At 55.1% G+C, this 69,120-nt stretch overlaps 1 protein-coding gene across 2 annotated transcripts; it reads left to right on the top strand.

The window, feature by feature from the left end:
* The first annotated feature begins 3,468 nt into the window (after positions 1–3,468).
* Positions 3,469–60,127, top strand: MARCHF6 (membrane associated ring-CH-type finger 6). 2 transcript variants are annotated; one of them, XM_055119671.1, is made up of 26 exons: positions 3,469–3,530; positions 17,149–17,245; positions 18,474–18,547; positions 19,946–20,089; positions 25,007–25,079; positions 27,318–27,486; positions 29,499–29,688; positions 31,530–31,591; positions 32,439–32,471; positions 34,463–34,514; positions 38,432–38,490; positions 39,998–40,078; positions 40,317–40,385; positions 40,544–40,618; positions 41,562–41,696; positions 43,783–43,902; positions 44,252–44,352; positions 45,209–45,346; positions 46,522–46,726; positions 48,244–48,313; positions 50,830–51,011; positions 54,462–54,596; positions 55,341–55,430; positions 57,001–57,133; positions 58,047–58,182; positions 59,772–60,127. In XM_055119671.1, exons 1-26 carry the CDS (start codon positions 3,512–3,514, stop codon positions 59,860–59,862), a joined length of 2,733 nt encoding a protein of 910 aa, XP_054975646.1. In that variant the 5' UTR covers positions 3,469–3,511; the 3' UTR covers positions 59,863–60,127. The 2 variants fall into 2 exon arrangements, with proteins under 2 accessions (XP_054975646.1, XP_054975604.1); XM_055119629.1 differs by lacking the exon at positions 3,469–3,530 and adding an exon at positions 5,029–5,077.
* The last annotated feature ends 8,993 nt before the right edge of the window (positions 60,128–69,120 follow it).

The raw sequence follows: 69,120 nt of genomic DNA on the forward strand, positions 1-69,120 counted from the left end.
ATGCTGGGAATTGAACCCGGGTCGGCCACGTGCAAGGCAACCGCCCTACCCACTGTGCTCTCTGCCCCTCTCCAGGCATTTGAACAGATGAAAAGCATCCCAAGAGCCCGCCCGCCCGCCCTGCTCTACAGCTCCCGGGGCACCGGGCCTCCCTCGGGGAGCAGGACTGCAGGAAAGGAGCGACGGGCACGCGCTGGCCCCGCCCCAGGCTGGCAGCGAGGGCACGTGTCAGATAAGGCCGCGGGCCTGACTTTATTTGCACTCCCACAGCGGGTGCCACCGGGGGCCAGGCCTGGGCGTCTGGCACTGAAGGGCACCTGCTGCCAGGCTCTGGTCTTCCTTCATCCCCGGAGCCAAGTGACCTTCACCATGGGCCTACCTGGCCGGCTGCACGGGCAGCAGAGAACACCGAGTTCTCCCCCCCCCCCCCCCCCCCCGTCCCCGGGCTCACAGCAGGCTGCTCTGCCCGCTCCCGCAGGCCCGCGTCTGCTCTGGGAGCCCCCGGAGAGAGCGACGACGTAACAAGAACGTTTAGGTGGTGGCAAAGGATGAATCAGGCAGTTTTGAAATCTGGAGACCTGGGGTTGAACATATCTGGCTTTAAATCCGGTTCCTCTCGAGTACGTAAGGCCCAAGCTGGCTATCAGCTGAGTCTGAGTCCTCATCTGTGAAATGGGTATACTATTAACTTCCCCGGATTGCTCCCGAGGCTCGCTGGAAATAAGAGGGAGTCTGGTTAACTGTTATTATTGTTATTGTTCAAAAATGAGACGTGCGTTCTCTCAATATAGCCTTTTACTCACTGTATTGCCTCTGGAAACCTAATGTTACCTCAGTATTCTCACGGCATAGTGAACACACACAGACACACATGCATGCGTGCGCACGTGCTACGTATGTATGATGTTTTATGTTTGTTTGGATTAGAGGAATCTCTTTTTATTTTCCCACAAATAAATTTTGAACCAATTTTAACATTGGTCTGTTTCCTTCATTAAAAAGTGTGGCAAGGGGCTGGAGAAATAGCACAGCGGGGAGGGTGTTTGCCTTGCACACAGCTGAACTGGGTTCAATTCCCAACATCCCATAGGGTCCCCTGAGCACCGCCAGGGGTAATTCCTGAGTGCAGAGCCAGGAGTAACCCCTGTGCATAACCGGGTGTGACCCAAAAAAAGAAAAAAAAAGTGTTTATGAAAAAAAAAAAGTGCAAGTGAAAATATTTCTGTGTGATACTGGTACCCATCAGAACTACCCGAAAACAGTGGTAATTCTAATTGTAAAGGGCTTGCATTGCCGTGTGGAAATGCTCTCTCCGCTTCCCATGGAATTGTCCTCGTTCTTTCAGATTCTAGTTATTTTGGCACAAACATTTGGGTCAGAAACTGGTTAACTGGGAATTTTCGCCGGAGACTGGAGGTCTAACAGAACGCTGGGAAGGTGTGACCTTGGGCACTCTGGCCCTGACCTACAGCCGAGGGAGGAGGCTGCTGATGGCCTGCGAGAGCTGAGGGTGGGAGCAAAGCAAGCGACTTCAGTCTCACAGTGCCCCGGCGCCCAGCTGCTCCCGCTGCCAAGGTTCGGTCCCGCCCACAGCATCTTCCTGTCTTGGAACCAGTTAGTTGGTTCCCTGAACAGGGCCACTGCGAGGTCTGACTGAGGTCTCAAGAGAACCACGTGAAGCTCATTCACATCTCAGGAGATCAGTGAAAGTTGGTTTATTACATCCGACCTCCACAGGTAGGAAAAAAAAAAGGTTGGGACCGCTCTAGAAGTCCCCTTGGAGCATCAAAAAGGTAGAAAGCAGCAGAAGGAACAGAGAGAGGAAAGAGAGGCTGCGTGGTGGTGCTGAGAGGTGCTCGGGGTGTGATGGGGAATGAGCCTCCTCCAAAGCCCAGAACGAGGGAGTAACATCAACCTAACGAAGGGGGTTAGAACCAGCCTTCTCAAGGCCAGTCCTTGAAGGCAGCCGGTCTGGCCCAAGGATTTCAGTCCTTTCCAGCCTTGGGTCACACCGCCCAAACCTTACCTGTGTGGCATCGGCCAAATCAGTGAGGTGTAGGCTCCTGGCTACTCTCCTGGGGCTCTGGGGAGGGGTCTGCAGCTAAGGTTCACCAACCCATTCTCGCAATGGCATTTTGCACAGGGGACGAACACAAATCCTTTTATTGGGTCACACCCGGCAATGCACAGGGGTCACTCCTGGCTCATGCACTCAGGAATTACTCCTGGCAGTGCTCGGGGGACCCTATGGGATGCTGGGATTCGAACCCAGGTCGGCTGCGTGCAAGGCGAATGCCCTACCGGTTGTGCTATCGCTCCAGCCCCCGGGACACAAATCCTTTTAACGGGGTCAGAGCCCCCCTGGCTGTTACTCAAGCACTTATCCCTAAGGTGCTGGGCATTCTGAAGTGCTCGCAGGGAGAGCAGCGCCGAGGGTCGTGCTGAGCAAAGGCAGCGTCCCGGTGGGAGGCAGAGCCGGCCACCCTTAAGCAGTGCAGCAACGAGTGACACTGTGTCCAGCACCTTCTCCCGCGCAGAGCCGGCCACCCTTAACGAGTGACACTGTGTCCAGCACCTTCTCCCGCGCCTCCCTACCAGCCTCCGCTTGCTCTGGGTGGCTTGGCTTTGTTTGTTTTCTGCTAGTAAGCAACACGGAATCACGACCCGTTTTATCAGGCGCATCTGAATCAACTTCCTCTGGGCGGAAGCGCCAGCCCCCACCCCGGGCGGTCGGGGGCAGAGATCCGCAGTGCTCCCTTCCACCAGTGCTCCCTTCCGCCGCGCCGGCTCCCCGGGGAGCCTGGTCACGCGGGGGGTCGCCACTGTCATCAATCCCGTGCCTCTTTTCTTCCCCCAGCCCTTCCTCCGGATGCCCGCGCGAGAACTGCCCGGGGCGGCTCGGGGGGGGGAGACTCCCGGCCCACCCGCGCCCCCTCCCCTCCGGGCCCACCGGCAGTGTCCAGCTCGCACCCGACACCCGGAGCACGGGATCGGGGTCTGAGCGGGACTGTCCGCCCGCCCGTCGGGGTCCCGGGAGGCTCTGCAGGACCGAGCCGAGGGGACCCCTGGATCCCGCCCTACGGACCCTCCCGCGGGGCGCAGCCCACACGCCGCCCCCGCCCCGCTCCAGTTCCCGCGCGCTCCCGCTCCCCCGCGCGCTCCCGTTTCCCGCCGCGCTCCCGGCCGCGCTCCCGCTCCCGCGCGCGCTCCCGCTCCCCGCCCCGCTCCCCGCGCGCGCGCCGCCGCCGCCGCCACCGCCGCCGCCGGAAGTGCCGTCCGGTCGTTGGCGGCCCCGCCCCTTCCGGCGCGCGCCCCGCCCAGGCCCCTCCCCCGCCGCCGCTCTGTCAGCCGCTCCCGCTCCTCGGCCGCCGCCCGCCGCCCGCTCGCACCTGAGCTCACGCACCTGCCGCGGCCGCCGCCCGCCGCGCCCCCCCCCCCCCCGGCCCGGCCCGCAGGCCCCGGCCCGGCCGCGGCCGCCTCGCGGCTGCGTCACCGCCGCCCCCCCCCCAACATGGACACCGCCGAGGAAGGTGAGCGGCGCCCGCGCCGGCCCGCGGCCTCGGCCCCTGCCCGCCGCCCGCCCGCCCGGGGGCGCCCGGCCGTTGGCCCCCGCGGGCCGCCGCCGAAGGTCACCCCGCCGCGCGCCCGCTGCCCGCTGCCGGCCCGAGCGGGGCCGAGTGCGGGGCGTGGGGCGCGGGGTGCGGGGCGCGGGGCCGGGGCGCGGGAGCTGGGCCCGGGGGCCGGGGCTGGGTCCAGGGTGCGGAGTGCGGGGCCCGGGAGCGGGGCGCGGGGAGTGGGGCGCGGGGCGCAGAAGCGGGGCGCGGGGAGCCCGGGGCGCGGGGCCTGGGCCCAGGAGCTGGGTCCGCGGTGCGAGAAGCAGGTCCCGGGGCGCGGGGCCTGGGTGCGGGGCTGCCCGGCAGCGGGGCCCAGGGCGCGGGCGGGGGGCGCGAGGCCCGGGGTCCCGGCGCCTGCCCGCCCGCCCTCCCGCCCCCCCCCCCGGCGCTCGGGGGGCGCCCCGCGGCCCGCGCGCTCCCGGCCTCCCCCGCCGCGCGCCCAAACTGCTCCCGACTCCAGGGCCCGGGCCCCGCGCGGGTGGCGAGGGCCGACCCGGCCCCCCGAGACCCGGACGTGGAAGGGGTCCCGCGGCGGAGGCGCTGGCGCGTTCTTTTGTTTGGGTGGCGGGCGGCGGCGTGTGGGGGCGCGCGCCCGGGTTTGGGGGTCCCCGGGAAGGTGGCAGGTGGGCCTCACGGTCTGGGCTCTGCGCCGGCGCTGGCGGGGGTTCCCGGGGGAGGGGTGCGGCTGGGGTGGGGGGCGGGTCGTCCCGGGCCTCCTCGCTTTGGGGAGGGGGCGCGGTTTGGGTCTCCCCTTTCCCGCGGGGCCCGCCGAGGGGACTCCACTTGCAGCCGAGTGGACTCGATCCCGGCCGCTTTGGAGGAGGGGGCGGGCGCGGGGGGGTCTCAGGGGATCCGGCCCGGCTAGTGTCTGTAACTCCCCCCCATCCCCCAGCTGGGCTGAACCAAGCCAAGCGGGGCCGAGGGTCTCGGAGCTATAGGGGCCTGGCCGCGCCCCCGTGGAGTCCCGGGACCTGGGAGGGGGTGGGGCGCTGTCGGAGCGTTTCCCGGGCGGCAGGTCGGACCGTGGGTGCCGTGGGTGCTGGACCCGCAGGCCCCGTGCGCCCGGCGGCCCGCACGGTGGGTTAGGGGAGAGCGCGGGCCAGGCGGAGCCCGAAGCTGAGCGGGATCCGGGAGAGATGTTTCCCGGGCTTCCAGCGCGCAGCCCCTCTTTCCTGCAAAGTTACCGTCGGGCGAGGAATGAAACGTAGTTGCCAACGTGCGCGGCCCCACGCCAGGCCCCCAACTAACGCGGGGTCTGGGCGCGCGGCGCACCAGGAGCGTTCTCAGCGCGGCGTGCAGGGGGCATGGGCGTGCAGGGGGCATCGGTGTGCAGGGGGCATCGCTGCCTCCAACCCGAGAAACAGAGGGGTCCCCCGGCCACGGGGCGCAGCAGCAGCTGGCGGCGAGGCACGGCTCCCTGGGCTCCGTGATGAGACGTTTACAGTGCACGCCCGGTAGCCATGGTGAGGCAACTTACCCTTGCCGTCTCTTTCATGGATAATGATTGATCTACCGAGACTTTGTCTTGCATGTGCTTAGGAAATGATGAGTCATGAAATGAAAGTGAATTTTTCTCCCCCTTTTTTGGGGGGGTCACACCTGGCGATGCACAGGGGTTACTCTTGACTCTGCACTCAGGAATTACCCTCTGCGGTGCTCAGGGGACCTTATGGGATACTGGGAATCAAACCCGGGTCGGCCGCGTGCAAGGCAAATGCCCTATCTCCTGTGCTGCTGCTCCAGCCCCTGAAAGTGAATTTTTAATGCTTCTCACACTTTTTGTAAAATTCAGCATTTGGGGCTGGAGTGATAGCACAGCGGGTAGGGCGCTTGCCTTGCATGCGGCCGACCCGGGTTCTATTCCCAGCATCCCATATGGTCCCCTGAGTACCGCCAGGGGTAATTCCTTAGTGCAGAGCCAGGAGTGACCCCTGTGCATCGCCAGGTGTGACCCAAAAAGCAAAAAAAAAAAAAAAAAAAAGTTTTCAAAATTATATTGGGAAAATACTGGAAGGATAGAGGTTTTCCTATAAAACGAAGATGCCAGAATTTTTGGCAACAATGTTTATGTACTCAGTTACTAACTGTGTTTTGGAGCCACACCAGGCTGTGTTCAGGGATCACTTCTGGTTCTGTGCTCAGGGGTCCCGGGAATGAGCCCTGGTTGGCCGCCCGCAAGGCCTAGGTCCTCCCGGCTGTACAGTGGCTGAGACCTCTTACTCAGTCTGTCGTTAGAGGCCCGCGTCCTTTCTCTCCCCTGCCTTTCCCTTCTCCCGCTCCCTGCTTGGGGCTTTCTCCCTGTGGGACCCCAGGAGCAGACCTGGAGTGTCTCCTTGAAAAGAATGTGCCCCAGTGGCTTGAGCTGCCCCCTGCCACCAAGGGCTGATTTATTGAAATTAAAAATGCAATTGGGGTTTCATCTGATTACAAAATAAATAGTTCTTATGTCAGGTGCATGGAAAATATAGCTAAGCAGAATTAAAACAAAACTTTAATCACATACTGTTACAAACACAGTGATGTTTACTTTCCTATTTTTAAAAATATTTATCTGAACAGATTAAGAATGTCACTAAAATACCACCATGCAAATTGAGTGTATTTTAAAAATAGCATCCTGCTTTTCTCTAATGGTGCCATATATGATTTTTTTGATAGTTTTCAGTATTTCTGGTTTGTAGTAAACAATACAGTAAAAAGTTGTTGGAAAATTGCTTGTTTGCCAGACGGATGTTGGCTTTTCATATTGTTTCTTATATTTTAAAGCTTCCTGGGGTGGGGGGAGCTGTGATAGGGAAGGGACGGCGGCGAGAGCGCTGGCCACGGGACGTGGGCGGGAACTGAAGGGCGGTGTGTGTACTGCGATGTATACAGGGCCCTGCCAGCGGCAGTCTGGTAAACCACTGTGCTTCGTAGGAAAGAGAAAAAGACAAACCTGCCTGCCGTAGTGGCAGGCTGTGGGGGCGGGGACTGGGGACATTGGTGAAGGGATTGGGGTCGGAACACTCAACTCCTGAAACTCAGTCGTGAATGAATAACTATAATTTATGGTGATCCAATTTTTAAAAAAGCTCTAAACTACTCAGTGCATTAACTCTGTGTGTGTGTGTGTGTGTGTGTGTGTGTGTGTGTGTGTGTGTGTAAAATGAACACATTTATACTCCATGCTTAGTACAGAGGATGGATGAGTAAATTTGGTGTGGGGAGGGTCCACACTCAGCCTTGCTTAGGAACTGCTGACTCAGTCACGGGGCGGGGTGGGGGGTCACTGCTGCCATGCACAGGGACCGTGTGGTGCCAGGGGTTCCCCTGCAGCCCCCCACGCAGGACAGATGCCCCATCCCTTTGAGCCATCTCCTGGAGAATCAGTCTTCCTGGGTGTTTGTCTGTTGTCTTGGCGGCTTGTGTGGGTGCGCGTGACTCCTGTAAACTGTGGGCCGTCCGGGTTCTGAGCTTCAGAACCAGAGGAGACTTAGCTGGGCAGCGCCTTCATTTTACAGTTTGGAGCCTGACCCTGCAGTGCAGTGTTCAGTTTCGGGAAGCAGAGTGCTCCCTGCCCAGGGATATTGCATGACACCAAAAAGGAAAAGCGCTGCGCTGTTGGGACAGGTGTGCAGACAAATATTGATGCAGGGAAGATGGATCACAGTGCGGGACCTTCGGGCCACCGACCGAGAGCTGGGCTTTCTCATTTTCCAGCTGACTCAGGACTGCTCCTGCTGGCAGAGCCTAGTGCAAAATCTTACTAGTTCTTTTTATGTAATGCTAAAGCGATTGTTCTTGATCTGAGTATGAAACATTCATTGAGAAAATATGACACTGAAGTATATTGCAATTGTTTGTGGCAGAAACCCAAGGTGACATGAATTTGTCAGAACAAAACTTGTCCTTGTTTTTATAGACTCACGTGGTCTTTCATCTGTGCTTGCAGACATGTCTGTCTCATTCTTGCCACAGATCAGCTTTCAGCCTTGGCAGCTCCTGACCAGGCATCCGTGCACTTACTTGACAAATGTTTATTGAGCACCTGTTACAAGCCAGATGCTATTTTATGCACTTGGGTGAGGCAGGAGAAAAAAAATAGACAAAAATCCTTTTCTTAGCGCTTACATTTTTGTTTTTGGCTTGCGGAAAAGGGAGGGCAGAAAATAAACGTGGCGCATAAGTGCCGCGCAGAGTAGTAAATCGGGAGGGAATAAGGAGTGCCAGAACATGAGGACAGGGTGGTGGTTTTAGACGCGGCCCGGCAGGAGGCCTCCCGGAGAAGGGGCAGGGCAGTGGAGGTGGACTTGCCAGGGCCCGTGGCAGGGGGCAGGGCCGGTGCAGAGTTAAGAAGGCAGTATGCCAGGAAAGCTTAAGAAGCACCAGGAGGGTCGGGAAGCAGTACAGCGGGCCAGGCCTTTGCCTCCCCTGCGGCTGGCCTGGGTCTTTCCCCGGCATCCCGCGTGGTACCTGAGTGCAGAGCCGGGACTGAGTCCCGAGCACTGCTAGATGTGGCCCCACAAGAAGAAGCCAAAAATCCAGGAGGCCATTGATGCTACAGGAGAGCGAACGGGCGAGGAGAGGAGCAAGTACGGTGAGACAGACACGGATCCTTGGGCCAGTCGGGGTGGAGAGGAGAGCAGGGATGGAGGACTCACTCCGTGACGTGCACGAGACAGAAGCTTCGGCAGTGTTATCCGCAGCCGCGTATTTCCTTGCCATGCTTTCACCAGCTCATTCACGGAATATCTCTTTCCTGATCTAAAATTCAGCATTCTGGGAGCCGGAATCCGTCATCTGCCTGTGATCTGGGTCGGGTATCTCGGCAGTGGTTGGGACAGTAATGAGCGAATAAACATGTCACAGGCGGGGGAGACAGCACTAAGGGTTGAGGCGCAGGCCCGGCCTGTACGCGGCTCTGAGCTCGCTTCTCAGCCCTGCCGGGCGCCAAGGAGCACTCCAGCACTGCGGGAGGGCCGGAGCATCCAGCAGGGGCCCCGGGTCCCGAGGCACCTGACAGACGATCCTGTCAGAGGTACGACATTTGTGGTTATGAAATAGGACTGAGACCTGGGCCTGTGGCGCAGGGCATGGTGACTACAGTTGAGAACATCGCCTCGTGTGTTTGGAAGTCTAAGGTCTTGAACGCTCTCACCCGAGAATCAAGTTGTGGACGGGAGTGAGTGCAGTCTTGGTTTTGTTTTGGGGCTGCTGAGGGGTCACTCTACGGAACCACTCCTGGCCGTTCTCAGGGCCCGGGAGTGGAACCCGGGTGGGTCGGTGCAAGGCAGGCGGGAGACGGTGCAGTCTTGTATGTGGGCCCGCCCAGTCTCGGTCCCGGCATCACTGAAGTTCCTGGGCACTGCCTGGGATGACCCCTGAGCCTTGAGCCCCTGCTCGCGGGTGAGGCTGTCACTGTGATGGTGGGTTTCACCTGACTCACTGTGATCCTTTCACGATGTACGTAAGTTGGTGCATAGATCACTTAATTGTGTCGTCGAAGCCAATGTTCCCTGTCAGTGCTTCCCTCCAGAGAGGCGTGGCTGGCCTGTCGGACAGCCTGGCTCTGGGGGACACTGCCGCTGGGTGACGCGGCTTGTTTGAGTCTTACTCACTCGGTAATGCTTCCAGTGTATTCCCTGCAGGATGGAGAGAACATATCCTTCACGTATGAAGTGTATATTACGTGCCGGGGACCCAGGCCCCTCCCTCTCCTGGCGGTGCTTGGCCTGCTCTGGTCCCTGAGCACTGCCAGGGAGCACTCCCCAGCTTGTGCCCAGGAGTACTCAGAGACTGCCAGGTCCATACACATGGGTGCTTGTGGGGGGCCGTGCCAGGGATTGACTCAGGGTCTCCCATGGGTACGCCCTGCGTGCTCTTTCTTGAGCTGTTTTCCCCGGTGGGAAAAGACAACGAGACCCTGAGGAACAGCTCTCACTCCGACTGTAGTCAGAATGTTGCAGTGGGAACAGCTCTCACTCACTCTGTAGTCAGAATGTTGCAGTGGGAACAGCTCTCACCCCAACTGTAGTCAGAATGTTGTTGCAGTGGGAACAGCTCTCACCCCAACTGTAGTCAGAATGTTGTTGCAGTGGGAACAGCTCTCACCCCAACTGTAGTCAGAATGTTGTTGCAGTGGGAACAGCTCTCACCCCAAGTATAGTCAAAATGTTGTTGCAGTGGGAACAGCTCTCACCCCGACCGTAGTCAAAATGTTGTTGCAGTGGGAACAGCTCTCACCCCGACTGTAGTCCGGAATGTTGTTGCAGTGGGAACAGCTCTCACCCCGACTGTAGTCCGGAATGTTGTTGCAGTGGGAACAGCTCTCACCCCGACTGTAGTCGGAATATTGTTGCAGTGGGAACAGCTCTCACCCCGACTGTAGTCCGGAATGTTGTTGGAGTGGGAACAGCTCTCACCCCGACTGTAGTCGGAATATTGTTGCAGTGGGCTGTGCGACAGACTTCTATAGGGGTGGAAATTAGCACGGAGAGCCCAGAGAGAAGGAACAGGTCAGGATCGGTTACTCAGCGACCGGCAGTACAGGAAGCGAGGTTTCAAGGTGGTTGATTTCTATTGGTGTCTCATCCACAGTGATGGCAGGAGATGGGTTCGTTTGGTATTCGTTGAGAGAGCACTGCAGATGGGAGCCTAAGCAGCAAGGCAGATTTTCTGCCAGGCGTTTGAGGTCGCGGTGTGGGCAGGGCGTGTTTCTGGGGGGCTTGTCTTCTCAGTCTGCAGGCCATTGTCGTCTCACTTGCTGCTCGCCAGGTCCCCACAGTCCCCTCATCTTTAACTCAACTGTTTGTTTTGGGGGACAGCGCTGCTGTGCTCAGGCCTGACTCTTGGCCCTGCACCGAGGGGCCACTCCCGGGGTCATGCCTGGGCCAGGCGGGCCCCGTGCAAGGCCAGTGCCTTCCCTGCTCGGGCCCGTGGCGCTTGCTCTGGCTGCACCTGACACGCTCAGGGCTTACTCCCGGCGTGGTGCGTGGGGCCCCTGGGGGGAGCCATGTGGTGCTGGGGGTTGAACCCGGGTCCCCGCACGCAGAGCATGTGATCCCGCCGTTTTCGCGCTCTCCCTGGCCCCTGAACGAGCTTTTCAAAAATCTTGTCTGCAAAGACCCAGCTGTCACTTTGAGAATGTTTGCGTTTGGGGGGTGGCCAGAGTCCCTGAGCTCCTTGTCTGCCACGGCACACCCCTCCTCACCTCAGATGCCGGGTGCGGCCCTGGGGGCCCACGGTGTCCGGGCCGGCTGAGTCGAGTGGCAGCCCCGCGTCAACTCCTGGGACTCAGGGTGGGCCAGCTGCTCTCCTTCAGCTGCTGGTGCTCCAGGGAGGGCCCAGCTCCTTGTAGCACTCCTAGACGTGGCTGCAAATAAACACTGAAAGGTAAACGTGGAGGACCCAAATGACTTTCGTTATGTGTTTGCTGTATTAAAAGTGAAAACAGCTTTAAACTCAGCACACGGTAGTAAGACTAATCTTATGATAAGTGTATATTGGGAGACAAACTAGTAAAAATATTTCTGGGTATTTAGAAGGCCACTGAATTCTCACCTCTGCCCTGGAGTTGCGGGTTCCCTGTGTTTTGGCTAGAGTATGTGAAGATGGGCCTCCCAAGGTTTCGAAAGGCACTTGTCTTTTACGAGAATTTTATCGCTCTTTGTGTTTATCTTTTTCGGGGAGGGGCATGCTCAGGTGTTCTCAGGGCTGATTCCTGGCTCTGCCCAGCGATCACTCCACGCATGGCCTGGCTGGCCGTAGGGGTGCTGGGTATCAAATCTGGGCTGGCTGCCTGCTATACTGTTCTGGTCCCGACCCTTTTAAATATTTAGAATAGGAATCCATGTGGCCTCTGAACATATTCTTTCGTTTCTTTGGGATTGGGGGCCTTATCCAGCTGTGCTCAGGGCCGTTCCTGGGTTTGTGCTCAGGAGTCACTCCTGGTGGTGCTCAGGGGACCATTAGTGGTTCTGGGGACGGAAGTGGGACCCGCTAGATGCAGGGCACTTTTCTCCCCCCCCCCTTTCTTTCGCTGTGATCTTTGCCCTGTTGTCCACTGGGGTGTTTCAGCAGAACTTACTTAGCTGTGTGTGATTAAAGGCTTTTTTTGGGGGGGAGGGGTACACCCAGATTTGCTCAGGGGTTACTCCTAGCTCTGTGCTCAGGAATAGAATCCCATATGGTCCCCTGGCAACTCTCGGGGACCCTGTGGGATGCTCAGGAATCACTTGTGGCAGACCCCAAGGCGAGATGGGAATGCCCGGGACCAGCCTGGGTCGGCTGTGTGCCAGGCAGAGGCTCTGCCCGCTGGGCTATCTCCGCAGAAGTTCATATCACAAAACACATCAGTCTTTGCGTGTGTTTTTAAGTTCTGCTTTATAGAATTTCGAGCATTCACAAACTTGACCAACATAGTTAACCAGAGTATGGATTCCGTAGGCAGAAGTGTGTGGCCAGCGATTCTTTCTTTCCACTGGTGCCTTTGTTGTCTTGTCACTTGGCTTGTCTTTTCCGAGGGAGCCTCTGAAAGTGCAGCCAGACTCGCTGTCGTGGTGTTGACTGGCTTTGCTCTCCCGAGTCAGGATGACGGGCAGTAGCACTGCCTGTGAGCGCGGTGGTCTGCTGTGGGGTATTTGTTACCGCTCCTTCTGACTTAGGATATCGCTGCTAGACGTGTAACCAGGTTAACTGTCTTAGCGTCCCTGAGACATTTCTGTGGCGGAGCTTTTAAATAGGTCTGAGAGGTTTTTCGACTTACAGGTTGCCTGTTTTCCACCTTGATGCAGTCTTTGTTTTGTTTTGTTTTTGTTGCCAGCCCGCCGGTGCTCAGGACTCACGCCTGGCTCTGCGCGCTGGGGGCACCCTGTGGGGTGCGGGGGCCGGGCCTGCCGCGTGCAGGCAAGTGCAGTCCCAGAGAGTGCTGTCACTCGGCTCCTTTTCAGCGCGGCCGAACAGCCATGTAGGAAGGTTTCTCGGCAGAGACGAGGACGCTGGCTCGGTGCAGAGGCCTGGCATGAGTGAAACCTGGGGCCCAAACCCAAAACCAACACACCCCCCGACAATAAGGGGTGGAGCAGAGAGACCGTGCAGGTGGGTAAGGCGCTTGCCTGGAGTGTGGCTCGGTCCTGGTCCCACCCCTGCCACTGGGTATGGGCTCCTGAGCACTGTTGGGGTGGCCCCCGCGCATGGCCAGCAGGAAGTGCTGAGACCCACAGCCGGCAGTCAGAGCGGCGCAGGGAAGGTCTCCGTGGTCTGAAGCGGGAGGCGGAGAGATGTCTGCAGGGGTGTGGGGGAGCCACCGCCACCCTCTGGGCTGGCCCTGTGTGTGGGGAGGGTCCGAGGACACGTGTTCCCGAAGGAGCCGGATGTTCTTTTCCCTTCGTCTTTTTCCTTCCTGTCCTTGGACGGTGGCCGGCGCGGGGCCAGAGCTCAGAAGTGCAGACCACGCATGTGCTGCACCCCGCACCTCCCCTGAGGGGAGCCGGGAGGCGACGTGCTGTGACCGTCAGCGGGGGTGGTCTTCCTGGCCGGCTCAGGCAGTGTTCCAACACCAGGCTCACCACCAGGGCCTTTTCTTTCCCTTTGTGGCATTGGACACAGACAGCCCAACGCAACACACACACACACACACACACACACACACACACACACACACATCACACACGCATACGTATTTTTCCTGCCCAGAAGGTCAGAGTCAAGCGTGCAGCCCTGTGTGTGCCCTGTCACCCCCTCTCTGCATGTGCCCTGTACTATCACTCGGTCCTAAGTGCTAAATTTTTGAAAATAAAATCCCAATCAAAGGAGTCCTTCCTCCTGGAAGAGGGCTTGGCCGCAGTATTATAGCATCCTCCTGAAGGTCTTCTGAAGTACACAGATTACGGGAGGGACCCGGGGACACTGGTCTGGGAAACGCACATGGTGGAGGGACGGTGTTGGAACACCGTGTGACTGAAGCCTAATCACGAACAGCTTTGTCAGGGTCTGTCTCACACTGAGTCAATAATCACTGGATCACTGGATCACTGTCATCCCACTGTTCGTCGATTTACTTGAGCGGGTGCCAGTAAAGTCTCCACTCATCCCAGCCCTGAGATTTTAGCAGCCTCTCCTTACTCGTCTTTCCCAACGATTGGAGACTCTTTCAGGGTCGGGAATGAGACCTGTTATTGTTACTGTATTTGGCATATCGAATACGCCATGGGGAGCTCCCTGATTCAATAATAAAATATTTAAAAGTCCATCAAAAATAAAATAGATTGTTTTAAAATAGTGGATGCTCTGTGAGAACTAAACACCTATAACCTATAGTTTAATAATAAAAAAAAGTTGGGAATTGATAGCATTCAGCTAAATTCCCTGTTTATAGTGCTTCCCCCCCAGATTAGGAGAATTCCAGAAATTAGGGTGTGTATGTGTTCTGCCTCCAAGGAAGAATTATCTCCTTTTCCCATCAACCCTCATAAGACATTTTTAAAAAATTGCTTTTTACTTTTTTTTTATTATTATTAAGACACCCCGAGTTTAAAGTTACTCCTAGTTGAGTTTTGGGCATTCTGTGTTCCAGCATCAGCCCCGCCACCGGTCCCCTCCCTCCGCTGAAGACGCTGTTTCAAACCTCTCCCCACTGAGTCTCAGAGCAGGGACCTCTTTACATATTTTTTTTTTTTTGGCCCCACCAGGGCTGACACCTGGCTGTGCATGGGGATGACTCCTGGTGGGCCCGGGGACCTTACGGCGTGCTGGCCATGGACCCTGGCGTGGCTGCTGGTCAGGCAGGCGCCCTGCCTGCTGTCCTCTCTGGCCGTCTCTTATATCCTAAGACCCTAAGGACACTGGAGCTGGTTTATTTTTTGCTTTTTTTTGGGTCACACCGGGCGATGCACAGGGGTTACTCCTGGCTCTGCACTCAGGAATCACCCCTGGCGGTGCTCAGGGGACCATATGGGATGCTGGGAATCGAACCCGGGTCGGCTGCGTGCAAGGCAAACGCCCTACCCGCTGTGCTATTGCTCCAGCCCCTGCACACTGGAGCTGTTTTATTAGCCATGTAAGAAAGTAAAATTGCTAGCGTGCCAGTTGCATGTTGGTGCACAAACACTTTACAGGAGAACAACCCTGTATTCCACACTGCAGATATCGGTGGCAGTGGGTCTGCTTTATCTTTGCGAACTCTTCGGCCATTTGTCTCGTTGGCGGCAGCTGGGTTCTTTCATGTGCAGCGTCACCCCATTTCTGGAAGACTGACACTGGCGAGACAGTGCCGTGTCGCCCTTGGAGAGACGGGGCGAGCCACAGCTCTCGGGCGGGCCTCGGGCTTGGTCCTTCCGGGCTGATGGAGATGTCGGGTTGCATGTGTCTCTTTGTTGGTTCATTACGCGAAAGGAGTGAATGTGATTTTCTTCCTTCCTGTTTTCATTCTTTGGGCCACACTCGGTGGTGCTCAGGACTTAGTCTGGGTTCTGCACTCTGGCATCAGTCCTGGCAGCTCTCCGGAGGCCCCCTAGCCCCCCACTGCCTCGGAAATGAGGTTTTCCGAACGTCAGTGCCCCGCTCTGTTTGTGTGCGCGTTTTGCTCGTGCCCTCTGTGGAGAGGGGTGCCCATCCCGTCCCCCCAGCCACACCGGGGCTCCCTGCCGCAGGCTGGCAGTGTGTGCCCCAGGCCTCGCCCTGCACCTGGCCATCGCAGCATCCTGGCGATGGAGTGAGCGTCCTGCTGGCCCTGGAGAGCAGCGTCCCGCGGTGCCGTTTCCTGGACGCAGCCCCCTGCTGCCCCTCGCACAGTCCCTGGCTGGGCATGACTCCCCGCCCTGAGCGCGCCCACCCTTCAGGCGCTTCCGGCCGGGCTCCCACCGACCCGGAAGCTCCCAGGGCCCCCCTACCCGAGAGCAAGCCGTCCCTGGGAGCCCCCTCCCTGCCCCGCCCCTGCCTGGGCTGTGTTTGCGGCTCTGAGAGTGTCACAGGAAGTTGAGACTCAGCGGCAGGCGCTGCCCGGGTACTGCTGCCGGGAGTCACGGGGCGGACTCAGGGTTCTGTTCTGTGTGATCTGGAACTCGGCGAGAGGCGGGTAGGCGGGCGGGGGGCGCACCTGAGCTCCCCAGCGAAGCTTTCCGAGGACGTTTCATTCGTCAGGGAGGACGGTGAGGGAGGGGCTGACGGCCTGCGAGTCTGTGATCTGCGTCCACCCGTTCCGGCCAGCCGGGAGAGAGTCACAGTGTCCCCGTGACTGGCCTGAGCGGTGCTGCCCTCCCTGTCACTCCCCTCGCCCTCCCCCGGCCGGCGGCTGGCAGACCCGATGTGCTATCCACCCCCCCCCCACCTGGCACCCATGAGGGCGGGGTGGCACGGGGAGAGCTCGGCCCTGGGGTCGCTTGTCGGGTTTGCCTAGAGCCAGGGGCACTGGCATCTGTGCCATCACTGCACAGGCTGGCCGCGGGGCTGTCAGCCTGGGGGTGGCGGGGCCCTGCGGGGCTTCTTTCCCATCCCGGGGCTCACGGGGGAGTCAGGAGCCGGGGGAAGGCCCTGCCTGCGCGCTGCCAGGGCAGTCTTAGGGAAGGACGAGGGCAGAGGGGAAAGGAGAGGAGTGTCCACCCCAGAGTCGGTGCTGTGGGAACGCGTCTCTGGAGGGGCCGTCGATGGACACGGTGTGACAGGCCCGGTCGGGAACCGCTTTGTCTCGATTCATGACTGTGCAGCTCAGTCACGTGATTTTAAGAAGGGCAGAAAGGGAAAGCGTGATGGCTCGGTCTGCGTTCCTCTCCTTAGGTCGGTCCCCTGGGCCACCCGAGTCTGTCCAGCCCCACCTGGGGACGTTGTGGGCACGCCGCTGCCCCCTGGCGGGGGCCCCAGGGTGCTAGGCTGCTTCCTGCTGCAGCGGCTTCTTGGGGCCTCTGCTTTCTGCACCTCGGGCTCCTTCCTCCGCCTCCTCCTCCTCACCCTCGGGGTGTCTGTGCCCGCCCACCGTGACCGAGCTTATTTCTACTAGAGAGCAGTTTGCAAAGACTTTTTCAGCTTTATTCACAAATCTCTCGTACGGAGGAACAATTGATTTATATATATATATATATATATATATATATCAGTATTTAAAGTTTCAGATATGTGAATTCTCTGCCTTTTGGAGGTTTGGGCCGTGCCCTGGGCAGCTCCCACGCCCCTGCCCACACCGCACTCTTGGGCTCCCCGTCTTTCTTCCAGCCTTCATGGTAGACTCTGTTTATTCATTTATATGGCTTTTCTTTTTTGGGTCCCACCCGGCAATGCTCAGGGGTTACTCCTGCTTCTGCACTCAGGAATCACTCCTGGTGGTGCTTGGGGACTATGTGGGATCGAACCCTGGTCGGCCGTGTGCAAGGCAAACACCCTACCCGCTGTTCTCTGGCCCCGGTGTCTTACGATAGATTTTAGCATCATCCAGATCACTTGTTTTAGTTCTCGGTGTTAATATTTACCAATGACATATTCTAATGTAACATAATATTTTACTTTTCGGTGGTCTGTGTTAAAGAACATAATCAAAAGTAATTCCTTTTATCTCCTTTGTTCGCAGATATATGTAGGGTATGTCGGTCAGAAGGAACCCCCGAGAAACCTCTTTACCATCCGTGTGTATGTACGGGCAGTATTAAGTTCATTCATCAAGAATGGTGAGTCACTTTTTACAAGTTCTGTCTGCTTGGGGGCACACCCCGGGGTGCTTGGGGCTTCGCTCCTGGCTCTGACCCAGGGGGCACTGCAGGGGCACTGGGGGACCATATGTGGTGCTGGGGATCGAACCTGGGTTCAAGTAGGAGCACTGCGTGCTGTGTTCCTCTCCCCATCATGGTGGGGCTTCAGTCCTCCCTTTCTTAGAAAGGAGACTGTGCCAACGCACCTTTCCCACAGTTCCGGAAAGATTTCAGTTGTGAAAATTTGGAAGTTGAATTCCTTGTATCTGTCGTTTGTCATGTTTGCGTATTGTCTTCAGGGCGTGTGTCTGCTCCCCTTTCTGTGTGTCATCGTCAGGGAGAGCTTGTCCTGTCCACCCAGAGTGCTCGGCTTCTCCAGGGTGGCCCGTTTAGTCTGATGCCCCGTGCCGGGCACTGCCCAGGGCTTTCACTCATTGTTTGTGCATCTTTGTCCTGGTGCTGCACCCGCTGACACAGGGGCCACTTCTGCCAGTCGTGTTGGGCATCGAGGGGGTGCCCGGGGAAAGCCACACGGGCACACACCCGCCTGCGGGCTGCCCCTGGCCCCTGCTTCGTCCGTCTGATCACACTTAGTCTTCGCCTCCTGACCCTGACTGCGAGGTCGGTGCCGCTGCTGACAGCCCGAAGCGTAGAAGGGTCCAGCGACTTGTCCCAGGTGACGCGGCCACTCTGACAGAGCCGGAGCTGGGACCTCACCGCCACCTCGTGGCGTCTCAGACAGGCAGTAGGAACTGCTGGTGCTGGGTGATTCTTTCCCATCGGAGAAGTTATAATTCATGTGAAATCTTCCTAGTGTAGATACACATTGTCTTTATTTATTTATTTATTTATTTTTTGCTTTTTGGGTCACACCCGGCAATGCACAGGGGTCATTCCTGGCTCATGCACTCAGGTACCACCCCTGGCGGTGCTCAGGGGACCATATGGGATGCTGGGATTCGAACCCGGGTCGGCCGCGTGCAAGGCAAACGCCCTACCCGCTGTGCTATCACTCCAGCCCCACATTGTCTTTATTTTTATCTGCACAATAGGGGAAGGTATCCGCTGTAAGAAATTAAGAATTTGGGATTGTTAAAGTTGTGACCGGCCTATGCCATGAAAGGATTTGATAAGAGCATTTGATGTTGGTGAAGCCAATTTTTTTGGGTCATAAACAGTGTGTTTATTAATGTATTTGTAATTGCAGCTTAGTTCAGTGGCTGAAACATAGTCGGAAAGAATACTGTGAATTGTGCAAGCACAGATTTGCTTTCACACCAAGTAAGTGCTTCTGAAGTCTTTCAGATTCTACTTTTGAATTCTAGTTGATTGCAGAAATTGCTTTGAAATAGCTGTTTCAACATAGCTTGGACAAAATAGAAAATACTGTCCAAACATTTGGAGAACGTATTTGGGGAGTGGGGCTGCCAGGCCGTGCTCTGAGGTCCAGCCCCCTGCGGGCGACTTGCTGCTGGGTGGCTCTGGCCTGTGGTGCCGGTGCTGCTGGGCCACCCAGGGGCGATGGCGGCCAGACTGGGCCCGGCTGGCTGGGGTCGGCGTGGCAGCACCCTGCCCTTGGCGCTCGGGCCTGGTCCTGCGAATTTTTTTTTTCTTTTTAACGCACATGTCAGCGTCACTGCCCGTGTGCTCCGGTGGGGAAAAGTCAGTTTATGGGCTCCTTTTTGTTGGGGAATTTTTTTGTGCCACACCCTGTGGTGCTTGGGGACTCTGGCTTCCTGCCGAGGAGTCCCCGCCGGGGCGCCTGGGGCCGGCATGTAAGTAATAAGTACCGGCCACGATCGAGGCAGGCGCTTCCCCTGCGCGCACTCCCCAGCCCTGCGGTTCCGTGCGCTGGCCCCACCGGAGAGGCCGAGTTCTCCCTGCGTGCATCTTCTGTGGCTTTCCCTCGGTTCACTCTAAAAGGATCAAATAAACGGGGTCTAAACTGGTGTGGTCACAGCCCTTTTACTTTACGTGTTTATTTTGCAGTGGATCGCTGTGAGCTAGACGCTCGCAAAGCTGTCCGTGACGGGCTTCCAGCCAGCGTGTCCCGGCCCCCGGCCCTCGCGCGTGTGCTGCTCCCAGCACCAGTGTCACAGCCCTTTTTCAGCGTTTGTTGGACCATTGCCTCTTGCAGAGAGCTGGGAAGGTCTGGGTTTTGCATTGGCACGGCTTTGTGCTAAAGTGACCAGGAGTGGGACAGCTGACACGCGTCAGGGCTGCCCACTCCCTTCTGGAACGCTCTGCTGCAGGTGTCTGCCTTCCGGGTGCCACGGGAGATGCGTGTCTGGGAGATCAGCTCCCCGTGGCGTGCCATCAGCGGCACCTGGCGCTTCACCTGGTCCTTTGTGAACAGGGGAGCCAGAAGGTTAAGAGTATTTCTGCACGAAATTAGGCGCTGTGAGTGAAGGGCGAAAGCTACTGAGTCTAATGAGCAGTGAAGCTTTTCCTGTGTAAAAGTCCCTCTCTGGGCTGTCTACCTCTCATATGTGATTTGCTCTCAGATGACTTTTGGGTGAGCTGTACTATTGTAAGTGCTTTATCCTCTTAAAAGGAAAGTGTATTTTATATACAGTACAAACATTGAAAGTGAAGGTAGCAGTAAATGCCAATTTCTTACTTATGAATTAAGATAACTAAGAGTCTTCGGAAATGATACTCACTTTTTCTCTCTCCTAGTTTATTCCCCAGATATGCCTTCACGGCTTCCAATCCAGGACATATTTGCTGGACTGGTCACAAGTATTGGCACTGCCATCCGGTATTGGTTCCACTACACGCTTGTGGCCTTTGCGTGGTTGGGAGTTGTTCCTCTTACAGCATGTGAGTATTCCTGTGTTCGGAGTCACACATCACACAGTCACGCAGGGGCAGACAGGCGATACTGTCTTAAAAATACCACCCTTGTTTTTGTTTGGACGATACTAGTTCATTGTTTACTGGGGTTGAGCCTGTAAGTAAGGCTCATTCGTGCCTGTGTGGTCCCACTGAGCCGCACGCCCTGTGTGTGGGCATTTAATCACCCGGTACCGTATGGGACATAGTGGGCGAAAGCCTTGCTGAGAGAATCCATGTGAAGTCAGAGCTTGTTTTGTTTTCTTCGGCGCCACACCTGGCCGTGAGCTCAGGACTCACACCTGGTGGCCTGGGGGACTGTTTATGGGCCTGTGATCACACCTGGGTCGGCCACCTGTGAGGCGGTGCCCTGCCTGCTGTCCTCTCCCTCTGGCCCTTAGGGGTTATTTTTAACAGTTACTTGAATGCAAGTGCAGGGGAAAAACGGTTTACAGAGGCTGCCAGTGAATGTTGCGAAAAAATTGAAAAAGTAAAATGAAGCCATAATTGGATGAAACTTGGATCTCATTCCGTTCGCTCTGTTAGAGCTGCCGTGCTGGCCCATTCCCCACCTCTGAACCTCCCTTGAAGAGAAACGTGGGAAAGCGGGGGTGGGGTGGGAGGGGGCCTTGGCCTTGGGCTTTAGAAGACGCTCGGGCTCAGTGACCCTCCGTCCGTCTCTGGGGGTTGATTCTTACAGGCCTGGCCGGAGTAGGCGGCGCCAGAGTATACAGACGGGATTTTTTTTTTTGGTGGGGGACGGGAGTTGTCTTTTGGGTCACACCTGGCAGTGCTTAGGGGATGCTCCTGGCACAGTGCTCCAAGCCGCCCTTGGCAGTGCTTGGGGACCATGTGGTGCTGGAGGTTGAACCTGGGGCTCCTGTCCCAGATTCAACATGCATGTCAGCCCCTGGCGTGCTCTCCCTGGCCCGAGCAGGCTTTCTGTGTTCTCTTGGCCCGGCTGGTGGTGCTCGGGGATCACTCCTGCTGGTGCTGCTGGCGGTTGGACCTGGCGCTGGCCACGTGCAAGGCAAGCCCGGTGCCCGCTGTGCCCTCTCTGGCCCTCGCACACGGAGTGTGTCTCCTTCAAATGGAGTGGAAGCAGGTGGGGAGACAGCCCCCAGGCCCGATGCCCCATTTCTCCCCCACTGTCATTGTCACTCACCAGGGAGTGCCCCGGGCCCGAGCAGATGGAAATAAAGAAATTGAACTTAATCTCGTATGGAGGAGCTATCGGAGAGAGGAGCCCTCAGGTTAGGAGCTCGGACAGGGGATCTCCCAGGGCGCACAGCGGGTAGAGCGTTTGCCTTGCAAGCAGCCGACCCCGATTCCTCCGTCCCCTTTGGAGAGCCCGGCAAGCTACCGAGAGTATCCCGCCCACATGGCAGTTCCTGGCAAGCTCCCCATGTCATATTCAATACGCCAAAAACAGTAACAGCAAGTCTCACCATGGAGATGTTACTGGTGCCCGCTCGAGCAAATCAATGAATAATGGGATGGCAGTGTTACAGTGGGCTGTATAGTATAGCAGATAGAGAGGGCACTTGCCTGGCACACGGCCAACCTGGGTTTAGTCCCCAGCATCCCAGATGATCCCATTGGCACCACCAGAGTTGGTCTCTGAGCACAGAGCCAGGAGTAACCTTGGGACTACCAGGTGTGACCCCCAAAACAAAACCAAGAGAAGGAAAATACTAGTGAACTGAATTCAGCAGTGTATTTGAGGATAATAAATCCTACATACCCAAGTGGAACTTAGCTATTAATGGGTACGTGAATCAGTTAATGAAACATACCACACCAGCAAAAGGAAGCATGAACGGGATATGAGTAGATGTGGAGAAGCTATTTGGTAGATTGAGCAACCATTTATGATAAATACAGTCAATAAAGTGGGGGTAGAAGGAAACATCTCAGCCTGATAAAGGTTGTAGTCCAGATCTATAGTTAACAAAATAAGTGGTGAAAAATTGTAAGCTTTTCTTGTAAAAATTGGAAGAGACACAAAATTGAATTTGAAATGAATCATATACTTTAATGTAAGCTTTAAAAAACAAAACTTCTAAAAGAAAATATAGGATGGCCATAAAATACAGGTATATTGAACTTAATTAAAATTAAGAACTTTGATTCATTCTCATATATATATATAATTTTGATCAAAACTTTTTTTGTTTTTGTTTTTTGTTACGACATGGGATAACAAGGAAGGATTTTACTACCTTTAAAGAAATCTATAGGAGCTGGCCAGAGCGATAGCACAGTGGGGAGGGCGTTGGCCTTGCACGCAGCCGACCAGGGTTCAATCCCCAGCATCCCATATGGTCCCCCAGCACCGCTAGGAGTGATTCCTGAGTCCAGAGCCAGGTATAGCCCCTGAGCATTGCTGGGTGTGACCCAAAAAGGAAAAAAAAAGCCTCCCCTCGGGGAGGTGGCGGGGGCCATGCAGAGCTGGGCCTGGACTCCGGGCAACGCGCCCTCAAGGCCCAGATTGTTGCTGTGTCTGGGGTTGAGTTTGGGGCACCACGGAGTGCGGGAGCGTAGGGCTGCACCCAGTAAGTGAACTTGCAGAACCGACCCAGTTGGTCTGTGCTAGTTGAGACCGGAGCAGTGGGTTCCCTTTGTCAGTAAGAGCTGGGATGGGATTTGAGGGAGCGTCCCTGCGGGCTGCAGTGTCGGGGGTGTGTGATCGTTACCCGTGTCTGTATGTGCGTGCCACACAAGAAAGGTTCTCCCTGACAGTGAGGCCAGAGAGGCCAGTGTATAGGGCCAGGTGTGACTCCCGCCCCGCCCGGGGTCCCATCCGCACAGAGGCACCCGGAGCGCAGAGTGGGAGGAAGCCCTGAGCACAGCCGGTGCGGGCCAAGAAAAGAGAGAAAGAATCTCTAGGTATGCAGTAAAACGGAGTTGAGAAGCAGCTGCCCGAGGACAGAGCAGAAAGGCCAGTTTCCCCTGCGGAGTCGGGGTGGGAAGTAGCGTGGAATTCGGAATGTCGGGACAGGAAGGAAGGGAGGAAGGGGCGGAGGGGTAAGAGCTCAGCGTCCGGCCTAAGGGTCAAGGTCTCCTGGTCGATGGGGCTGAGCTTGAGCACAGCGGGGAGGGCGCTGGCCGGGCCTGGCACCCCGTAGGGTCCCCCGGGCCCCCCAAGGAGTGGTCCCTGGGCACAGACTGGGAGCATGTTCAGATAACTACTGGTGTGGCCCAGAACAACAGCAACAAGTACAACACAGGTTTCTCACCTGCCAGATGCTCAGAGTTGTGCGTGGTGAAAATGTTCCACTACGGGAGAGGGACAGGGCTGCCCAGGTCACTGCTAGGGGAATCTTAACGAAATTCAGGAGCAGGGCACCGGGCAGGTAGCGTCCCTGCGGGAGCTAGGAGCAGAGCAGCGTGCTTCACACCACAGGGGCCAGGTCTGCGAGGAAAGTGAAACTTGGGAATTTCTGTATCATCAAAAACAGCTCTAGACTGTTGTTGTTGTTGTTTTTGCTTTTGGGCCATACCTGGCGATGCTCAAGTATTGCTTTTGGGTTTGTGCTCGGGAATCACTCCTAGTGGTGTCGGGGGGCATGTGGGATGCCAGGGCTGGAACCTGGGTCGGCTGCGTGCAAGGCAAACTGTCGACCCGCTGTGCTGTCACTCTGGCCCCAGAAATAATGCAGAGTGTTCATTCCTGCCAGGGGTAGGCTGTCTAACTCATTCTTCTGATCAGATAATCAGTAGATCAAATAATATAAAAAAAATCTAAGGCCATAAAGGATTTAACTAACAGTTAATAAGCTTGATTTTTTCCTGAATTGTTTATATATGCAATTGTAATCTAAATATCGCACATTACATATTCTGTAACTTTTATTGTTATCAGTATACTGGCTGACTTTCTATGTAGTATGACTTTCTGTATATTGTTGCCTTATTTTTTTAATGGGTGTATTCATACCATCCTGCAGTCAGGGGGCCCAGGACTTGTAAATTCATTTTCATATTTAGAGATAACTTGGATTGTGGTCAGTATTTACTCTTAGTCATATACTTACTCTTACTTTTTTTTTCTTTTTTCCTTTTTTTTTTTTCCTTTTTGGGTCACACCCAGCAATGCACAGAGGTTACTCCTTGCTCTGCACTCAGGAATTACTACTGGCGGTGCTCGGGGAACCATATTGGATTCTGGGAATCAAACCCGGGTTGGCAGCATGCAAGGCAAACGCCCTACCCGCTGTGCTATCGCTCCAGCCGCAGTATATGTACTTTTAATAGTTCGTGCATACATGCCAGTAGTTGTTGCTACAGAAACTGTTGAAAATTAGCTACTGAAGTGGCCGACAATTTTTAGTGTAAGGTTACAGGAAATTCTTGAACTAATCAAATACTAGTTTGAAAGAAAATCTCAGTTATTTCCTCAGTGATCTCATTTCTAAATCTATAGCTGTAATTGATATTCTTGCCCTCCCCCTCCCCCCTTTTTTTATTTTGAGCCAAAAATGGCAGTGCTAGAGGTTACTCCTGGTTCTGTGCTCGGGGATCGCTCCTGGTGGGACTTGGGAGGTGGCTTGGGGGCCAGGAATCAGATGGGACCTCGGCAGGCAAGGTGAGCGCCCTACCTGCCGTGCTAGCTCTCCGGCCCCAGGGCTGCTGGTTTGCTTATTTATTTATTTATTTATTTATTTATTTATTTATTTAATCCTTAAACTCGTTTAAAAAAATGCAGATACATCTGGAGAGAATTTCGAATTTACGTTTGAAACATTGTATACTTGCATTTCTGTGCTTGACCGTTTCTCCATGTGGTTGTGTGTCTGGACACGGCCCACTCACGGCTGCCTGGGGACGCCTTGGCCTCCGAGAGCCCGTGCTCGCTCTCGGTGCTCCCTGGCGGGCGCTGACACCCCCCTGCTCTCTCCACAGGCCGCATCTACAAGTGCTTGTTTACTGGCTCCGTGAGCTCACTCCTGACACTGCCTCTTGACATGCTGTCCACGTGAGTACCACCGTGTCTCAGCCCCTCTCCCCAGGCGCTCTGGCTGGTGCTGTGCCCCCGGAAGGCCCTACGCACAGTGGTTCCAGTACTGAGTGTTTCAACGCACTTGGTTTTGTTTGGGGCCACACTGCGGGGCTCTGTGCTGAGGGCTCACTCTGGGGGTCCCGGGGATGGAGCCCGGGTCAGCGTGTGCAGCGCAGGCGCCCTGCTGGCTGTCCCGTCTCTCCAGTCCCCCTGTTTGAGCCTACTTCGGCACAGCATTGCATTTGAATTAAAAATGTTATTTTTTTATTTTTACTGTTTCTGGGATTTGGGACCATACTGAGCAGGGGCTACTCCACACACCTCGCCGGGGCGACTCCCGGCTCCCGGCAGCGTGTGGGGGCCTGCAGGGCCGGGGCTGGGTTTGGACCTGTGCCTGCGGAGCGCGCACTAGCCCCCGAGCCAGCTTCCCGCCCCAGATTGAGTTTGTCGGTAGTATGGGATGTTCTTGTGATTGTTCTTTTTAGAATATGGACCCTCCAGTGCTGTCCCTGGAGTTAAACAGTGTCTTCCTGTGACGTTCAGCATTGCAGTGTAATTTCCTTAAGAAAGATAGGCCTTCCCTCTGCTGAGGTCTTGATTAGAGATGCTCTAAGTGTCAAAAGTAATTTGTTTAGTAAGTCTGCAAAAAATACTTTTTTTTTTTCTTTTTGGGTCATACCCAGCGATGCTCAGGGGTTACTCTTGGCTCTGCACTCAGGAATTACCCCTGGCGGTGCTCCGGGGACCCTATGGGATGCTGGAAATAGAACCCGGGTTGGCCGCATGCAAGGCAAACGCCCTACCCGCTGTGCTATCACTCCAGCCCTTTATTATTATTATTTTTTGTACCCAGCTGATCATAGGTTTTATTTATTTACTTTTGACCCCACCTGGCTGTGCTCAGGGCATGCTCTTGGCTCTGTGCTCAGGAATCTGTCCCAGCAGGGCTCAGGAACCGTATGGGGGTGGTGGGAATTGAACCCAAGTCCAGGATTAGATGTGACTTGGCCCCAGGCAAGGCAGGTTCCCTGCCCACTGTACTGTCTGGCCCCGTTATCTCTTTTCTAATGGTTTGTTTTAAATGGCTAAGTGCATTAACGTTTGCTATGAAACTTTGAAAGGCTTTGAGTATGTGATAAACCAGCATTCACGGAAGCTCTGCCAATAGAAGTGTCAGGTAAAGGTGATTGGTTGTATCACCTTTAGTATTTGCCCACCACCTTTACTTGCCCATTTACTCAGTTAATGCGGTGAGGTGACTGGCTCTAACATAAGGAACTTAGCGCCATGACCAAGTTCCTACTCAGGCCTTACTCTGTGCTCTGTGCTCAGGGATTGCCCAGGGCTTGTGAATCATGTGTGGTGCTGGGAATTAAATGCAGGTTAGCTACTTGCAAGGCAGGTGTCGTACCCACCGTACTCTCTCTCTGGTCCTAGCCTCAAGATTATTCTGTTTACTTCTTATTTATTATGTTTATTATTATGTTCACTTTTTTTTTTTTTTTGGCTTTTTGGGTCACACCCAGTGATGCTCAGAGGTTATTCCTGGCTCTTCACTCTGGAATTATTCCTGGTGGTGCTGGGGGACCATTTGGGATGCCGGGGATCGAACTTGGGTTGGCTGCGTGCAAGGCAAACGCATTCCCCACTGTACTCTCGCTCCAGCCCCTATGTTCACTTCTTAAGTGACAGATCTCTGAAACATATTGCAGACGTGGCTGGAAGGCTCCCCCTCCCTGCTTTCCTGGGTTGTGTGTTTTATAGAGGACTTTGGGGGGTCTTTCTCAGGCCCTCCCCACAGTGGCCATTTGTGTGGACTCAGGAGTCAGTTAACTGGATTTGCTAAGTAGAGTGATACAAAGACCAGTTGTTTGTAAGACTTGGATGGACTTGTTCAACAGTTGTAAAATACGCTCCCTTAGTATCGGGCATTTGGCAAGTATTTGGCCACTAGCGATGATCACTTCCTGCCTTCCCATTTCACAGCCGTGTCCGCAGGGAGGCTGTGGGTGGCCTGTTTCTGTGTGCTTCCGAGGGTCTTCTTTGCCGATAGTGCACGGTTACAAAGAAAGCCGTCCACATTCTTGGTCAGCTTCGTTCATACTTTTCAGAGAACTGAAACGATGACCTGCTCTCCAGAGTTAGGCAACGTTGGGTTTCTTGATTCTCAGGTATTCCTCGAGTCATGCTGTGCTTCGTTTCTGTCGTCCACAGGGACAATTTACTGGCGGACTGTCTGCAGGGCTGCTTTGTGGTGACGTGCACGCTGTGCGCCTTCATCAGCCTGGTGTGGCTGCGGGAGCAGATCGTGCACGGGGGCGCCCCCATCTGGCTGGAGCACGCCGCGCCGCCCTTCAACGCCGCGGGCCACCACCACAACGAGGTGATGCTCCCGGCACCCCGCCCCCCACTCTCCCGGCCCCCATTGCTGGGGCAGGCCAGTGAGCGGACGGAGGGTGAAAGATCGGCAGAATGACCCTGACTGTTTCCTCCCTCCCAGGGAGGGGGAGGGTGCGAGGTTCCCGGGGCCCGAGTGCTCCCATGGCAGTGCTCTCTGGAAGTTCACGTGCAGAGAACTTCATGTGTCTCTGACATGTTTGAGCACCCTGGGAGCTCCCAACTCTCTTTGCTTCTCAGTTCCTCCCCGGTGAAATACTTTGCCGAGCAGGAACGTTGGAACTTGGTTGCTGATGCTCACAGGCAGTTTCTCTCTCGGAGACACAGGCTTGGGTGAAGAGGGTGAGCCGGAAGCATTCAGGGGACGGTAGTTTTGTTGAGAAACTCTGGGGCCGAAAACTTTACAAATTCTTCCCAAAATCAGCCCGAGGGAGGACAGGTACAGGATGATCTCACGCTCGAGTGAGAAGGATAGAGACCCCGTCAGTTGACAGCAGAGCCTGCTCTCCCTGGTCATCCCTGACGCAGAGCCTGGAGTGAGTCCTGAGCACGGCCAGCCGTGGCCCCGACTAACAAAACAGGAAAATGGAGCCCAGAACCCGGGGTAGGGGGGTTGATGAGTGTGCTGGAGGGTCCAGGCCATTGGTGAGGGGTCTTTGGCGGCTGTGAGTTGAGGTAACTTTGTGTCCCGAGACATGAATGTCAGCACGGTCATAAACATGTCACATTTGGTGAGGTCATCTTCACACATAGACCTAAAAGCATCAGGACCGTTGCAACAGTGTTGCCTCAACTATAATAGTAACAATACAGAAAGTTAAAAGTCAGCCACTTTTATATAAAATAATCTGTACTTCATAGAATTTTATTGTGAAAAAATTGAAACACTCAAACCAGTCTTTCCATAACTTAATGTTTCCATCATGGATCTTCTGGTTTCGTGTGTTGATTGAGTCCGAGTCTCACCCTCTTCTCTACAGAATTCAGACTGGGATTGCTCCCTTGACAGTCACGTGAATCGAGAGGATTTATTCTTATCTTACCTGGTTTTAAATCTCATCATTGCACCTGCTCCTTGGAACATTCACTCGAGTTTTTCCTAGTAGAATTTTCATGAATTCATGGCGGTTGAGTGCTTTAATGGATACAGCTGGGTCTCTGCCTCAGGAGGAAGCAAATCTCAGGAGGGGCAGACGGCGGTACCTTGGGACTCTCTGCCTCCGGTCCCATTAATCGGATGAGGTCTGGAGTGTTGGCAGGCGAACACGCATCATCCATACACGTACATGCGTGGTGCCTTGTAACGAAGGAGTGCAGAACGCTGGTGTTTCTGTTCGCTTTCTTTCTTTCTTTCTTTCTTTCTTTCTTTCTTTCTTTCTTTCTTTCTTTCTTTCTTTCTTTCTTTCTTTCTTTCTTTCTTTCTTTCTCTTTTTGGGCCACACCTGGTGGTGCTCAGGGGTTACTCCTGGCTCTGCATTCAGGAATTACTCCTGGCGGTGCTAGGGGGACCATATGGGATGTCAGGGATCGAGACCCTGGCTCCGCCGAGTGCAAGGCAAACCTCCTACCCGCTGTACCATTGCTCCAGCCCGTTAGCTCATTTTCACGGACAATTTGTGAATTTTTTTTGTTTGGTTTGGTTTGGGGTTTGGGCTCATACTCAGTGGTGCTCAGGACTTGTCTGGCTCTTCACTCAGGGATCCAGCCTGCAGGGGCTTGGGGAGCCTGTGGCGTGGCAGGGAAGGGATCAGAGTCGACTGCCTGCAACCCAGGAGCCCTCCCGGCTGTCCCGCCAGCCCAGCCCGAGGAGTGTGTTCCCTGTGCCCGGCTGGCCTAGAGGGGGACACATCTGTGAAGATGTTTGGAGCTATAATAGAGCTGTGTCTGCTTCGTTTTTCTTTAGAAGGAAGAGCATGACTCGGAAATAGAGCCCCCCTCCCAAGAAAAAAACCCCAAACCTGAGCCAGGCTCAGATTCCGGGCTCTCCTGTGATTTCAGGCCCCCGCAGGAGGAAACGGTGCTGAGAACGTCGGCCCCGAGCAGCCCGGAAACCCTCCCGCGGAGAACGCAGTGGTAGGGGAGAACCCGGACGCCCAGGACGACCAGGGCGAGGAGGATGAGGAGGACAACGAGGATGAAGACGATGCGGGCGGGGATGATGCCGCGGACGCCAACAACGGGGCGCAGGGTAACGGCCTTTCACCCCTCCCCTGCCCTGCCCTCCCTTCCCGCTGGCCTGGGGTCCTGTCTCGGGACCTGCACCATGGCGCACGTGGGGGCACATGCGGGGTCCCTGTCTGAAACCAGGAGGGCGCCGGGCAGGCTGGAGAGAGAGGGCGTGAGGGAAGGCGCTTGGCTCAGTTCTGATCCCAGAATGGTTTGGCCCTCTGAGCACTGTGCGGGCCCCTCCCCCTGAGCACTGGGCCAGGAGTAGCCCCAGAACACGGCCGAGTGTGGTCCCCTACTCAGCAGCAGCAGCAGTAGCGACAGTGACAGAAACCAAAAGGGACTGTCCTTATAATTCACCCCAACCTGTACTGCTCCGACAGGGAAGGAGAATCCGTGGGTTTGACCTGATCTTGCCGACTTACTTATTCTGGCAAACTTGTGTTTTTTTGAGGCGCTATTTTCCCCTGTGGGGCAGGGTGCATCTTGTGTTGGCTGCTGGTCGTCACCGTGAAGTGTGCACTCGCTCTGCCACTGAGCTACCTCCCGCCCACACCGCATTCCGTGTTCCAAACACCCTTTTCACGCGGGCTCCCCCCTTCGGTGGAGGGGCGTACCTCTGGCTTTGTGGCCAGGGCTCACTCCTCCTGGTGCTTGAAGACCACCTGCAGGGCTGGGCTTTGAGTCGGGGTCAGTAGGACACGATGTCAACGTCTTAACCCCGCACTCTCTCCCTGGCCCCCACGAAGGACCTTGGGAGACAAGAAGAAACTAATTGGGTGTAGATCCTAGTTTTGGTTGTGATGCATTTGACAGTTCTTTGTAACTCCTTCCTGCTTTGCCACTTCATTGTCAGTGCATCTTAAACCGTCAAAGAAATGTCCTTGAAGTGGAACCTGCACCTCTGCCACGGGAAGACGTTAAGTGCCCGTGGTGGCGCGAGTGGTCGGCTCCAGGATCTGGAAGCAAGGCCCGAGACGGTGCCTCCCCGCCCCAGAGTGCTCTCGGGGCTGCACGACGCCTGGCTGGGCGGTTTCTGTTGCTGGTGCCGCGTGCCGCGTGTGTTTCTGGCACTCAGGACGCCGGGCCCCTGCGTCCCGGGGCCCCTGCGTCCCGGTGCCCCTGGCCTGGTGCGGCGGCAGAGCAGCCAGGAGCACAGACCTGTCGTTGAGCTGGTGATGGCTGCCGCGCAGGTCGCGCCAGGGCTGCTGCTGCGGAGAAGCCTGTGTAGGCCAGTTCCCTGGTAGCTCCACTGAGCGGAGGCCTGAGGGACGAGAGGCAGCAAGGGTGTGACGGGCTCTGGGGCCTGCGCAGGGATCCCGAGCGTCTGTGCGAGGCGCTGAGGATGCCGCAACCCCAGCTGCCTGACGCCCCGCCCCCGCCTCCTCCCTGCATAGGCACCCAAGATGCTCTCGTGCCTTCCGGACCTTCCTGGGCTTTCCCCACTCCAGTAAGGGACGAAAGAGAACGCCCGTTTCTCCTGTATGATCCCGCCCCGGGCTGCCCTTCCACACAGCCTCTTCTGCTGCCTCCTTCCCCGCCCCGTGAGCGCCTGTTCCTGACGCCGTTCCTCAGGCCTGCAGGTTCCTTCCCGGCTCAGCTCTGGAGCTTTTTCACGCGACTGGCTGCATTCCTTTCTGGTGTACCACAGTCCAGAAACACCTTGTTTCTCACCCCAGATGTTGTGATTATTTACACGTGTCCTTCCTTCCTGCCTAACAAGTAAATACTCAGTATGGAGAAAATTTAAATGTGCTTTAGCTTCTCAACCACAGCTCACGGAACATCAAATTAAACGAGTCTTTTTTTATTTGTTTGTAGCTCAGGTTGTTCATGATACTTAAACTATGATTCTCTTTCTAGACGACATGAACTGGAATGCTTTAGAATGGGATCGGGCTGCGGAAGAACTCACGTGGGAGAGAGTGAGTAAGAATTCTGCTGAGTACCCTGGGACTTTAGTCCTCACGGGTATTTGGTTTCTTTATTTCTGGTGGTGCCTAGGGGTTGGCTCCTGGCGCTGTGCTTAGGGATCACGCCCTGTGGCTCTCAGGGGCCCGTGGGGGTGCTGGGAATGAGCCCGGGGAGGCAAGCTCCGTGCCTATGGTGCTGTCTAGTTTGCCTTTGGGTCTCACCCTGCGCTGTCCAGGACTCACTCCAGGGCCTGCACTCTGGGGTCGCTCCTGGGGGCCGGGGGGCTCCGGGATGCCGGGGGTGGAACCTGGGTCAGCTCCGCGCCAGGCAAGCGCCCCATGTGCTGTTTCCTCACTCCAGACCCCTCACGTGTATTTTAAAGTTGATTTTATATTTAGATGTATATACTCACTTTGTTTTTATATTTGAAAACAGTTATAGAACTTGTAGAGAAAGTGTTGTTTTTTATTGTGTTTATTGTTTTTGGTAAAAATACAACAGATTCATTGTTGATGCCTTTTGCTTTATTGCTTTTGGTGCAAACATTCCTGGGAATGCTTAGCTTGAGATTATAGACCGAAAAATTGAAGTAATAATTTAAGTATGTTGTGATACTTCAGTTGACAGAATAATGCAATTCTAGCGTGAAATCTTGATTGATTTTTTACCTTATATGTAAGAATTAAATCCATGATAGAAATTCTGTGTCTGTAACTGTGTAATTCAGAATAAGAGAAGACCCAAAATAAGGGTAATATTTAAGATAATGAAATGAAAAATGAACCTTTGCAATCGATAGTTTTTATTCTATTTATTCCATTTGTATATTGAATTAATGCATATTGTTATTTATTTTAGATGCTAGGACTTGACGGATCCCTAGTTTTTCTGGTAAGTATAGCTATTCTTTTGCTTACTTTTGGTTTTTGGATCCCACCCAGCGGTGCCCAGGACTATCTGTGCTCAGGGATCACTCCTGGTGGGGCTCAGGAGACCATGTAGGGTGCCGGGGATCGAGCCTGGGTCAGCCCTGTGCAAGGCAAGAGCCCTGTACACCCGCTTTGGCCCCAGCCTATTATTTCCTAGCAGTAGAAGTGTGATTTAGTCATTGCGGTGATTGAAATAAATTTCCTTTCTCATCGTGTGTTTGGGTCATACTTGGTCCTACCTGGGGGTGGCTTGCAAAGGTGCTCAGGGCCGGGTGGTGCTGGGGGTTAAACCCGGGCCCCCCCAGGCAGAGTATGTGATCTAGTCCTTTGGGTCATCTCCCTGGACCTGAGGCAGTCGTTTCAAATTTGCAATATATGCTGACTTTTTATTCCTGAAGTTTTAAAATGCCCGATGAGTTTTCATTGCCTGTTCATTGGAGAACATCTCTTTTGTGTATTGTTAGTGTGGGCAGAGCAGAAAGGTGATATCACTTAAAGAGTAAATAGCAAGTACTGTAAGGGAAACTGTAGCTAAGAAGAACTTTTCCCCTCCACCCCGCCGTGGCTTGCCCCTGAGCCGTGGCCACAGGGATGAGAACTTTATTGACAGGAAGATGGGCTGAAGGGTATTTGATCCAGAAACACCCAGTGTTGCCAAAGACCCAATTGATTTCTGTCTACCTCTTCGGGGCCTTGGTTCCTTAGCAGGCTGGCACCGTATGGGAGCTGATCTAGGAAACTGGAGCTAAGTGTCAAGATTTTGAGGACCATGTTATGGTAATTCCCAGGCTTAGTGAGGTGAGATTATCAGTGAGCCCCTGTTCTCTGCTAGACCACTGGGAGTCTGGTCGGGTAGACAGCTGGCTAGGTAGGTGCTCACTTCTCTCTCTAACCGTGTCGTTCTCAAGTTGTGGAAGCCTTGGGGATGACGCAAACCTATTCTGTCATAAGGACTCAAAATCAGGGTGACGTCCTTCCTTCAGTGAAGAAAATTTTAATATTTGTCATGTCAGCTGTTGTGATAGTTACAGGGAGATTCAGAGATGAGTGAAATAGTGACCTGTTCAGAAATACGTACATAGAAACGTCAGAGGCATGGTGTGTTGGAAACTCAGTGACGGATGCTGTGCACTGGACACGGGGCACAGAACAGGGCCAGAGGGAGGGGGTGTGGAGTTTGTCAGTCTGTCAGGAGACCGGCCAGGGGTCTCCGGCACCAGAAACACTGGGGTGAGGACAGGTTGGGCTGCGGAAGCGGAAGACATCTGCGTGTGACTCGAATGGAACAGTCCTCTTGAGACACGCGTTGTCCTTCTCGCCTCTTGGACTGGTGGTGGATTAGAAAACCTTGATCAGATGTTCTTTGGTAAAGAAAGTCTAACCCGTGTGGGTGCCACTGGGGGGTTGTTTAACTCGAGCTGGGCAGCGGGGAAGCCCGAGCCGGTGGGCTTTGCAGTGCAGCCAGCCTGGAGCGGCCCCGAGACCCGGGAGGAGTGGACGGGTCAGTCAGACGGTGCTTCTGTCAGCGCCTCACGCGCTCCAGGTGGCAGCACGCTTTCCCACTGACTTCCGGGGGGCTTCCCAGGGCGACTCCCTGTTGCTCTCTGCAGGTACCGACCCCTGCGATTTCCCGAGTCTGAGGAGCTTGACAGTGTGGCCTGTGGTGGGAGGACTGTGTCCTGCTCCCCTGACAGTGGTGGGGGGGGCGGTCCTTGGAGGGGATGAGACGGGCAGCATAGCGCTGTGGCCCTCGGCTCCATGGCTTTCTCTGCCCATGAAGTTTTCAGATTGGTTTTCTGTGCACTGGCTACGGAAAAGAAAAAGGGAAGTTAAAATGGTGGAACAAAATAAGCCAGACTCTAGAGAGAAAATCACAGTCAGCTAAACAGACTAGTCCAAATAGGTGTTATCAATTAGGAGTAAACTGTTAGACTAACGCTGTTTTTCCTTTAGGAGCATGTCTTCTGGGTGGTGTCTTTAAACACGTTGTTCATTCTTGTTTTCGGTAAGTGATGCTTCGGCTTTGTTTATGGTGGCCTGGTAGGGCTGAGTTGGCTGGGGGCCTTGCTGCAGGTTTTGTGTTTGTTCTAACATAGGGATCCATGAGACAGCGTTAGATCAGTGATTGTGTAGGTTCCTCAGGCCTTGTGACAGACAGACACTCTCTCTCTCTCTCTCTCTCTCTCTCTCTCTCTCTCTCTCTCTCTCTCTCTCTCTCTCTCTCTCTCTCTCACACTTTGTTTCCTAAACAACATTGATGCAGTTACTTCCATCACTGCTTCTGAGGGACACTTCTGTCTCCTTAGATGGTGTCGCAGAGGCTTGCGAGCGTCCACTGTCCCACCTCAGGAGTCCACTCTGTGCTGAGTGTCTCTGTGCTGTGTCCTGTGGCAGGAGAGCTTGTTTCCGTCTGTCTAAAGCTCCTCACCACCTTGGCCGAGACGGGATCCTGGCCTAGGGCTTTGCCTGCGGACAGGTGGCTCTGGGCTTGAGGGAGGAAGAGAAAAGTTCCCCCTTTAGAACCAGTCCGGTCAGGGCAGTCCTTCAGACTGAGGCAGGCAGGCTTGAGGAGACGCCGTGGCCGGGCTTCTCTCCTTTGGGGAAGACGAGAGGCTTGCGTCAAGTGGCCGCGTACCTGTTCTGCCGGGGTCGGGCTCTCGTTGGCTGTGCCGGGCTGTGTCTCCTGACAGGGGGCAGGACGGGACAGACACGCTTGTAGTCGTCAGGCTGCCCAGACCCCCTCTGCCCCAAGGGGGCATGAACGCCTTCCCTGAGTCCCGAGTGACCGGCCATGTGGGGTCCGCAGCGGGAGCACAGTGATCACACGGCACGGACACACGCACCGGGGAGGAAATGAAAAGTGAATTTCTTTTCTTTCTTGTTTTTCTTTTATGTTATTTTATTTTTTGCTTTTTGAGTCACACCCGGTGATGCTCAGGAGTTACTCCTGCTCTGCACTCAGGAATTGCTCCTGGCGGTGTTTGGGGACCACATGGGATGCTGAGGATCGCACCTGGGCCAGCCGCATGCAAGGCAAACACCCTGCTCACTGTCACTCCGGCCCTGAAAAGTGAATTTCTGAATCTTGTCTGTAAAAGCTAAAGGAATTGTCCGGTCTCTTGTTGAGTAAAATACCCTAAAAATAGTCCACCAGTTCACCTGGAGTGACCTGTAAGTGTTGCTGGCTCTCAGGAGGCTTGTTCTAGTGATTCGCCCTTTGCCTGTGAGGGGAAGGTACCTGCACAGCCATTCCCTTACTCGCTGCGTAACAGCACCTCAGTGTACGGATCATGGAACTGTTGTGATCTTGGACAAGTTTGTATTGTGACAGAAAAGATGGTTTATGGTAGATTGGTCTTGAGTAGCCCGAGTTTGCAGAAATCTCCTGCCAGTCCTCAAAAATGCTATTGTCACTTAACATGGAATATGCCTGAGTTGCATAGTGCTGTTATAAACACCTGCACGTGTCTGGATGGTAATTTAAATATCTTTAATTTCTGCTGTAGTAGCCCACAGCCCATAAATATTTATCTTACTTTCACTAGTCTGCAGTAGTGAAAGGCTGAAAACCACTGGTCTATCGGATTTACTCGAAATTTGTTCTTGCAGAGATGTAAAACTTGAAACGAATGTTTAGAAGAAAAGTCACTATTAAAACATGAATTATGGAACCTAGAACTCATGATATATATATAAATCAAATTTAACTTATGTAAATTTTTTTCTAACTCAACCTTCTAAGCTTATACTCTTTCCCACATTTTGTCTTAGTAAGTGTACTTAAACCTGGATGTACTTAAACTTGGACTCTTTTGAAATACGTGACCGAGTTTTCTTCTGAGGGAAAGACTTTCCTTTTAAGTGAGCGGTCGTTGGGGTGAAGCCCTTCCTGCTGGGCTCACGGGGCCCTTGCCTGGCAGAAATACCTCCCAGCCAGCAGGCGGGCTGGTCCTCACAGACAGGCTTTCACTTGAGTGGCTTCTAGAAGTAGCTAGTGGATAAACGGGCGTTACGGTTGCTGTTTCGGTCTCCCTGCCCTGCAGTTGTGAGAGTGGGACTCTGCCTGTCCGGACCCTCCGGTGGGTGTGAGAACAGCAGGAAACAGTCGGCATGCCTTTTTCTTACCCTTCACACATTGCTCTTGTCCCACAGTCAGGGGATCAGTTAACAATGCTTGCATGTCGCACGAAGGTATGCGGTGTACCAGGGACTCCTCCAGAGCTTGTCTGCCGTGGGACGGTCGCCCGAATGGGTCGGGTGCTCACTGCCGTTTCTGCTCATGACAGGCCCCTCCCCTCCTCTCCTCACGGGCTGTGCCGTTTGCCGTTGCCGGGAAAGCTTGGAAGGATTGTGAAAGGATTGTTTTGCTTTCTGGGCCAAGCCTGGCCGTGCAGGGAGATGCTTTGGGCTCGGTCCTCTGGGCTCACTCTGGTGCTCAGGGTCCTGGTCTGGGGCTCAGGCCCAGCCTCCACAGGCAGAGCTGGGGCTTCCCCTCCTCTAGCTGCCCGCCCCCCCCAAAACTTCTCACGTGACAGATTCGGGTGTTTCAAAAGAACCATAGTGTTACCTCGCTTTGCAAAAGTTCCAGAATGTATTATTTCTTTTTTTTTTTTTTTTTTTTTTTGCTTTTTGGGTCACAACCCATCGATGCTCAGGGGTTACTCCTCGCTTTACACTCAGGAATTACCCCTGGCGGTGCTCAGGGGACCATATGGGATGCCGGGGATCGAACCCGGGTCGGCCGCGTGCAAGGCAAACGCCCTACCCGCTGTGCTATCGCTCCGGCCCCCAGAATGTATTATTTCTGATAGTGCGTTATGTTAAAAATTCCTGTTTCAAAAAATCATTTATAGTCCACCTGAATGCTGAGCAGTTCCTTCAGCCCTGGGAGCTTCTCCTCCTCCTCCTGCCTAGGAGTCAGGGCAGGCTGTCCTTGACTCCCGCGTCCTGCAGGGGGAGCCTGGCGGTGCCACTCCCCGTCTCCCTCCCTCCCTAGGCCTGGAGGCCCCACAGAGGGGCCAGACGCCCCTGGACAGACCCTCACTGGCGACACTGTCTCCTGGTACGATGTGTGAGGAAGACATTGTATTGTGCTGGTTTTTCACCGTCACGGTGGCTGGGGCAGACGCCTCAAGGCTCAGAGTCAGGCCTCGTGTCCCTGTAGCCTCGGAAGGTCGTGCCAGGCTGGGACGCAGACTTCAGGACGCCGGCCCTTCCAGCGCTCTGGCTGAGGGGAAAGGCTTTGAGCCACACCGGGGCTGTGCTCAGGCTGATTCCTGTCTCGGCACTCGGGTCACTCCTGGCAGCCGGGGGACCGTCTGGGGTGCTGGGGATCAGACCGGACTGGCCGTGTGCACGGCCGGCGCCTCCCCGCAGACCCCGGCTCCCTCAGCGGACAGCAGCAGGTGGGCGTGCGGTCTCGCCCGCCCGTTGCCCCGGTGCCTGTGCGTCCCGTGGCGTTGCTCATTCTCCTTTGGAGGCCCTGCGTTGGCCTCCTGTGTGAGTATTTCACATGTCCGGATTTTCTGTGTTCGGTGTGTCGCCATCAGCTTTTGGTTGTTTTGTTTTGTCACCAAGAATCTATTCGTCTGTAGCCACCCGTGTGCCTCAGCCTCTTCCCAGCTCTCTCCTTGTTCTCTGTGATGCTTCTGCCATCTCCTCGTCCTCCCACGAGACCCTTGTCACAGTCGTGTCTGTGTCCATTTGCCACGAGTTTGTGCTAGAGCCCCCGTCTCTGTAACACGCAGTTTATCCGTGCTGAGGTAGGCAGTCTGTGTAGACTGAGGCTGGCGTCTCTCGTCTCTCTCAGAGCCCGAGGCCCTGGTGATGGGGGTTGGTGTTCGGAGTGCTCATTGCTTTGATTTCACTTCATTTCATTGAAATCAATGAAGTTTTCATTGAGTTTTTTTCCCTCCTTTTTAGCATTTTGCCCATACCACATTGGTCATTTCTCCCTTGTTGGTTTGGGATTTGAAGAACATGTGAGTATATACTTTTCAAACTTGCTTACGTTACTGATCTTCGAGCTTGCTAATTGTTGAGTACGTGGTGCTGTTGTGAAAAGTACTTCATTTCTCAGTATCGCTTATGCATGTGATAGTTAATTAGCCCATACAGTCTCTTTCCTCTAGAGCCAGTAGTGGCACAAGACAAAGTAGGTCTTGTTGCAGCTCAGAGACGCATTCTGAGAAGTCCCCTGACACACGCGTGCTTCCGTGCAGACCCACAGCCACCTGGCCCACTAACCCACATGCCTCATCCCCTCTCTCCCAGACAGCCCATAGCTGCTTAGAAATGTCACAGTGTATTTTTGAATTTTTTAATTGAATCACTGCGAGATACATATTTACAAGGTGGTTCATGATTGGATTTTAGTCATAGAATGTTCTAGCACCCGTCCCTTCACCAGTGTACATGTCCCACCACCAGTGTCCCAGTTTCCTTCCCTCCACCGTCCCCATCCTCGACCCATCCCAGGTGGCTTCTGTGGCGGACACTTTCCCTCGAGTTCTCTGTTTATGAAATGTATTTGTTTTCTCTCTCTAATAACATGTATTATTTTTTTGGGTTTTTTTCTCTTTTTGGGTCACACCCGGCAATGCACAGGGCTTACTCCTGGCTCTGCACTCAGGGTCACTCTTGGCGGTGTCCAGGGGACCATGGAGAGTACTAGGGTCAAGCCTAGGTTGGCTGCGTGCAGGGCCAGCTCTCTACCCACGGTGCGCTCTGACCGGCCCAGATATATTTAAGGAGCAACTGATTTTCTGCAGTGTGCGGTTCAGTGTGTCTGTGCTTTTTGAGAGATGCCATCCTGACGGGCTCAGAAGGGCCGAGGTGTCTCCCGGCCTCTGTGATCACCCAGTTCTCACCCGTCAAAACAGCTTGGAAGCTCAGAGTGATCGTTTGCGTTTTGGGTTTTTGTTTTGATTTTGGTGGGGGCACACCTGGCAGTGCTCAGGGGTTGCTCCTGGCGGTGCTTGGGGATTGAACCCCGGGCCGGCCGTGTGCCAGGCAAGCACCCTGCCCGACGTCCTGTCTCCGTAGCCCCCAGTACCTCGGTGATTCTGCCTGCGCCGTTGGGCGCGTCTTGCTGCGTGAAGATGAGGGCCCGAAGGCGGTGCTCTGCAAACCCTTTTTGCGCTCTCCACACCCCTCCTGTGCCTGGCCGGAGACCGGGCAGCTGCTGAGAGCCAGGCCCACGCCAGCGGGCAGTGTGCTGCCCCCCCCCCCGGGGGCTCCTGCCGGCCCGCCTGGATGCCCACGCTGGGGTGGGGCTTTTGGCCGAGTCTGGGCAAGATTCTCTTGACTCTGGTCGGAGTCGAGTGATGGCTGACTCTCTCGCTCTGTCGCCACGCGGAGCTGCCCCTGGAGAGGAGCCGGTCCCTGAGTTCTGCCTTTCTCTCCGCGAGCCTGAGTGACGGGGGCGAGAGACCTTGCCGAACTGGCCGCAGGCCGTGTTTGCGATTAACTTCCTCTCCTTGCTTCTAGGTGCAAGCATCTCACTTTGAAGGCTTGATCACAACCATAGTCGGGTATATACTCTTAGCAATAACGCTCATCATTTGTCACGTATCCTTTAAAGAACTCGCTGGGGTGCAGTGACAGGACTCAGGGCTGGGAGGGGTTGTGCTGTTAATGACAGGGTTTTGTTCCTCCCTGCTTTGCCCTTTGAGTCAAGTCAGGGCCGTTTGGAGGCGAGGGCGGACGAGCCCTGGGTGAGTCCGTTGCCGGGGAACTTTACGGGTCTCCCGTAGAGCCTGCTCCTCACCGTTCCCAGTGTTCCTTTTTCCTTGACTGGATGTGCCAGGGCCTGGCAACTCTGGTGAAGTTTCATCGGTCTCGTCGCTTGCTGGGGGTCTGCTACATAGTCGTCAAGGTGACTCAGAGGGCTGGGGGTAGCTTGAGGCTCAGTTGCTTGCCGTGCATGTGGAGGCCCTGGGCTCCATCCTGCAGGACAGACACAGACTGATGCAAACCTTGGAGGTGATTTCTCCCTGTTCGGGTGACACTGACGACGTGTATTTTCACTCGAAGGTCTCCTTGTTAGTGGTGGTGGAAATTGGAGTCTTCCCTCTCATCTGTGGCTGGTGGCTGGACATCTGCTCGCTGGTGAGTCTCATGTTTATTACCACGTAATCCAAAAACTTTAGGTTCTCAGAAGAGCAATCCTTAGAATAGGTTATTTAAAAAGGTTGGGGGGCTGGAGCGATAGCACAGCGGGTGGGGCGTTTGCCTTGCATGCGGCCAACCCGGGTTCGAATCCCAGCATCCCATATGGTCCCCTGAGCACCGCCAGGGGTAATTCCTGAGTGAAGAGCCAGGAGTAACCCCTGTGCATTGCCGGGTGTGACCCAAAAACAAAACAAAAAAAATTAAAATTAAAAAGGTTGGATATTTGGTAGTGTTTTTTTTTTTTTTGAGATCATCATTATCATTGCTAATTTTTAGAAACCTGTGGGTTTTTTTTTTTAGGCTTTGCGCTAATTTTTAATGTTAGAATATTTTGACTGCGATTTTCTTAATAACCAAGAGAATCTTCTTATTTTGCTCTTCTAAATTTTATGATAATGTGTGTACTATCTTCATCGAAATAGACTGATAACACTTTTTGTAGTAATGTACTCAGCCCTCACAATTTGTGTCAAGTCAGGTGCTCTAGGCTATAATTTTGTGGCTGTCAGTTGCTAGCCGTTTTGGTTTTTCAAATATACTTTACAGAGAGAAGTTGCCTTTTTATTCTGAGATAGCGTTTTTCTCTCATCTCTTAAAATTTGAATGAATACAGAACTTTAACCAAGATTAGGTATTATGGTAACCCAAATTATGTCTTTTACAAAATAATAGGATTCACAGCGTTCTCGACCGGTCGGTTAGTGTCAGACATTTGGAAACACTGTCCGGTCTTCGATGGTGTCTGTTCCCGGGCCCACGCCTGGCATTAGAGCCCGCTCGCCCAGGGCGCTCCCGTCACCCACTCGCGCGCGACCCGTTCCCTTCCTGGCAGCGGGAGACACGGGCTGCCGCTCTCTCTGACCGGTCCTGTTCGCCACAGGAAATGTTCGACGCGACTCTGAAAGACCGAGAGCTGAGCTTCCAGTCGGCGCCGGGCACGACCATGTTCCTGCACTGGCTGGTGGGGATGGTGTACGTCTTCTACTTCGCCTCCTTCATCCTGCTGCTCAGAGAGGTCAGTGCCGCCCGCTGCTGGGGGCGGTCGTGCCAGGCCTCAGGCACGGGAGTGATTGCCTTTTTGGGTCACACCGGCGATGCTCACAGGTTCCTCCTGGCTCTGCACTCAGGAATGATTCCTGGCGGTGCTTGGGGGACCATATGGGATGCCGGGGATTGAACCTGGGTCCGCTGCGTGCAAGGCAGACGCCCTCCCCGCTGTGCTATGGCTTTAGCCCCAGGGATGATTTCTTAACTAGGTCATTTTCTTTATCGTTTTGTAGCTGTTTGTTTCTGGCCCTACCTGGCGGTGCTCGGGGCTTACCCCTGGCTCTGTCCTCCGCATGGCTCCCGGAGGGCGCGGGACGGGACGTCGGTGGTGCTGGGGGTGGAGCCTGCCTTGCGGGCAGGACAAGTGTCCGTCCTGCTGTGCTCTCGCACCCGTCCTCTTTAGCATTTTATTCCGAGTGAGTAAGTGATAATTGAGTTTGACTTAATTTGTCTCTAGTCACTGAACATAGATGTCTTACTGTTTCTGGCTGAGGAGTAGGCAGGGAGGAAACTCGGCCCAGGCACTGGTGTTGCTTGGTGACATCGCAGCCGCCCTCCTGTGCGTGCAGTCCTGGCCCTGTGCGCCTAGACTGCAGCGGTGAGGCGGTGCGGTGCTTCCCTCCAGGGCGTGGCCACACGGGCTCGGATCTGCCACGTGAAATGGACACCTGGGCTTGGGGCTGGTGTTCCTCAGGGCTCCAGTTTGTTTTTGAGAACCTTTACTAGCCCTGTTTTCGGGTAGTTCTTAACGACTGGAGACAGTGAAGACGGATCAGCACCTGCCTAGCGCACGCCCCATGCTCCCTGGGTTTGGTGTAGTGGGAGTGCAGGACGGCAGAGGTCGTGGTGTGGCTGCTGGGCCTCCCCGCCCGGGCTGCTCTCCCGTGCCGGCTCCGTCTGTCTGCCGGCAGCGTGAGTGAGCGGCTGGTCAGGGCGTGACTCGGTGGTTTGAAGGTTCTCGCCTGGCAAGAGCAGGGTTGTGAGTTGGAAACTGGTGCTGCCCACGCATGCTGAGGGCACCCCGGCAGCCCTGCAGGTAGAGGCCCCAGGGAGGAAGGACCGGAAGAGGCCCGGGGCGTGGAAGCACGAGCGTCAGGCTCGTCCCCGTGCTGTGCGTGTGCTGAGACGGGCCTCGCCGCCACGTGGTCGGGGTCTCTGGGGAGGACAGGTACTTGTTTGTGGCCCGCGCCTGGTGGTGACCATGTACGGTGCCGAGAACTGAACCAGGGCTGGCCACGGCAAGTGTCAGAACCCTTGTGCAGTCTCTTGGCCCTGCCACTGCTCTGAGCCCGTCAGTCTGCTCCGTTTAGATGGAGATGGAGATGGAAGGGTCTGGAAGGTCAGGGTGGCTGGTGCAAAGTGGCCGGAGTGAAAACAGAGGCTTCGGGCTCTGCTTTGCTTTCGAGAGATTCGAGTTACGGAGAGCCATAATGACCTGAATCATACTGTTTAGATTCAGTATGTTTCATTTGCAAATGAAGTCTTGTATTGTTCCTTGAGAACAAGTGATCCAAAACACAAGCAGGTGTGTTTGTGAAAAGGTTTAATTGGGGTCCGAGAGGTAATGCAGTGGGTTTGGTCCCTGCCTCTCCCTGTGGATCTCCTGCCTTGTCAGCACTGATCCGTGAGTATCTCTTAAGTGTGGCCCTTGTCCAGCGTAATAGTAATTATAGAAGGCCTCTATATTGTTAAGTGCTAGAATGCTTCACATCAAATAGTTCTGTCCACATGACGTACCCTTGTATTTCGGAGATAGACTTTGATACTGTTGTGTGGCATACAGTAACCCTCTTAGAGTGGTCCCTGGGCGGCCCCCGGCGCCTGGTGCCTGAGAGCAGGTACCCAGCCCGGCTGGTGCCCCGCTTGGGCCCTCGCTGCTGCATTGCCTCTTGGCTAGGGCCGTCTTCTTCCGAGCGGCCTTCCCAGCCGCTGCTTTCCTGGGACCTGCTTCATCAGACTCCAGAATAATCTGGGCTTGTCTTTGTGGATGTTTTAATTATATCCAATCACAAAGATACTGGTGCATCCTTACAGTTTTCAAAATGCGTTTGCAGGTCCTCCGGCCTGGTGTGCTGTGGTTTCTGAGGAATCTGAACGACCCGGACTTCAACCCGGTACAGGAAATGATCCACCTGCCCATTTACCGGCATCTCCGGAGATTCATTTTGTCAGTGGTAAGCGTGTTTTCTGTGGGGGGCGGGGCGCTTGGGGCTCACTCCTGCCTCGGTGCTCAGGGAGCCATCTGGGGTGCTGGGGATCGAGCCCAGGTGGGCCACGTGCATGGCGGGCGCCTTCCCTGCTGCCCCGCCTCTCTGGCCCAAGTGCGCCTTGTAGTGTTGGTGCCTGCGGGAGAGAGAAGACCACCCCGGAATGCTTGCTTTGTAGCGGTCCTGAGTGTAACGTGTCATGAAGCCCCCAGGGCCCGGGGTGGGCGTGGCCATGGGTAGTGGCGGGCTGGAGTCTGCGCTGGGGCCCGCCTCTCTCCAGGGACTCACCGTCTCGGGGCCTTTGTTCCTCCTGCAGATCGTTTTTGGCTCGATTGTCCTCCTGATGCTGTGGCTTCCTATTCGTATCATTAAGACCCTGCTGCCTCATTTTCTGCCGTACAATGTCATGCTCTATAGGTGAGTTTTTAAATTCAGGAGTGCCGCGAATTTACCTTTTCTTTTAGGATCTGATCTTCAGAAGACATGCTTGGTGTGTTTCTTTAGGCTCTAGGGAGCACCTGACAGTAAACTTTGTCTTGGGCCAGTTTTCCCCCTCCCAGCCATGTTCAGGCTCTAGAAGTTTCCCAGGAATCCCTAACTCTTGTGTGTCTTTTCCTGACTGACTGGTATGACCTTCGCTATGTTGGTCTGCAAACTTCTGCGGTACATCTGCAAAACATATATTGAGGTTTTAATTTTAAGAACTACAGTAAATCACCACTTTCCTTAATGTATTTGGGTGTGTTTGTAGTGATAACTGGGAATTCTAAGTTTTGGCTTGCATTCTGTTGAGCAAGACCCATTTGATTGTCTGTTTATGATATACCAAAAAGTTTAACAAAGATTTTGTGTTAGTAATATTCAAGACCATTCTTCTTGTCAAAACTGGTGGAGTGGGGGCAGGGGTGTTAAAACCTGCCACTTTTCTGTGTGTCAGGGATATAAAAGTAAATAAAACAATTGAAAAAACCCCCAGTCTTTGCTCAGAGGGCTGTCTTTCCCACCAGCATTGTAGTGAACTATTAACTGGACGAGGTTTGGCCGGAGCCGTAGCTCAGCGGGTAGGGCGCCTCCCTTGCACGCAGCCAGGCCAGGTTTGGTTCCCAGCATCCCCTAGGGTCCCCCAGCCCGCCAGGAGTGACCCATGAGCACAGAGCCAGGAGTAAGCGCTGGACCTGCTGGGTGTGGCCCCAGACCAGAGTCCCCAAAGGCCGGGCGGGGTTGGTGAGGCTCTGCGCTGCTTCAGCCCCGGGCGTCTCTGTGACCGTTTCAGTGACGCCCCGGTCAGCGAGCTGTCCCTGGAGCTGCTCCTGCTGCAGGTCGTCTTGCCGGCGTTGCTGGAGCAGGGCCACACGCGGCAGTGGCTGAAGGGGCTGGTGCGGGCGTGGACGGTCACCGCCGGATACCTGCTGTGAGTAGGCCGGGCCGGCTGGGAGCGCGATCCGTGTCTCAGCTGTAAGGGTTTCTGTGCATTTCCTGGCCTTTGCTAACAATGTGTACTTTTTAAATAACCTTCATAGCCGTTTTTGGCTCAGCCAGGCTCATTTCACATGGTCAAAAATTAATTTTAGCTAAAAATTAATTTTTGGGCTTCTAGAAGCCCTAAATTGGTAAATGAGCGCTTAGATTTCATCTTTTTGTATCCAGCATAGTAAATCCGCCCTGAATGTCATCCTTTGGTTCCTAGGAACGTTAAGCAGGAACGGTGTGTGATGAAATCAGCTCCTCAAGTAATTGTCTGTGTAGTTTGGCCGGGTCAGTCTCTTGCTTCTCACTGTCACAGTAAGACAGCAGCCAGTAGAAGGACATCATTTGAGGAGCTTCTGTGGTTAAAAGTTGAACATTTGTTACCTAAATTTTTCCATATTTATAGAAATTTAGCAATATGAATGAAGGGGAGGAAGAGATAGACAGACTTTTAAAAGCCCACCCTGTGGCTGCCTGCGAGGCTGTGCGCCTGTGCGCTTGGTTGGACTTAGTCGAGCATTCCTCTCTTTCTGGCCACCCCCACAATTCGCCCGGTTGCCCCCAACCTTCTCCCCCGTCCCACTTCTGACTCCTGGCTACAGCGCGGCGGTGTCTCCGGAGAGACGTCTCCCCTAAGCTTTGCTCATGGTGGAGAATCATGTATTGTACTTTTTTTTTTTAATAATCAAGGCAGCAGCATAGTTTCTTTTGTAGAGTGAGGTCAGTGCTTCACCACCCCGGCGCAGTGGGTCCAGACCCGGCGCCTTCTCTCACGGCTCCTCTCCCGCCCCGTTTCTATCCTGTCGATCATGTCCCAGGATTTGTTTCCATGGGAGATTATTCTACGTTTTATTTTTATTTGTTTTTTTCAGTTGCTTATTTCTTAGGGAACTGAGGAAAGCACAGGCAGGCTGGACTTAATGCTGTTTCTGCAGGTTGTGTAGCATAGAGTTAGTAGCTGCAGAATGCGTGCCCGCGCTCAGGCTGGCGTAGGCTCTTGGTACCGTGCACGGGCTGCGCTGGTTTGTTCTTTGTCCCGAGAATTACGAGCGCTGGGCCTTGTGTCTGCCGTCGCCGTCCTCAGCCAGACTCAGGATTCCCCTGTGGGCTCTCACACAGGGACCTCCATTCCTACCTGCTGGGCGACCAGGAGGAGAGCGAGAACAGTGCCAACCAGCAGGCCAACAACAACCAGCACGCGCGGAACAACAACGCGGCCCCCGCGGTGGCCGAGGGCCTCCACGCGGCCCACCAAGCCATCCTCCAGCAGGGGGGCCCCGTCGGCTTCCAGCCTTACCGCCGGCCTCTGAACTTCCCACTCAGGGTAGGTGCCTGCAGGGCTGGGGCTTGCCAGGTTCCCTCGGGCAGACGGGCCTCGGGGCCGTGGAACTTCAGGCGCCCAGCGGGGTCCGTGCTTGCGAACGTGTGACGGCAGACAGGGCGGGGTCCCTCCTGCGGGGTCTGGGAAGGAGCAGACTGGAGCACAGCTGTGGGACTCCCTGGTGCTTCCCAGCTGGGCGCCGGGGGCTGGGACGGGCCCTTGAAGGTTCCGCCTGCCCCCGTCCTCGTCCAGATGCGGCCGGTCTGCGGAGACCCACGGTCGACCGAGTCGGCTCAGGGCTTCTCTCCCAGCCCCCGGCTGTTCCTGTCAGGTGCCTGTCCCCTAGTGTGTCATTACAGCGGTCGATCTCGGCTCCGCTCAGCGCTATGGTGGTCACCTGGGCCCCTGACCGGTGGCTCTCGGCCCTGTGAAACACACTCGGGGCGGGTTGGGGGTCTGTGGGGGGGGAGGTGGTGCTGGGAGTAGGTCTGAAAAGATAAGGGGACTCGGGCCAGGCCAGGACGCAGGTCCCATGGGGGCTGGGAACCGCAGGGCCCTGAGTGTAGGGGCGGGGCGGATGGGGGGCCTGTGCGGGGGGGCCCCCTAAGGTCCATCCTGGAGGAGGGGCCCTCCTGTGTCTCGGCACTTGACCTGCGGCTTCAGGCCTCGGTGCTGCTCTCAGGCTGCCCACTCTCGGCCGCTGACGGGACGCCTGGCCGGTGGCAGCTGGCCTGCTCCCAGAGGGCGGTGACAGCAGCCTCCTCAGCCCAGGAGCCGGAGCCACGCACAGCTCCGTGGATGCCTGTTCAGTGCGTGTCTGTCAGTGTGTGTGTGACGAGTGGCATGTGTCCACGCGGGGACTCCGTGTGCGTGTGTGTGTGTGTGTGTGTGTGCGTGTGCGTGTGTGTGTGTGTGTGTGTGTGTGCGTGTGTGTGTGTGTGTGCGTGTGTGTGTGTGTGTGATCATCACATTGTGTACAGAGGCATTTCTCAGTGGGAACACGTGCACACACCGGCTGCGCTGTGCAATCCCATGGCCCCTGACGGCCCCGGGCGCGGGGCTCAGGGCTGTGGGCAGGGAGCCGTGGCGCTGCCGCCCAGTTGCGCCAAGTGGCCTCGCCTTTTGAGAAAAGATTGTGGATTTCTTTCTAAAAAGTGAATGTTGCTTAGTGTATGAAAAGCAACTTAATTCCAGCAAAGAAGGGGCAGCGTAAGGGAAAATTTAAACTGATTCTGTTTTTGTGCTTGCTGATTGAAAATTCTGTTTATTTCTTATTTGTGGATGGACCTGGTAGTAGGAAATGGACACGGGTTGAGGGGAGGGGGGTGCGGGGCGGTCCTGAAATATGATAGTTCTTTTATCTAAAATAGAAATTTCTTCTGGTTGAAATGGAGGGAAACCTGGAACTGGAAGTACAGTCAGCTTCTTTTTCACTGGGAGAATTGTGTTACTTCTTTGAGATCTTAAAATACGTCCGACACTTGAGCCATTGACACAGCCTTGCTGCTCTTACCTTGCAGATATTTCTGTTGATTGTCTTCATGTGTATAACCTTACTGATCGCCAGCCTCATCTGCCTTACTTTACCAGGTATGCACTTACCCTCGCCCCTGCCCCTGGCATTGGGAAAGAAGTAGGTTATGTTCAAGGGCAGAGTCGCAGAGATGAGGCCTCCCACCAAATAGTAGTTTGAGGTAGATTCTTTGTCTTCGAATATTTAGGGAGTTATTTAGGGCTTTTATATTATTGACTCACTTGTACTGGAACAGGGGGGGCCAAGTCAAGATATAATTCATGGTTCCTCCCTTCTTTTCCTTCCTCCCTGCTTTCCTCCTTCCCTCCCTCCCTCCCGATAACTCATCCGTATTCATGAACCATTTCTGTATGAATCGCCATTTTTTAAAGTTTTTTATGTTATTACATTTGCCCTCTTGTAATTTTCTACCCCCCTTTTTTTTGCAGAGGGATGTGTGTGATTTTGGGGCCCCACCTGGCAGCACTCAGAGGTTACTCGTAGCTGCTTTGCTTCTAGTTCCGTGGGCAGGAATCACTCCCGGTGGGGCTTGCAACCTTAGTGGGTGCTGGGGACCAAACCCGGGTTGGCCACATGTAAGGCAAGCGCCCTACCCACTTGACTGTCTTTCTAGCCCCGGCCCTCATGTGATTTTCTTTCCAGGCCACTGTATGATACTATTTGTGACCTTTAGCAAGCCAGTTTCCCTGTGTTACTTGGTGCCCACACCTAGTGAAGCTGCAGTTTCAGCTAAGGGATTCCTTATCTGACAAGCAGCTGTGCGTGAGGGTGGTAGTCTCTGATCCCACACACGCCAAGGGTACTAATTGCTCAGATATGTTCAGAGCTGGGGGGAAATGCTAAATCCTATTCAGATGTCAGCCACTTTAGTAATCATTAAATGGGACATAGTTTTTGTCGTTTACGCTAGTTATAGCACTAACAATATAATAATATATAAACAGTACTTAAGTTTCCTCAGGAGGATTGAGATTTTGTAGCTATAAGCTAAAAACTGACCCTTTCTTTGCCAGCCCCTTTTTTGTTTGTAAGTATATAACGTGCACAATGGATTTTAAAGACTTGCACACAATCTCCAGATATGCTGGAGGAGAAATATGTATATAAATATACATCACACATTTTTGCAGAATTACCAGTGATTATTTTATTTTATTTTATTTTTTTGCTTTTTGGGTCACACCTGGTGATGCTCAGGGGTTACTCCTGGCTCTTCACTCAGGAATTACTCCTGGGGGTGCTTGGGGGACCCTGTGGGATGCTGGGAATCGAACCCGGGTCGGCTGCGTGCAAGGCAAACACCCTACCCCTACTCCAGCCCCCCAGTGATGATTTTTTTTTAAATCTCCGAATAACACACGTTTATTTCTATATCATTTACATGCATTTATCATTTAAGATGAGCTATCTTTACACACTGGCTATGTTGTGAAGTAACAAAGAAGTCTGAGATCTGCATTCTGGGTTGAAGTCTCGACCGTTGAGGTAGTTTAGTTTGATGGGGGCACTGTCGTCACTGCCTAGGTAGTCAGATAAGCTTAGGGAGACAAAAGTTCAGATTTAGCGTCCACCTTGTGTGACCAGAATTGGGTGTAATTCTGTTGTGTAGCCTTGGTTTCTTGGTGTTCTATTTCTTAAACATAGTGAAAATAGCTACCTTGGGATATCAAGGGGAGAATTAATGGTATAATTGAGAAGTGCTTAGCTAGTCGCTCTCATTTTAGGTATTTGAAAATAATATATAACTACTAATTAAGAGAGATCATTCCGTAGGAAAGTATGCTGTAAATTTGGTCTTTCTAATTTCATTAAGAGGAACTCAAAGAAGTGACTAAATGGTTTTTCCTGAGCGATTTCTGTGAGTAGTATGTTGTGTGATAAACTTGTGTCGCTCTCTGTAAAGCAATCCCATAGACAGCTCTCGGATCTGTTTCCTGCCTTTCAGTATATTTAGATCCTAAACTTCTCTAAGGCAGTTCTCGGGGCGAGCTGTGGTGCGTGGCTAAGGGCCTTGCTCCCCTGCAGCCCTGGTCCGCCCCCAGCACTGCACGCTGGAGTCCCTGGGGGTCCCTGGGGAGGGGGTGCCCGCCCCGCTCTGTCGGGATAAGCTTCCCTTCTCACGGGTGAGTGGGTCAGCTGCAGGGACGTCACTCTGAGTCACGCGGTGTTCCAAACGGGAAGAGCGTGGGGCCAGTGACAGCAGTGACCCTCCAGTCCAGGAAGGAAAGTGCCAGTATCCCAGATCATCCAAAGGAGATTCTCTGCTCTCGTCCTGCTAGATGCATGATTCCACCCGGGGATTTCCAAACGATGAGAACAGGAACCCCCCTCAGGCTGTCTCAGTCCCAGCAAAATGACGGACAGTGCGGGTCACAGGAGAGCACGTCCCGGTGACCTCCACCGCTGAGACCGTTTCTGACAGCGTTGCATTCTTTAGTGTTTGTGGGTTAAAAAACAAGACAAGCTGGCGCTCATCCCTGCAGGTGCTCCATCCTGTGAGGGGGCCCCGCGTTAGTGGCCTGACTGTCCTCCCCACTCCGCGTGGCTCATCCATCAGCGTTTCTGCTTTCAGTGTTTGCCGGCCGTTGGCTCATGTCGTTTTGGACGGGGACTGCCAAAATCCACGAACTCTACACGGCTGCATGTGGTCTGTACGTCTGCTGGCTGACCATCAGGGCGGTGACCGTGCTGGTGGCCTGGATGCCTCAGGGACGCAGAGTGATCCTGCAGAAGGTCAAGGAGTGGTCTCTCATGGTAGGTCCCCGCACTCTCGCCCGCACCCCTGGCTCAGCTCTCAGTCCCGAAGGCTCGTCTGGGGCTGGGGAGACGGGCGGGGCCTTGCATCCGGTCGACCCTGGGTTCCATTTTTGGCACCAAGTAGAGTCCCCCAAGCACTGCGCAGTTGGCTTCTGGGCTCAGATTCGGGACTAGACCTAGCGCTGCTGGGAGGGGCCCCTCCCCCTACGAACAAAAGTGCTGCCCTCTGCTCGCCGGACCCGGGGACATTGTCCAGTGGGTTCTTTCCATCTTTCCACTCACTATACTGATGGGTCATCAGAATCGACTTGTTTCCAGCAGAAGGGTCATTCATCACGATAACCCCCCTCTGGGTGTCTGTGAGGTTATTTGCTGTAAACACAATGTGGGGTTTATCGAGGGCTAAAAGAAAGTTCTACGTGAAGTGCAGTGGTCGGGCCCTTGGGTAATCCAGGTGAGAAGTTTCATTTGGGAGTTGTGTTTTCCGTGAGTGAGAGACTGGGGCTAGGGGGTGTAGAGCTGGAGCCGGGGGTGTGGGCCGGCCCCCCGCAGCCTCGAGCTCTGGGCACTGGCGGGATGGGGGGCGGGGCACGTCCCGACAGGTGCAGCTCACATCCTGCGCAGACTCAAGCCGGGTCAGCAAGGGTGCGACCTCGGGGGGAAGCCGGCGCTCTCCACACCGGTGGGATTCTTGTCCGAGCAAAGGCCCTTGCCAGACTGGGGTTTAAGCATGTGTTGACTGACTGCGAGAATGGAACCGTGACCGAGGAGGCAGTGGGACTGTTGTTCTCAGAAGTGTGGGCGCGGTGCGCTCACGGAAATGCCGCTGGAGACTCGTGGGGGCTCGTCCGAGTGTGAGCGCTCATCCGAGCGCATTCATTCGTTCACGACAGAGTGGCTAGGGCAGTGCATATATATGCCTTTTTATTTGTGTGCTCTGCTCTGTCTAGTTTTTTTTATCTGACAGTGTTTTGAGTTGAAAATTTACTATCCATTTCATTTGGTGAAAAGTGTAAGAGTCGTTGTATGTTACTTGTGATGCGGCACAATTGCTATTTAATATGCAACATGAGGCATCTGACTATTTAAACATAGAAGCCAGGGCTGGAAAAACCATTCCGGGGCGCAGTGCAGACTTTGCGCATGAGGGAGGGTTTGAGCCCCCACCCCACAAGGTCCCCCAAGCACTGCCAGGAATGACCCTTGAGCACAGAGCTGGGAGTAGAAAAAAAAAAACGAAAAACAAAAATGCAGGAAAACCAGAACCAAGACAGAGTGACTCCCCAGAACCCAGGTAATTCCCATTTTCACTCGCTGTCCCCCGTAGAGAAGCAGCTGTATGTACGGCATCTTCGCACAAGCCTGGGCCACACCCCTGTCAGGCAAACACACTCTCCCGAGTGCTCCTGGAGGCAGATCAGCTTTCTGAGGGTGACTTCTTTCAGGACTTTGTCACGGCCTTTCGTGGCATGCTGCCAGTTTCTCTTGTCGCCTTATCTTGCCACTTTGTGTGGTGTGTGGAGCTTCTTAATGTGTGGGGTGTGTCCGTGTGTGGAGTGTGGAGCTTAAATTTTTGTTTCGTTTTGGGATTTGGGGCCATCCCCTGCTCAGTGCTCACTCCCGGCACTGTTCAGGGGTCACTTCTGCGGTGCTCAGGGGCCGTATGTGGTACCAGGGGTCATGCCCCTGTGGCCACATACAGGGAAGTGCCTCACCCCGAACTAGCTCTCCAGCTCCTGAACATTTCGTTTCAAAATAAATTTATGATTTATTATCAGTGAGTATTTGGGCTTTATTATTATTGTTTGCTGGTTTTTTGCTTTTTGGGTCACACCCGGTGATACTCGGGTTACTCCTGGGTTACTCCTGGCTCTGCACTCAGAAATGACTCTTGGCAGTGCCCCGGAGACTCTGTGGGGTGCTGGGGACCGAACCTGGGTCAGCTGCATGCCAGGTAAACACCTCACTCTCTGTACTAGCGCTCCAGCCCCCTGAGTAATTGTTTTATAGTATACTGGGGTCAGGTAAAAATTTCTTGGGAAAAAGTGGTCATAAGTAGAAAAGTTGGAGAAGTCGAGCAGCATTAATACAGCTGCCAGCCCTCACGGGGTGGGGTGGGGCCAGCCCTTTCCTCCCCTGGCCCCAGCGGGACCCCAAGTCGCTGCCCATGAATGGCCCCTCTGGCTAGTGACCAAGCTGCTTAACGGCCATGATCCCAGAGACTAAGAAACAAATCTCAGAACCCAGCGGCTTTTGCCAGAAATCCCTCTAGGTTTTTTTTTTTTTTTTTTTTTTGCTTTTTGGGTCACACCCAGCGATGCACAGGGGTTACTCCTGGTTCTGCACTCAGGAATCACCCTTGGCGGTGCTCAGGGGGACCCTATGGGATGCTGGGAATCGAACCCAGGTCAGCCGCGTGCAAGGCAAACGCCCTCCCCGCTGTGCTATCGCTCCAGCCCCAATCCCTCCAGGTTTAATTGTTAAATTTCAGAATTCCAGAATTGAGCGGCCATGACATCATGTGCTATTCACAGTCAGCAATAGACAACAAATTGGCTAATGTTGCCTCTTCGGCACATCTGAGTGTTGGGGTAAAATCCCAAATAATAATGGTGGGTTGGTGTCAAAATATTGAATGTAAAAAATATTGAGTGTAACCAAGGTAGAGAGAGAGTAATGTGGAAACCATCTGCCACACAGGTGGGGGGAAGGTGTGGGGTGGGGGGTTACTGGGCTTTTGGTGGTGGAAAATGTGCACTGGTGAAGGGACAGGTGTATCATCATTGTATGGCTGAGACTTAAACCCAAAAGCTTTGTAACTGTTCTCACAGTGATTCAATAAATAAAAAGATAACTAATAATCTTCGGCTAAAGAAAAAAAATACAGCTGCCACGATAACCCATATAGGACACCGCGTATAGAGAACATATTTATTACCATCTGTGTTCCTTTGCACCCCCTCTTCTAGGGGGCACCAGTACGACCAGTTCATTTACCTTCTCCCCCTCCATGTTACATTCACTGCTGGGACAGGCAGCAGCAGGAGAGCAGTGGCTGCTCATTAGGCAGTTTGTTTACCTTACCAGGGATGGCGAAAGAGAGCCCGGGGTCAAGGGCGGCCCCCTTCCGTCAGGGCAGACCAGAGCCTACCCCTGAGAGTGAGGGAGAGTAGCACCGCCCCCTGGTATGCCCTGTGCAGCGCAGGACTCCTCTTTGACGTCCTGGCTGTCTTTCAGGGTCTCAGTGCCATTCCACTCTCAGGGTCTCACCTGCAGTAGTCTCACGCCAACGTGGATTGTGAAGTGCGTGTAGCTCCTTTAAGGTAGTGAGTTTCCCGATCAGACATCAGGTCAGAGAGGAAAAAGAAACCGCCCGTGGGATGGAGTGTCGCTGGAAGCCAGGAGAGTTGCCTCGAGTGCCCTGATTGCCGTCTCGTTCCCCGGCAGATCATGAAGACTTTGATAGTCGCGGTGCTGCTGGCCGGGGTTGTCCCGCTTCTGCTGGGTCTCCTGTTTGAGCTGGTCATTGTTGCTCCCCTGAGGGTGCCCCTGGACCAGACGCCCCTGTTCTACCCGTGGCAGGTAGGTGTCTCTCTCGCGCACGATGATCTCATTACGGGTTTGGAGTCAGAACCGTCCTTAGTGTTAGCGTCCATCTTTAAACAGATTATTTGCACAGATAACCTCAGCATTGGAGCTGTAGACCGCTTGTCAGAATGGCTCCATGCCATACTCTGGGTTGGAGAAGAGAGTCCGGTGGGTGGGTGCTTGCCACGCTACTGCCTTCGCTCCCTTGAGCGTTGCCACGGCTGAGAACCAGCCGAACGGAACGAGAGCCCGTGGGTGGCGTACGCTCGGCTTCTCTGTGTCCGGGTGCTCTGGCTCCCTTTAAGAGGCCTCACTCGGGACTGTCACGTGAGAGCAGGGCACCAGCCGTCCCCCAAGCACTGTGGCTACAGCCCTCAAGGTCCCCAGGCACCTCCCGTGAGCCCTTGGTGGGGGCTGGTAGGCCCGAGTGACACACCGCAGGTACGCCGAAGCTCTAAGCCCTGTTTGGCCCCACGGCTTTGTTCTGACATGATTCGCTCAGCCAAGACCAACCGGCCCCGAGTCTGCGGGCAGGATGGCGGAATGAAGCCACAGCACGATCCTGCTGGTGTCCTCTTGGGGAGAACCATGAAATGCTTGAAGCCACGAGGAGGATCTTTTGAAAAATGAAAACACAGGACTTGCACTTAGCGGGGAAAATGAAACGCAGTCACAGAGCTCCTGGGCTGTGCACTGCTGAACGCGGGCAGGGCCTCAGGTGGGTGTTTCCTCCCCTAGGACTGGGCGCTCGGAGTCCTGCACGCCAAGATCATTGCGGCCATCACCCTGATGGGGCCGCAGTGGTGGCTGAAGACTGTCATCGAGCAGGTGAGCCGGGAGCCCCGCAGGGACCAGCTGCGCGGCCGCTGTGTGCAGCTTCCAGGGACTGAGGTTCCTGCTGTGCTGCCTTCCCTTCACAGTGACGGGTGGAGAATGTTTCGTTGCCTTTCCCTGTCACCCCCGCTGGGGACCCCGGCGCGTAGGGCAGTCGGGATTGCCGGGGTGAGGGAGGGCCACTGGGGCTTGAACCCTGGGCCTCCTGCTCACCAGCAAGTGCCGTAAGCTTCTGGGCTGTTTGTGCCAGGTGGTGGCCGTCGTCGAGAGAGAAGGCAGCTTCCGGGTCAGAGCGGGAGTCGCCGTCGGGCCCCGAGCCTCCCTGCTCTGAGGCCGGTAGCAGCCGACAGCGCGGGTGGGGGCTAGCAGGGACTCGGGACCTGATGTGGGACCCGGGGCGCAGTTCCAGCGCCGCCAAAACGGAAAGCCAAACACCGCACCCCGAGAAAGAGAGTCGTGTTTTGTTTGGGGGCCGTGCCCTGCCGTGCTCAGGGCTGTCTCCTGGGTCTGCTCAGGGTCAAGCCTGGGTCGGCCGCGTGCGAGGCAGGCGCCCTCCCCGCTGTGCTGTCGCTTGTGACGCTCTTGCGTGTGTGTTCCTGCTCACTCTCCGGTGCAGCCCTCTCCTGGGCATGAGCCCTCTGAGGCGGCGGGCTAGCCTGGGGAACTCTGGGGATCTGCGTCCTCGGGGTGACGGGCCTGGGGGGCTCAGAAAGGGAGGCCCCGCCAGTGCCCGGCCCACCTGGGTGCCCCGGGCTCCCCTGGGAAAACAGGGACAGCGTTTCTGCAGGGTCTGTCTCAGCCTCCAGTTTCGTTTTTCACGATTCCCAGGTTTTCCCATTCCTGTTTGTTTGAGAGCTTCAGCATCACCCAGTAGAACATTCTGGATGAGACTGTTCTAGTCCCTGAGTCTCATACAAGGTGTCTGCGTCTCCTTTTCCTTGGGGCTGGCGAGAGCACAGAGGGGAACGCGTTTGCCTTGCAGGTGGCCGACCCGGGGCCAGTCCCCGGCACCCCATAGGGTCCCCTGAGCCCTGCCAAGAGGGGTTCCTGAGTGCAGAGCCAGGAGGAGTCCTGAGCGCCGCTGGCTGGGGCCAGACCCTCCCCCAAACCCCTTTTGGCTGGAATCTGACTTGTACAAGCTGTTCAGAAACACGTTTCCTGTTTATGATGCTCTCTGGTATTCAGCAAAATCCATGCGACCTTGATCAATCACTTTTCCACGGCTGTGTATGTGATCACTTCAAGTTCGTCAGCCTAGGGACTCCGAGGGTCCTGTTGGGTCCCACGCGGGACAGCGCAAGGCTGCTGTGACCACGGCTCCACAGGACTGCCTCCTTCCGCCTTGGCAGGGCTCACGTGTCTCGGCGGGGAATGGGCTTCCTTGACTGGGGCACCTGCTGATGTTTTTGCTCGGAGTTTACTCTCAAAAACATGAATAGATACACAGAACCCTTTCGGACTGGTCGAGTTCAGGGAAGGTTGCAGCCTGGGTACCGGAAAGATTGTTCTGTTATCCTGGGGGGGTTTGCCTCGTACCTTGCTCTGATTCTCCCCCTCGCCTCAGGTCTATGCAAACGGCATCCGGAACATCGACCTCCACTACATCATCCGCAGACTGGCGGCCCCCGTCATCTCCGTGCTCCTGCTCTCGCTGTGTGTCCCCTATGTCATGGCGTCTGGCATCGTTCCCTTACTGGGTACGTCCCCCAGGCGGGGCCTTCCTCAGTGTCCTGCTCGGGGCCAGGCTCGGGGACTCAGGACTGTGAGGCAGCTACGGAACTCTTACTGTTTTTATACACTTCCCGCAGACGGGCAGGTCATCTGCCCCTGCCCAGAGGGCGATGGCCACGTGCCCGTCAGCTGAGAAGGAGTATTGCCACGTGTTATTGGAAGGAGACTTTGGGCGAGGACAGGCGCGTGCCTGAGTAAGGGCTCGTGTGGGCCCTGAGCACTGTCCATGTGGCCCGGAAACAGAAACAATCAGGGACACCAGACTCTCTGTGTGAGGGGAATATGCTGCTGACTAGCGACGCGCCCACGGACAGCAGGACCCTGGCAGCGGGGTCCCGAAGCAGCCACACAACCTCAACCCAGCCTGGGGCTGGAACTCTTGATTGGGGGCTCATGCGGCAGTGCTCGGGGTTTAACTCGGGGCCTGTATTCAGGGATCGCTCTGGCAGGCCTCGGGGCCCATGTGGGATGCCAGGGCCGGAGCTTGGGTGGGCCGTGTGCAAGGCCAGACCCTGTTGTTGTAGCCCTGGAGCTCTTCGTCCACTTTCTCCTGCGTTCCCTCCGTGGGCAGCTCATGCTGCCAGCCAGCACGCCGCATGGACCAGAGGTCTCGGGTCCTCCCCGTCCCCTGAGGGCTCTGCTCTTCGTTCCGGCGCTGTCCGCGGCCGCGGGCCCGAGGGCGGAGAGCTGGCCCAGCCCAGCGGCTCTCCCCTGAGGCCTGTGCCCGGCTGCCGATGCCCCTGGTTCCGACCAGAACCCCCGCCACGAGCACTGTCCTCACCACGTGGCTTCCAGTTCTGGCCGCCTCCTGGGGCAGGGCGGGTCCTCGCTCCAGTCTCCCGGAGCACTGGTGAGCCTTCTCCCTTCCCGGGTTTCCAGGTGTCACCGCAGAGATGCAGAACCTGGTCCACCGGCGGATCTACCCCTTCCTGCTGATGGTCGTGGTCCTGATGGCCATCCTGTCCTTCCAGGTCCGCCAGTTCAAGCGCCTTTACGAGCACATCAAGAACGACAAGTGAGTCCGGGCCCCTCCTCGCCTCTTCGGGAGGGCGCGGGCCGGCGGGTGGGTGGACACGTGCCGTGGAGGGCGTGGCCTCCGCCCTGCAGCCTGTCCCGAGTGAGGGCCCCTAGGGAGGCACCAGCGCCCGCCTCGGCCACTCTCAGCTGGCGGGGTGGGAGGGTAGCGGGAGGACACGGCTCAGCTGCTGCGGGATGGAGCTGGGTGGACCCAGCCCCGCGTGGTGAGGGGCTGCTTTGGGGACCCTGTGCGGGACAGAGCGCGGCCTGGAGGAGCCGCCCCCAAGGGGCAGGCAGCCCGGCGGCCGGGAGGGAGGCGGGGCCTGGGCCGGAGCCGGGAGGGAGCCCCGGAAGGAAGCACCCAGGCCCCTCGCCCGGAGTCACAGGGGCACAGCCCGTCCTCCAGAGTCGCCAGGGCCCTCCCCCACCCCTCACTGCCCCTCCTGGGCACCCGGGGCTCCCCCTACCTGGGCCAGATCTCCTGCTTTCCGCACTGTCCTCAGTGCAGGACACTGCGAGCTGCAGGCCTGGGCACCTAGTGTTAGCCCGTCCCCCCTCTGCTCGGCCCATCCCCCCTCTTCTCGGCCCGTCCCCCCTCTGCTCGGCCCGTCCCCTGTCCCCTCTCTGCAGCCGTGGGCCCGGGGGTGTGGAGTCTGGCCTGGGGCCCAGCAGGGGAGAGCCCTGGGGGCTTCCCGCGCCCCTGCGGGGGTCAGTCTGCTGTCCGCCTTCTCCGCCTTTTTATTGCCATCTAGCTGTCTCAGCCTGGCTTATTTTGGGGGGATGATGGGGCGTCGTTTTGACCTGAGTGCTCAGGGCCAGGCCAGGGGGATGCCAGGCAGGTGCCTCGCCCGCTGTCCTGTCTCCTGCCCCACACCTTGTCTCGGGATGGTGTTGCGTAGCATTATGTCTGCGTTGCTTAACTGTTTTGAAGCTTTTTTTTTTTTTTGCTTTTTGGGTCACACCCGGCGATGTTCCGGGGTTTCCTCCTGGCTCATGCACTCAGGAATTACTCCTGGCGGTGCTCAGGGGACCCTATGGGATGCTGGGAATCAAACCTGGGTTGGCCGTGTGCAAGGCAAACACCCTCCCCGCTGTACTATTATTGCTCCAGCCCCTGTTTTGAAGCAGTTTTTAAAGATCCCTTATTATTATAAAAATAGCAAAACCCTAGTTGTTGTGAAAATGGTGGCTCCACTTGAGAAGAATTGATGACCCATTCTTTAAAAAAGGAAAAGTAGGAAGTAGGGGGGAAACACTGCACTCGACTGAAGGCAGCAGAGAGGGCCAGCCGCCTGCCGCAGGGGCCCCACGAGGTGTTTCCACCAGTGAGCGTGGGCTCGTGGGCGCAGCTGCCAGCAGGTGCGGATCCTGAGAGGGGTGCCCGGAGAGGCTCGGGGCTCCAGCCAAAACCCAGCCTGAGCGCTCTGGCCTGGCGCGTGCAGGGCTCCTGAGGGCCTCAGGCGCCCGTGGGACTCTGTCCCCTCCCTGAGGCCGGAGTGGCACGCGGGCTGGGCCAGGCGTTGCGGGTGGGAGCTGGGTCACCGGGAGCTCTGCTGGGCCCCGAGTGACCGCCCTGCGTGCACCCAGGTACCTGGTGGGCCAGCGCCTCGTCAACTACGAGCGGAAGTCGGGGAAGCCGGGCGCGTCTCCGCCACCACCGCCGTCGTCCCAGGAGTGAGCGGCCGTCGCGGCCCCGACCGCCCCTGCCTTTCCGCGTCCTCGCGTGCGGACTCCTCTCTCCGGAGACCACCTGGTGATGGCGGCGCTGCCCGAGTCCCACCGCCCTGACTCGTGTTCCCGGCGCCCCGCCCGCCGTCGGCGCTGCCCGAGACCTGTACATGTGTAAATAGAAGCTCCCGGACCCCCGACCCCGGATTAAACAGTGTGCATTGTACATCTTTCAACAAATGTATATTAATTTATTAAACCTAGTTGTCACTTTACTGTGGACCTGCTGTGATCTTGACAGGACACGTGCCACCGAGCCGCAGTGCCCAGGCGAGACTTCCCGTCGGCTCCCTTGGGGTCCGGCCGTGCCCTGGAGCCGTGCGGCCGGCAGTGGACAGTCCGTGGTGAGAGACAGGAACGTCGGGCTCCGCCGTCTGCACGGGGGTGTTGCTCACTCTGACACCAAAGCTGTTGTACATTTCTGCCACCTGGTACTTCCCCGTATGTCTCTGTTTGTGACACTGTACAGTAGCGCCTTGTGGGAGGAGGAGAAATTATTTTTAACTTTGATAATTTAATATTCCTGTTGCTCAGCATTGGGAGTCGGGGTTTGTGCTTGTCTGGGGCATGTTAGACTCGAAGGGGTGAAGGGTCCCGAAAGGAGATTGTCATCATCAGCCCCCACCCCCGCTGTTCTGACACACTGCGCACGTACTCTCGCTCTCGCTCTCTCCCTCTACCCCCTTTCTTTTTCTCGCCCTCCCTCCCTCTCTCCCTCCCCCTCCCCCCACCTTTTTGGGCAACAGTGGCCAAAGGTCATGTAAGATCATAAATCTAGAATAGCATCCCAACAGTACTGCACCAGAGAAAACATGAGGTGTTTTAGGTGCAGCTGTGGCTTGTGGTCTCAGGCTGATAGCGTGATAGACTCTTCAGGTGTCTGCTCTGCTGCTTAGTTATCTTCAGGGCAGTAGCGAATACATTTCTCCTGGTTTTCCCATGAGTGAGTCAAAAACTTTCCAGTTTTTTTGTTTGTTTGTTTACGTTAAACTACTACAGAAGAAACTATTTTTATTCTATTTGTCCAGGAGAGAGCCAGCTTTTTTTTTTTTTTTTGGGTCACACCCAGCGGTGCACAGGGGTTACTCCTGGCTCATGCACTCAGGAGTTACTCCTGGCCATGCTCGGGAGACCATATGGGATGCTGGGAATTGAACCCGGGTCGGCCGCATGCAAGGCAAACGCCCTACCTGCTGTGCTATCGCTCCAGCCCAGGGAACCAACTTTTTAACTTAGATGCAGAATGTACCTCACTGGAAATATGCTCAAAGGAACAGAACAGTGAACAAGCATCTTTTTCCTATAGAAAAAAGGCTTCTCGCTAGAGTCTCAGTTAGCGAGTAGTGAGGAAAGTCTGGACTGTGGGCCACATATTTAAATGGTCACAGTATGTTGTAAGGGTGTTGTCTGGTCTTTTGGGAAATTTCATACGTGCTCAGAAAAAATGGACTGCGTAAGCCTTAAGAGACGACAGAGTAATACTCACATAGTATTAAAATCCACCGGCTGAGGATTGGTGAAATACGACAGTCTCGACCCGAGCAGCTCAGTGCTGGATTTCACATGTTGCATGTACACGGTGCTGGGCCTGTTCCCCGCCCAGACACAGGGCGAGCCAGCCACGCCACCAGACTCCAACGCAGCGGGCTTCTATCTCACCAGCTTTTCCTGAAGCGTGGTAAGTGACTGCTTTATTCTACAATCTATTTTGAAAATATCAGTATCAGAGCAAAAGCTTGCCGTAGGAGCAGTGTTAGACTTGGTGGGACCCGGAGCCGCCCTTCTCTTGGGACTTGAAGTGGGTCTCTGCGGCCCCGCCCTCCCTTGGGAATACAGCCCTGTAAAACATTCTTTGAAAACAAAATGCAATGCTGCCTGTCCCGGGGTATGTCTATGAAGTGTTTTCTTTGGGAGAAAAATGCTATTAAATTGGTCCTATAACTTGATTGCATGAACTTTGTTTTATTTAGTATTTTGGACAATTTGTAGATCCTGACGTAAAGTCACTAGAATGCAGTTACCCGTTTGAGCAGAAAGAGAGCAAGGCGAATACAGAAGAAGCTGGGAAATTGTTCTTCTACAAAGTTTGAAGTGAACCTTCTCAGATACTTTGTCAAAACTAAAACAAAAAGGTGAATTTCTGGCTGGAACGTTGCGCTCTGCCGCTCCTGGTGGTCACTTAGCCCTCACTGCCCACGTCTCCCGCAGGGCGCCAGCAGTCCTTGACTGCAGTTTCATCGAGATGCGTGTGTTTGTAAGGGAAGTACTTGCCAGCATAATCCCGACTTGGAGACCAAAGTTCTCATTGGCACAGTTCGTCTTAGAGATATGAAGAGCCCGGCTGGGGAGAGCGGAGGCGTCCGGGCCATTGCACTGAGTGCGGCCAGCTCCAGTTCCATCCCTGGCACTGCGTGTGGGTCCCTGAGCACCGCCAGGTGTGCCCAGACCACACACACAAAAAACCTTGAGTTCAAAAAGTGCTAATGCTGCTGCCCATCTTTCACTGTCACTGTCATTCTGTTACTCATCGATTTGCTCAAGCGGGCACCAGTAACGTCTCCATTATGAGACTTGTTGTTACTGTTTTTGGCATATCAAATATGCCACGGGTATCTTGCCAGGCTCTGCCGTATGGGCAGGATACTCTCGGTAGCTTGCCAGGCTTTCCGAGAGGGACAGGAATCAAACCTGGGTCGGCCACGTGCAAGGCAAACGCCCTACCTGCTGTGCTATTGCTCCAGCCTATCTTTAGGAAGAATTTTTTTTTTACACTAGCAGTGTAGTTTTTTTTACACTAGCAGTGTAGTTTTGCTTCATTCCACATTGGGCAATAACAGTGGTAAGAGGGGATTTAATTAAGAAAGATTTTTTTTCCTTTGTTTTTCTAAGTTGAAGACAAATCAGTATATTTGTTTTACATTTACCAGTTATCAAATATCCATAGTATGAACTATGTAGTTAGTTCATTATTGGCAGATTATGTTTTGTTTTTAAATCACTAAGTACCAATAGTTGACATTAAAACAGAAGAAAAAGCCCAGTGTGAAGTTTGTGTCTGGCTAGCCTTAAAAAAGCTGTTGTATTTTTAGCTGACCTATACTGTTTTCTGGAGAAATGATGAAGATTGGACATCTGAGTTCTAGATGGAAACAAAAAGTAATTTTTATTTCAACATTTAATATAATTGCTATTATGGATTTTTGTCTTATATGTTTTCTTTCCCTTATTCAAGTAAAAGAGAACAACATTTTCTCAGATGATTCCATCTTAAATATTTCTGTCATGGCAAAAATGCTATTATTAAAGTGTAATTCTTCAATTTAGAGGAATTGATGGCTTTAAAGCAAAACAAAAAACAGCATTTCTAGCTTGTGTTGTCTGAAAACAAACACAAACCACGTCTGAGTCCATGAGTAGCGCCCGTGGACACAGATGGGATTTGTTTTCATAACACAAGTTAGCTAATTACCCATATTTTCACATTATTTTAAGCTTTCTACTCGCAGTAAATTTTTCACATCATAAAATTAAATGGTTGTTTAAAATACTCTAGAGCATGACCCGGACACTTGCCTCCAAGGGAAGACGGAGTCAAGGTGACAGACCCCGCGTGCCGCCGGTGCCCGGACCCTCTGTCTGGGCTCTTCTGCGTCTCCGTGCTTGGGTCTGGCCCTAAACCAGATGCTCTCCTTCCAGCCACGGCCCTGTGTCGTTTTTTAAAAACAGCCACTGTGAGTCAGGGCTTCCGAGTAATCCCCGGCTCTGCCTCCGACATGAATATGACAGCGTGAAGGAGACTTATTTTGATCCCCACCTGTTTTGTGTGAGTGACTCACTTTGTAGTCCTGATACTCATATAGAATCTGACATGCAGTGACGTCAAAGCCTCGAAATGACTGTTGTGGAGGCAAATTTTTTATTTTTGGTACCTAGACCAGTTTTATGTGTAGATAACCTGAAATGCTCCCCTGCTTTTTTTTTTTTTAATGTGGTCAGCCAGCAGGTAGGGCATTTGCCTTGCACGTGGCCGACCCGGGTTCAATTCCCAGCATTCCATGTGGTCCCCAAGCACCACCAGGAGTAACCCCTGAGCATCGCTGGGTGTGACCCAAAGAGCAAAAATAAATAAATGTGGTCATTTTGTTTCCTCCTGAGAATAAAATTGAATACAGTGAATGTTGTTGAGGCCTAGTTTTTTTTTGATTTGTTGCAAGAGGACTTCAAAATTGTCAAAAACGTGCATTAGTCAGGTAGGCAATCTGGTTATTTTAAGTAATTCTATAAGAGAAGGGATTAACTCAGCAGACCTTTTAATTTTTTTTTTATATATATTTAGGGGTGTGGCGGGGGGTCATACTAGCCGTGCTCAGGGGTTACTCCTGGCTCCACACTCAGGAATCGCTCCTGGCCGTGAGTGCCTGAGGGACACAGGGGCTGCCGGGGACCGAGCCTGGGCCTGGCGCGTGCCGGGCGAACTCCCTGCCCAGGGCTGTGCCAGCTCTCCAGCCTCTCCCTTGGGTTCCGTGTGGGCACGCGTCCCCTAAGCCCTCCTCAGGGAAGAGAGGAAGTTTCTCCGCTGGCGTCTCCTAGCCCTGTCCCCCTTGAGTGACCGTGTCTTCGCTGAACCTTCACTGGAGAAAAGTTTGTTCCAGTGCTCCAGGCGACGCCGGAGCACTGGAACAAACAGCCGTTGTTGAGCCCGTGCTCAGTGCGTGAGAAGATCCCTTCTCTGTTTCTTTGCGTGTAGGTTCACCACCTGGTGAGTTCCCCCTTTAGGTGTATATTCACTCTAAATGCCTTTGAATCTCAGGCCTTTCACCTGTGAGGAGGGAAACGGGCCTGGCTTCCTCCCTGAAACCAGGGAAGTGTTCTCACTAGGTACGGGGCGCGGGCGGAAGCTCTCTCCCCACCAGCTTGAGTCCTGGGACTTTGTCTTGGTCCCAGCGTTGTCGAATGAGGTACGGGGTAGTTTGAAGGAAAAAGAACCGGAAACTGGGGCTGGAGCGATAGCACAGCGGGTGGGGCGTCTGCCTTGCACGCGGCCGACCCGGGTTCAAATCCCAGCATCCCATATGGTCCCCTGAGCACCGCCAGGGATAATTCCTGAGTGCACAGCCAGGAGGAACCCCTGAGCATCGCCAGGTGTGACCCAAAAAGCCAAAAAAAAAAAAGAACTGGAAACTGTGCCAAAGGGGATGGTCTCCTGTCGGGGTGACGTAAAGCCGTGAGGAAACAAGTGAGCCGGCCCGGTCAGTACGGGCGGCCCGTGCCCACCCTCCCAGGCTGCCCGGGTCCGAGCTTCAAGATGCCTCTGCCCTGGCACAGCTCCCCTCCACGCCGCTTTGCCTCGGGACCTGCCGGACCATCTTCTTAAAGTCCTTTGTGACAGCGCAGCAGCCGTGCCTTTCTGAAGGAATCCTTTCTTCTCCTTCCATGTTCCGTCGAGGGGTGGTTGCACAAACCCGTCCGTGGATGGAGTGGCGAGTACGTTCGTGAGGAAGGCCGTGCATTCGGGATGTATGTAGAGGTCTCAGAACGTGATTGCGTGTGCTTGTGTATAAAAGCAGGTAAGAGGCTTGAAAGGACACTTTCCTAGAAAGGATACACACAGGACGTCCAACACCTCATTCATTTGGTTTCCAACTCGTCATTAGGAAAAGGCAAATTAAAACCATTCACACCGACGCACTGTCACATACGCACTAGAGTAGCTAAAATAAACACCGTGGCATGTGTTCTGACTGTGAGTGAACGTGACGCGCTGGAACTGCGTAAAACTGTTCGCATGGGTCTCTCCGGATGCAGCACAATGAGTGTTCATCGAGCTCCCTGCTAGCCGGGAGCAGGAAGCGTCCTCGTGTCCCTCTGCTGGTCATCCCTGCAGCAGAGTGCACAAGCTGACTTCATGCAACAGCGGTTTCGGGAATGCAGGAGCGGCGCGTGTAAGCTGCACGGCGCCATCTCAGGATCACCCCGGGATGAGAGGAGGTGGAACGTGCTGTGTGCTCTCCTCACGGCCCAGTTCTCGGTGTTCAGAGTAACCTACAGAGAACGAGACAAACGAGTCAGCGGGGATGAGGTTGGCTGGGGACTCCCATGCAAAGGAACGTGAAGGAACCACCGTTTTGGGGAGCTCAGGCCGGGCCTGGCTGCATACATGTGCCCAGACTTGGATCGTATGCTTGGACCTTGAGCCAAGGCTGCCTGTCCACTCCGCCAGTTCCAGAGGAACACGCTTGTTCTTGCTGTTCCCACGGCACCACCTTGAACCCTGCTCCTGGACCCTGCAAGTGCAGGAGTGATGAGCAGGCCTCCGTCCACGCTGTTCCCTGCACCAGCGCCTGGCAGAGGGCCCCGGCCTGGTGCTCTGCACCCCTGCTCCAGCCTGCTCTGCCTCCTGGGCCCTCCTGAGCGCTGGCCTTGGCCCCCAGCACTCGGCCGCTGCTGGTGTCTTCCCGCTGCCAAGGCCCAGACCCCGCTTTCTCCCCGTGTTCTGTTTCACTGTCCTTTCAACAAATGCCTTCAGAGAACTACCTGTCCCCACTGTCCCCAGTGTGCCCCGTGTCTCTCCCCTTTTCTCGCCCTGCTGCACTCAGCGGTTTGCTCCTAGCTGCTGAGGACCATCCCTGGATCCTGAGGCTTGCTATCAGCCTCCCCCCAGCACACACACACACACACACACACACACACACACACATACACACACCCTGATGAAGCCCAACTCATGTCCCTCCTTGGACTCCTGCAAAGACACACACACACACACACACCCCTGGTGAAGCCCTGCCCGTGGCCGCCAGCCCTTGTTCCCTCCTTGGACTCCTGCAAAGACTCCTGGTCTCCTAGCGGGCCCTGTGTCCTGCTCTCCTTGGGGGCCTCCGTCCCTCCCCTGCTGGACACACTCAAGGCTTCTCTGAAGTCCATCAGATCCTGGGCGCCCAAGTCCAGATTCTCAGGCCTACGCTGCCTCGGGCGGGGGGCGGGGTTCAGACAACCCCACACCAGGTCCCGAACACCTAGTGTCCCCTCACCCCAATGCTGCCTTCAGTTGGTGCAGAATTGGCCGGGCTAAGGGTCACTAGTGGTGCAGGGGCCTCACAGGGCCGGTCACACGCAGGACAAGCCCCCGAGCCCCTGTATCTACGTCTTCAGCCCAGGAAAACCACTGACACTATTCCCCCCAGACTGCACCCGGTCTGACGGCAAGGCTGGGCTCCGAGAGAAACCGGGGATCCTGGTGTGCTGATGCCTCTCCACTCGCTCATTGCGAGCACTGTCCACTCCCGCCCGCCCAGACCTCGCTGCCCTTCTTCCTTCCGCTTATCCTGATAGGCCAGAGCACTCCTTGGCTCAGAAACCTCCGGCGCTACCCATTGTGGCGCCGTGCACTGTGACCTCACAGCCTCCATCCTTCATCTGGGTCTGCTCCGGGCACCTGTCCTGCACTGTCCCTGGGAGCCCTGAGCTGGCAGCTCTGCCCAGAGCAGGTCAGACCTCAGGGCCTTGCCCTCGCTGTTGGACTTGCCTCAGTGTCCTTCACGCCCACCTCTGGACTCACACTGGAGTAGCACATCAGTGACGTGGTCAGAACCACGGCCTCCCGAGGGGCCTGCCCTCTCCATCATGCCCGCCGGCTTATCTTCGCGATTCCCGTGCTCCAGTGTCTGCCCCGGTGACTCGGCTGTGCTCACTCCTTCCCGGAGCGGTGGCCGGGACATAGGGGCCCCTGACTACTGAGGCAGGCAGTACGGAGAACCGGGGTAGTAACGGACCTTCGGTCCAAGGATAGCCTGGGTGCCTGGCGCTGTGCTCTGGGGGCACCAGTGTGAGGGGTGAGGGGTCTGCTGATGGTCCGCTCCATGTCAGCGCTCACTGGCGCCAGGCACTGGGCATCCCACAAACAGCTTTCCCTTGGTGGCCCCGGGGCCTGCTCCCAGCAGGGCTCGTGCCCGGGAGCGAGCCCTGGGCCTGCTGTCCACTTCGGCCCCAGCCCCGTCACGAAGGCCCCTCGGAGCGTCTCCGTTTGAAATCCTGGCTGTGTTGTCTTTCGCTGTGTCGAGGGGACCGAATGGAATGTCCAGGAGGCAAGTGACCACTCTAGAGCCGCCACGAGCACTTTTGTCCCTATTCGTGCACAGACTCGGAGTAGCAACCCTGGAGCCGAAGTTCCTAGCAGTCGGGCTGCTGAGACGGTACCCAGAGGGCCAAGTTGCCCCGTCAGGTGTCCTAATTAACTGTCCTCCCTGATGGTCCACAGTTTCAAATAGTGTGCTCATTGCTTACTAATGTTGTCTGTTCATCTTTAAAATTTTTTTTAACTATTTATTTTTGGTTTGGGGGCCACATCCGGCAATGCTCAGGGGTTACTCCTGGCATCAGAAATCACTCCTGGTGGTGCTCAGGGAACCGTATGTGATGCCTGGGATTGAACCCTGGTCAGCTGTGTGCATGCGTGTGTGCAAGGCAAGCACTTTATTCACTCTCTGCCCCTTATGCTGTTGGTTTAGAGGGGTGTGTGTGTGTGTGTGTGTGTGTGTGTGTGTGCGTGTGCGCGCGCACCCAAAGCTGTCCTGGGGGCGGGGGGCTCGGAGAGGGGGTTTCTTTTCCCTCCCAGATTGTGTGAGGTTGACTCAGCGGCTTATCGGGCAGGAGGACGAGTTAAGAGCCTCTCCCCTAGCTGGACGCTGCCCCGCGTCCGAACTCGGACCTGCCAGCAGCCGGGACCAGCGCGTGCGCGGACCTGGGGGCTGGGGGCAGCCGGCCGAGCAGCACGGGGGAGGCCCCGCGGGCCCCACGAAGCGCTTCCCCCTCGGACACCCGCGGGCGCAGGGGGCACTGGGGGAGCGCCTTGGGGGAATGGCAAAGGGAAATCGATCAAAAGGAAATTGACCGCAGCGTTCTAGGCGAAACGCTGGGCTCGTGCTGCCGCAAGCAACCGGCGAGCAGGGGAAAGGGCCCCGGGCCAGACTACACGGAGGGGACCAGCTGGACACCAGTCGCACAGCCTGGGGCGGGGCGCGAGGGGTGCACAGACGCGAGCCCGTCGGTAGGCGGGGCCCGGGCAGGGCCTGGCAAGTGGGGCCTTGCGGGGGCGGAGCCTAGAGGGTGTGGGCGGGGTCCGGAGAGTGTGGGCGGGGCCTGACGGTGGAGGGGCCCGGTGGGTGTGGGCTGGGCCTGAAGGTGGGCGGAGACTGGTAAGTGGGGCCCG

Source organism: Sorex araneus, chromosome 1 (genome assembly GCF_027595985.1).
Source record: "Sorex araneus isolate mSorAra2 chromosome 1, mSorAra2.pri, whole genome shotgun sequence".
NCBI lineage: Eukaryota > Metazoa > Chordata > Mammalia > Eulipotyphla > Soricidae > Sorex > Sorex araneus.

Excerpts from the sequence above, each read along its gene's own strand:
- MARCHF6 (XM_055119629.1), top strand. The coding sequence starts at position 5,044 with ATGAGACGTTTACAGTGCACGCCCGGTAGCCATG. Across the intron at positions 34,515-38,431 it reads GTTGTTCATTCTTGTTTTCG|CATTTTGCCCATACCACATT; the intron begins GTAAGTGATGCT and ends CCTCCTTTTTAG. Across the intron at positions 44,353-45,208 it reads TACAATGTCATGCTCTATAG|TGACGCCCCGGTCAGCGAGC; the intron begins GTGAGTTTTTAA and ends TGACCGTTTCAG.